Below are 72,089 nucleotides of genomic sequence, written 5' to 3' on the forward strand. Positions count from 1 at the left end.
TTTCTTGTCTTCCATTTGCCTATTTTGTCACTTTGGTTCCTTTTCACCAAAGTAAGATTCTCTAGTCTGATTCTTTTTCCAGTTTTTGCTCATTTCCCCAGCCATTTACTTGACTTTTGAGCTCTTTGTCAAGGTAGTTCTATGCTTCCAGTGGGGGCAGGGGGTTGTTTTGGATCTTGTGATGAAGGATTGTTTTTATCCACTCTACCTACATCTCCAGAGCCTAGAACAATGCCTGGACTGAGGCAATTGATAAATAAATACATGTTGACTGATTGGTTTTGATTGGGAGACTTTATTCCAGTTCACCATGCTAAGGTGGGGTCTTCTAGCCACTAGATGGCAGTGTGGCCTGACCCAACGGAAACTGCCTAAGCTCCCTGTGGAGGCATGCCTAAATCCACTTTGGGGACTGTAGTTCCATCCATGAAACGCTTTCTTTTCTTTTGTTTTCTGCATTAGCCATGTTGACTTTTTAAAAATCAAGAAAAGTAAAGAAAGTGAAAAACATTGTTTCAATCTGCACTCCAAGTTTTTCAGTTCAATCTGGATGTGAATAGCATTTTTCATCATGCATCTTTGGAAAGTGTCTTGTATTATTGCCTTGATCGGGGAAGCTAAGTCCTTCACATTTAACCATTATTACAATTTTGCTGTTACTGTGTATATTGTTTTCCCAGTTATGCTCATTTCACTTTACATCAGTTCACAGAAGTCTTCCCAGGTTTCTCTGAACCATCCCACATTTCATTTCTTTTTTTTTCCTTTTTAAAAATGCATTTATTCTTAGTTTTTAATAGACTCTTCTACAAGATTTTTGAGTTCCAAATTTTCTCCCCATGTCTTCCCTCCACAAGCCCCAAGACAGCATGCATTCTGATTGCCCCTTCCCCAATTTGCTCTCCCTTCTATCACACCTTTCCCTTATCTCTATCCCCTCTATTTTCTTGTAGGGCAAGATAGATTTCCATATCCCATTGCCTGTATGTGTTATTTCCAAGTAGCATGTAAAATCAATTTTTAACTTTGAGTTCTAACTACTCTCCCTTCTTCTCTCCCCACCCATCCCCACTGAGAAGACAAGCAATTCAATATAGGTTATACATGTGTAATTATGCAAAACACTTCTATAACAGTCATATTGTGAAAAACTAAATATATTTCCCTCCTGTCCCTGTCTCTCCTCAAAAGTGTTTACTTCTAATTACCCCCTCCTCCCATTTGCCCTCCCTTCTATCATTCTCCCCTAATTTCCTGCAGTATGAGATAGATCTTCATACCAAATTGAGTGTCTATGTTACTCCGTCCTTAAACCAGATGTGATGACAGTACAATTCATTCTTTCCCTCTCACCTCTCCCTCTTCCTCTCCATTGAAAAAGCATTTTCTTGCCTCTTTTATGTGAGATAATTTGCCCCATTCTATTTCTTCCTTTCTCCTTTTCCCATCATATTCTCTCATCTCTGAATTTCATTTTTTAGATATCATCCCTACCTATTCAATTCACCCTGTACCCTCTGTCTATAAGTATATAATCCTTTCAACTACCCTAATACTGAGAAAAGTCTCAAGAGTTACCAATATGATCTTTCCATGCAGGAATGTAAGTAGTTCAACTTTAGTGAGTCCCTTATGATTTCTCTTTACTATTTACCTTTACACACTTCTTATGATTCTTGTGTTTAAAAGCCAAATTTTCTATTTAGCTTTTGCCTTTTCAACAAGAATACTTGAAAATCCTCTATTTAATAGAATGATCATTTTTCCCCCTGAAGTATTATACTCAGTTTTGCTGGGTAGGTGATTCGTGGTTTTAATCCTAACTTCTTTTACCTCTGGACTGTCATATTCCAAGCCCTGTGATCCCTTGATGAAGAAACTGCTAGATCTGTGTTATCCTGATTGGGTTTCTGCAATACTCAAATTGTTTCTTTCTGGCTGCTTGCAATATTTTCTTCTTGACCTGGGAGTTCTGGAATTTGGCTGCAATATTCCTAGGAGTTTTCCTTTTGGGATCTCTTTCAGGAGGTGATTGGTGGATTCTTTCAGTATCTACTCTATCCAGCTAGCTGGGTAACTCGGCTCATCCTCTCCTGTCCCTCCTTAATCTTCCTTCTCCTCTCCAAAGGAAAGTAAATTTGGATGGCCAGAAGATGCCCAGTTAACTTGGGTTTTACTGGCTAGATTCCTTTATCTTTCCTTTCATTTCCTTCCCTTCCCTTCCCTTCCCTTTCCTTTCTTTCCCTTCATTCCCTTCTTCCCTTCCCTTCATTGCCTTCTCTTCCCCTCCTTTCCTTTCCTTTCCTTTCCTATCCTAGCCTTTCCTTTCTCAAACCTAAATCCAAACCCAGACCCAAACTAGGTACCTGCCTAAGGGCTGTCTTCTGGATCCTCCTGGCTTCAGAGTGATTATCAATAGTAACTGTGGCTGTTTCCCTCCCAGCCTGATGTTTTCATTTTTCTTTGCCTCATTAAAGGGGCCACCCCCTGGCTACTTCTTAAACAGGCCTATTCAATGAATGGGCATTACCTCACCCTAGGTAAATACTTTGGAATAGATCTTGGCCCTTTTAGGCCAAGATCTCGCAGTGCATCCTGGGTCATCTCCAGTCATTCTGATGAATATCTGGTCATTGGATTCAGATGGCTCTGGAGGAGAAGTGAGACTGGTAACCTGCACAGCCCTCTCTCTCTCAAAACAAAGTCAAGTGCAAGTCATGACATCATTTCTCAGGTAGCATGGTCTTCTTTGGCAATGAAGGATGAACACAACAACAACAACAGCAACACTTTACCCTCTGGTTCTAGAATATCAGGGCAGTTTTCCTTGATAATTTCTTGAAAGATGATGTCTAGGCTCTTTTTTTGATCATTAATTTGAGATAGTCCAATAATATTTAAATTGTCTCTCCTGAATCTGTTTTCTAGGTCAGTTGTTTTTGCAATGAGATATTTCACATTTTCTGCTATTTTTTTCATTCCTTTGGCTTTGTTTTATAATTTCTTGATTTTTCATAAAGTTATTAATTTCCATCTGCTCCATTCTAATCTTTAAGGAATTATTTTCTTTACTGAGTTTTTGGGCCTCCTTTTCTATCTGGCCATTTCTGCTTTGAATGGCATTCTTCTCTTCATTGGCTTTTTGGATCTCTTTTGCCATTTGAATTAGTCTATTTTTTAAAGTGTTTTCTTCAGCATTTTTTTGGGTCTCCTTTAGCAAGCAGTTAACTCACTTTTCATGATTTTCTTGCATCACTCTCACTTCTCTTCCCAGTTTTTCCTCTACTTCTCTTACTTGATTTTCAAAATCCTTTTTGAGCTCTTCAGTGGCCTGAGACCAATTCGTATTTTTCTTGGAGGAGGAGCTTTGATTTTATTGTCTTCTGTTTGTATACTTTGGTCTTCCTTGTCACCAAAGTAAGATTATATAGTCTGATTCTTTTTCCTGGTTTTTGCTCATTTTTCTAGCTCTTTACTTGACTTTTGAGTTCTTTGTCAAGGTGGTTCTCTGCTTCCATTGGGGGTGGGTGGTGTACTGTCAGCTGCTAGATCCCCCCACAATCTGTGGACTTAGAGCTCCATAAACAGTCACTGCCACTGCTGCTACCCCTGCTGCTGCTGCTGCTGCTGCTGCTGCTGCTGAATCCTTGGGCTCCTCCTCTGTGAGCTCCTCTACACCCTCCACCATACTGGGGCTAGGGCCCGACCACTTTACTCTCTCACACAGGTCCCACAGGCTTCTTCTTAGCCCCCACCCTTCAAATTTATCCTCAACATTTTGGTGTCATGAAGTCTGAAAACCACCACAGGTAGCCAAGATTCAGTCCTCTGGAGGCATGCCCAGGTCCCATCTGTGCTGACAAGGCTGACACTGGATAGCACTTTGCTCTCAGAATGATGTGATTGACACTTCCCAGTGACCTCCCAGGCTATCTTGGGCTGGAGATTTGCTTCTGTTGTTCTGTGGTTCTGCACTTCCAAAATTTGTTTAGAGTCATTTTTTACAGGTATTTTGCTGGGCTTAGGGGGAGAGCACTAGCAAGTCCATGCTGTTACTCTGCCATCTTGGCTCCACCTCCACTTCTCCCACATTTCATTTCTTTGAGTCCAATAATATTCCATCACAATCATAAATTATAACTGGCTCAGCCATTCCTTAAAATTTTATGGGCATCTCCTCAATTTCTACTTCTTTACCGTGTCAAAAAGAAGTGCTCTAAATGTTTTTGTACATATAGGTCTTTTCCCTTTTCCCCTGGGATACAGACTTACATGTGGTATTGCTGAGTCAAAGGGTATGCAGTTTTATAGCCCTTTGGACACAGTTCCAAATTGTTGTCCTGAATTCTTAAACCTGTTCATAACTCCACAAATCATGCATTAGTGTCTGTTTTTCCAAATCCCCTCCAACATTTGTCATTTTCCTTATCTATCATGTTATGCAATCTGGAAGGTGTGAGGTGGTACCTCAGAGTTGATTTTATTTTGATAATTGAAATAAACCCTTCAGCAAATGCAAAGTGAGGCTGAATAAGACTAGGCTTTTTTTTATTGGAAATGGACCTTCTTCTCATAGCACATATAGAGGGGCACACCATGCTTTGCTCAACATAGGCAAGTTACATATGAAGACATCTCTTCTTAAAACGTGAAGAAAGACATGAATGCCTGCCATTTTGAGAAGGATGTCTGAGAGGCATCTCAAACTCTACAAGAGAAGCCATTATCTTTCCTCTCAGCCACACGCCTCTTCTGAACTTCTCTATTCTTTTTTTTTAATAATTAATTTGTTTTCAGTTTTCAACAATCACATCTATAAGTTTCAAATTTTTCTCGGCCTCCTTTCCCCCTCCCTCCCCACGATGGCATACAATCTTAAATGGGTTGTACACATACATTCTTATTAAACACATTTTCACATTAGTCATGTTGCATATAAGAATTAAAACAAAGGGGAGAAACCATGAGAAAAACCGAAACAAAACAAAACTTAGCAAAATAGAAAATAGTCTGCTTCATTCGGCATTCTCTAATTCTTCCTCTGGATGTGGATGACATTTTGCATCAAGAGTCCTTTGGAAATGTTTTAGGTCCTTGCATTTGAACTTCTCTGTTCTTGTCAGGGACAGTATGACCATTGAAGCCAGCTGGGGCTGAAACCTCACAGTCATCCTCTAATAGGTGACCTGACAGCTTATGCTTTTTGGAACCAAGATTGCACCTCATTCTCTAGTCACCTGCTTTAAACCATTCACTTTCCATCTCTTTCCAATTCCAGATCTGTCGTCTGTGATAATATGTACCCTACATTTTCTTGTTGTGTTTTTTTCACTTCTTTTCACTTCTCTCTGTACAAAGAGGAAGGGAAACCATCTAAACTCTTAAAGGAATATTAGATATTATTACAATTCAAGGATCCATTGTTTTATGGGTTGATGTAATGAAAGAAATTCATCCCCAGCAACCTTCAGCCTGCACTTCACAAGGCTTGGCAGAGGATCTTAGATCTAGAGCTGGGAGAGACTTCAGGGCCATGGAGCCCAACCCCCTCCTTTTACAAGTGAGATAAATGAGGCCCAGAAAGGGTAAGTGATTTATCCAAGGCCACACAGGCCTTGGATAAAGCATCAGAGGCATCATTTGTTCTTCCTACAATGTAATTCTACCTCCAAGGGAGCCTTTTGCCCTATACCCAGGGTTTCCCCCAAGGAATATCATAAGTTGTCATGTTTATGGGTCTCCACAAAAAAGTATAAAAGACTTCTAGTCCCCAGTCAGTGTTGCAACACAGCAAGTATAAGACAGACTTTATTTCATGTGATGGAAAATACAAAGTTGAAAGGATTTGTGCTTGAATATAGTGCCTGGCACAGATTGGGCACTTAATAAATGCCTGTTCGATTTATTGGGCCCATAAATTGTCAAGACAGCTCTTCTTCCCCTTCTCTGCCTTCCCAAGGGTGGAAATTCCACACTTAGCAAGGGAAAAGCACTTAGGGTAAATAAAGTCCATTTCATCCCATCTGGTGGACCCTATGTTCCCAGGGACTTCTGTCTCTAGAATGATGGTACTCATCCCTCCCTCTAAACCCACAATAAACTTTGCATGACCTACTCTACAGAATTGTAGGGGAAAAAAGCTTTGTAAACCTGAAAGTCTGGAGAAATGAAAGTTATTTTTAGTTTTATAATTCTTAGGTCTCTAAGAATAATAATTCTTTATTATTATATTATTGTATAATAAATAAAAATAATTTATTATTATTTATTATTTTAGCATGACCATTCTTTGAAGTGGCTGGCTCACTGATGGAGAGCCAGCCCCCAATTTACAGTTTGCCAACAGAGACCTTGGGCTGCCTGCTGTTGAGTCAGGTTGCATTGACATTTGGTGACTAGAAGGTTAATCATTTTTAGGATAAAGGGCACTAACCAGCAAGGAATGTTTTCCAGTTCCATCAATAAACATTTATTAAGTTCTTAGTATGTTCTAGGCACTGGGGCTATAAATACAAAAAATGAAACAACCCCTACTCATAAGAGTCAAGAAATATTTCTTGAGTAACTGTCAGAAGTGACAGTCTGACGTGATAAGCCATCTCAGAGAAGAAGATCATTGATCTGAAGGAGGGACTGGGATGGTAAGTGGGGATGGTTCAGGGAAGCCCATGCCCACAGGTGTAAGAACACAAGGGAGAGCCCACAGCCTCCTCTGGCACTGAAAGTTCCCTGTGTATATCCTGGCTCAGTGTGTTTCTTCTTGTACCTGGGCTGGGGGAACAGTGAACTGCTGAATTAAGCTTTTCTTGAGAAACTCTGCCATTGGAAGGATCCTGACATAGGAAATAGTTAAGCTTCTCTTATAGGGCTAATTCTTCATCCAAGTAGAATATATATTTGCCTGTTAGATGTGATTTCAGAAATATAGAAACTTCCCTCTTCCTTATCCCTACTGAACTGCAAATTTTAAGCATGCACTGTGATATAGTAGAAAGGTATTTTCCCCACCCTTTTCTTTCAAAGTTGAATCAGCATCTACTACAGGGTGGGAGGAGAATCTCCCAGGCAGTCTTTACGACCTTGAGGGTCCCTAACCTAGGGCCAGTCCTATGGAGAAAATAGCATAAGTTCAGTGCGCCCCCCCCCCCTTTCTGAGCAACTGAACAGAAATCAATATCTATTGTTTGTTGCAGAGGGGTAGGAGAGTGGAGTGAGGACAATGTGTTGGCAAAGTTTCTGAAGCAGAAAGGAACTCCCAAAGGAATACCAGGCACACCTATTAGTAAGCGACTCCCTACAGGAGAGGTGGAGGTTGTTAAAGGAGATCTGCTGAGTAAGGGCTTTAGTGATTCCTGGGCTCTTCCACTGTTAATTCAGCCAATTTTTGCCTTGTTGGGATTCTCTCTTTGTTCTGTGGATTTGAGTATAATTTCTCTACATCTGGAGCATAATCCCTCTTTGCTGGAGGTTTAGGGAGTTAATAGGGTCTGGTGCAAATATTTAATCTGACATTTTGTTTGTTGAATCGTTCAGAAAGCTTTCTGTTCCTCTCAAAGAAGTTATAATACCCTCCTGTCACAATATCCCCATCCCATCAAGTCTCACTGACATCTACCATATGAGGCCAAATTATCTTCCTTGCATTTACCCCTATTTGGTGTATTTCTGGGGACAGAGTTTGATTGCTAACCACCTACCTATCTTCTTAGGTATCAAGCACCTGTGAATTACTGGTTCTCTGTTGAATTTAGTCCTATAATGACATATGAGTCCTATGAGACAAGCATACAAGAAAGGATTTCAGACTGTATACATAGATGTGAGAATCATCTGCATAGAGATAATTATTGTACCCCTGGAAGCTGAAAAATTCACCAAGTGTGATTGTATAGATCAAGAAAAAAAAGGGTAGACACCAAAGTTTATTGACTGTGACCTAAACAAAGATCTAGCTAAGGAAACTTTTAAAAATAATCAAAGTTGATTATCTTAACAATATTGCTCTTACTGTGTAGATTTTTTTCTTTCTGCATAGTTCAATTTGCATCAGTTCATACATAAGTCTTCCCACATTTTTCTGAAACCATCCCCTTTATCTTTTCTTATAACATGATAGCATTCTATCACATAAAGTTACCATAGCTTGTTCAACCATTCCCCAATTGATTAGCTGTCTTTTCCCACATCCCCTTCAGCATTTATCATTTTCCACTTTTGTCATCTTATGAAATCTGATAGGGGTGAGGTGTTTTAGGCTGGTTTTATTTGGGGTTGTTTTAATTTGCCTTTCTATAATTCTTAGTGATTTAGAACATACTTCCATATGGTAACTTGGATCCCTTGATAACTTGGATCTCTTCTCTTGAAAACTGTCTACTCATACTATTTGACTATTTATCAGTTGGGGAATTGCTCTTACTCTTGTAAATTTGGCTTTGTTCATCCTTGGGGATTCTGGAAAGAAGAATTACAGTTGAAGCTTGAGGTGGGAGAAAATGGATCTGATGATATATGACCTCAATTTATTTCAGAAAGTATGAGGTGAAGTCCTCAGTTGAGAGACTGAGGAGAGATGTGCTGTGGGAGAAATGGAAACAGTTTAGGGAGAAAAGAAAAAAGAAAATGGTCAATAGTTAGATCATATACTTTGGAATATGGGATGGAGAATTAATTGAGGAAGAAAAAAATGTTTTGCCATGAAACAGTGAGGACATAGTAATGATTAAATAACAGGAATTTGTCATGTTCCCAAGAGGTATAACTTCTTTTACATTTTGGTTTTGTATCTCCTTTGCTCCAATATTATCTTAATTATCTGACCTTTCAATTTGGGACGGAATCATTTGAAGCTCATTGTTTTATATGGTGTGAACCATTTATTAGTCCAAGCTTAAATTCTCCCATGTTGTCTTACAATTTTAAAAGCACCATGCTATGTTGTTTGATATCTAGCCTTTATCCTAGTACTTGGTGTTCTTGGGATTCTTAAATCCAATGCCATTACATTCAATGAATTTTGGATCTTGTGTATTTAATCTATTGTGCTAGTCAATGTTTTTATTTTTATAATCTACTACCAAATTCTTTTGATAATTATTTCTTTGCAGTTTAACTTGAGTGTGGTATGTCTACTGCACTTCCATCCTATTTTTTCCATGATTTCCCTAGAGATATTTGATCCTGTGTACTTCCAGATGAATTTTAGTAGACCTTTGATAGTTTGATTGGAATAATTTTTATTAGATGAGCTTGGCCCATGAGAAACCATACGGCTTAGCAAATAAAGAGCTAGCTTTACAGCTCTGAACACCTAGCCAAATTCAAGTCCTTCCTCTGACACACTTTGGCTATGTCACCCTGAGAGAGTCACTGAAAATCTCAATGCCTTAGGCAACTCACTAAGAGTCTAAATTGTGGAGAAGGTGCCAGAACAACAAGGAACTTCCTCCTTGGGGATTCCCTATAACAATGAAATCACAGTTCCATTCTCTAGCCTACCCCTAGCATGGTACAACCTTGAACAATTGATTTGTCTAAAATTATTTGAGTTAACCTTTATTTTTAAAGCAGATTTTATGGGTATATTCACATAATTCCTGAGTGTGACTTTGTAGGTAGACTCCCACATCTTTTATAAATTCTGTAGTTGTTTTGAATAAAATTGTTTGTTCCATCTCTGCTTAGATTTGTTAATAATATACAGAGAGGTTGACCATTTTTATGGATTTGTTTTATATTCTGTTACTTTACCAAAGATTTTAGTTTTTTTACTATTTGAGTTGGCACTAGGGTTCCCTAAAATATCACATCAATTGCACAGGTGGCAATTTTGTTTCTTCTTTACCTATAATCATTCCCGCTCTTTTACCTCTTCTCTAATTGCTACATCTAGCCATTTCTATTATTCTATTTAACAGTAGAGTTATCAATAAATATACTTGCTTTACACTTAGATTTATTGGAAAGGCCTATTATGCTTCCGTATGATAGATAAAGCTTTTAAGAAAATATAACATCCATTTATGTAAAAAAAAAATAGAAAGTAAAGGAACAAAGGATGAATCCCCTTTAGTAATAGAATCAACAGTATTATCTAGAGATAGAGCTGAAAAAGCAGAAATTTGTCTGACTTCTCCCCAAATTCCATTGAAAAAAGTTTAAATCAAGGCTCAAAATGAATTCTGGAGAAACATAACCCACAAAAGGACAAACTGAAACACATTTCCAACCCAAGATAACTTAAAATGGCTGCAGAAAAGGTTTGTCTAATTTGGGCAAAAGGGTGGAGCCCAGCCCAAGCAATGCCCAAGCAAGCCAGTGAAAGCCCTGGAACAGAGCAGCAAACTATTTGAATTGACACTTGGTCTGTCTCAGCAGGCCAGAACACAATGGGCCAGCTGTGAGGTCTCCATTTCCAGTATAATAGGCAATGTACAAGCCCTAAACCTCTCAACAGGAGATTCACCAGATGGTCTCCCCCAACCCAACAACAGGTGAGTTGCCAGTCTCAGTGACCTAGTCCCAGCCTCTAGTGCAAGAAGCTGGCAACAGTGCCTCCTGTACCCAATGAGCAGAGCTCAGTTTTAAAAGTCACAAAATAGACTGGAAAAGGGGGGAGGGAAGAGCCCTGATGATTGAATGCTACTATGGTGACAGAAGAATGCCTTTAAAAGTAGACTTCACCAAATGGGGAAAAAAGCACAAAAATTCACTGAAGAAAAAAGACTCCTTAAAAAAGGAATTAGTCAAATAGAAAAGGAGGTACAAAAGCTCACTGAAGAAAATAATTCCTTAAAAATAGGAGTGGAGCAAATGGAAGCTAATGACTTTATGAGAAATGAAGAAACAATAGAACAATACCAAAAGATGAAAAAAACAGAAGACAATGTGTTGGAAAAGCAACAGACCTGGAAAATAATTCCAGGAGAGAGAATTTTAAAATTATTGGACTATCTGAAAACCTAGACATAAAAAAAAGCCTAGACGTCATGTTTCAAGAAATGATCAAAGAAAATTGCTTTGATATTCTAGAATCAGAAGGTAAAATAGAAATGGAAAGAATTTACCAATCATCTCTTGAAAGAGATGACAAAATAAAAGCTCCAGGGAATATTATAGCCAAATTTCAGAGTTCCCAGGTCAAGGAGAAAATATTGCAAGCAGCCAGACAAAAACTTAAGTATCATGGAGTAAGTATAACCCAAGATTTAGCAGCTTCTATATTAATGGATCAGAAGTCTTGGAATATGATATTCCAGAAAGCAAAAGGCTAAGATTACAACTAAGAATCAAGTGGCCAGAAAGACTGAATATAATCCTTCAGGGGAAAAATAGACACTCAATGAAAGAGAGAACTTTCAAGAATTATTTTTTCTTTCTTTGTTTGTTTTTATTTATTTTTTCTTTTTTTGAAAATGCATGTCTCTAATTTATTTATTTATTTTTAGTTTTCAACATTGATTTCCACAAGATTTTGAGTTCCAAATTTTCTCCTCATTTCTCCTCTCCACCCATCCTAAGACAGTATACATTCTGATTCCCTTTCACCCCATTCTACCCTCCCTTCTGTCACAGCCTTCCCTTTTCTTATCCCTATCCCCTCTATTTTCTTGGAGGGCAAGATAGATTTCTATACACCATTGCCTGTATATCTTACTTCCCAGTAGCATGTAAAAACAATTTTTAACATTTGTTTTTTAAAACTTTAAGTTCCAACTTCTCTCCCTTCCTTCTTCCACACCCATCCCCACTGAGGAGGCAAGCAATTCAATATATATTATACATGTGTAGTTATGCAAAACACTTCCATAAAAGTCATGTTGTGAAAGACTAACTATATTTCTCTCCATCCTATCCTGTCCCCCATTTATTCTATTCTCTCTTTTGCCCCTATCCCTCCTCAAAAGTATTTACTTCTAATTACAACCTCCTCCCATTTGCCCTCCCTTCTATCATTCCCCCCATTCCCTGCTTATCACCTTCTCTCCTACTTTCCAATAGTGTAAGATAGATTTTCATAGCAAATTGAGTATTTATGTTATTCCCTTCTTAAGCCTTTTCCCCTCTCACTTCCCCTCTCTTCCCTTCCATTGAAAAAGTTTTTCTTGCCTCTTTTATGAGATAATTTGCCCCATTCTATTTCCCCCTTTCTCCTCCCAGTATATTCCTCTCTCACCTCTGAATTTTGTTTTTTTAGATATCATCCCCTTCTAATTCAACTCACCCTGTGCTCTCTATTTATATGTATATAATCCCTCCAACTACCCAGTACTGAGAAAAGTCTCAAGTGTTATAAATATCATCTTTCCATGTAGGAATGTAAACAGTTCAACTTTAGTGAGTCCTTTATGATTTCTATTTCCTGTTTACCTTTTCATGCTTCTCTTGATTCTTGTGTTTGAAAATCAAATTTTCTATTCAGCTCTGATCTTTTCATCAAGAATGCTTGAAAGTCTTCTATTTCATTGAATGACCACTTTTCCTCCTGAAGCATTATATTCAGTTTTGCTGGGTAGGTGATTCTTGGTTTTCAACCTAATTCCTTTGACTTCTGGAATAGCATATTCCAAGCCCTGTGATCCCTTAATGTAGAAGCTGCTAGATCTTGTGTTATCCTGATTGTATTTCCACAGTACTTGAATTGTGTCTTTCTGGCTACTTGCAATATTTTCTCCTTGAGCTGAGAGCTCTGGAATTTGGCTACAATATTCCTAGGAGTTTTCCTTTTTGGATCTCTTTCAAGAGGTGATCTGTGGATTCTTTCAATTTTTATTTTATCCTCTTGTTCCAGAATATCAGGGCAGTTTTGCTTGATAATTTCTTCAAAGATGTTGTCTAGGCTCTTTTTTTTATCATGACTTTCCTGTAGACCCATAATTTTTAAATTGTCTCTCCTGTCTCTATTTTCCAGGTCAGTTGTTTTTGCAATGAGACAGTTCATATTTTCTGTGATTTTTCCATTCCTCTGGTTCTGTTTTATAATTTCTTGATTTTTCGTGAAGTCATGAGCTTCATTATAAAGTTTAAGGAATTATTTTCTTCAGTGAGTTTTTGGACTTCCTTTTCCACCTGGCCAGTTCTGCTTTTTAGGGCATTCTTCTCTTCATTGACTTTTTGGATCTTTTTTGTCATTTGGGTTAGTCTATTTTTTACAACATTATTTTCTTCAGCATTTTTTGGGGTCTCCTTTAGCAAGCAATTGACTCGTTTTTCATAATTTTCTTGCATCACTCTCATTTCTCTTCCCAATTTTTCCTCTACTTCTCTTACTTGATTTTCAAAATCCTTTTTGAGCTCTCCCATGGCCTAAGACCAATTCGTATTTTTCTTGGAGGCTTTTGATGGAGGAGCTTTGACTTCATTGTCTTCTCTTTGCATGTTTTTGTCTTCCCTGTCACCAAAGTAAGATTCTATAGTCTGATTCTTTTTTCATTTTTTGCTCATTTCCCTAGCCATTTATTTGACTTTTGAGCTCTTTGTCAAGGTAGATCTCTGCTTCCAGTAGGGGTGGGGGTGTACTGTCAGAAGCTCAATTTCTCCACAATCTGTGGGCCTAGTGCTCCAGAAACAGTCACTGTCTCTGTCTCTGCTGCTGCTGTGGTTACTGCGGGTTCTTCTGCCCCCTTCACCCTCTGCTGCCTTGGAGCTGGGGCCAGACCACTCCGCTCTCCTACACTGGTCCCACAGGCTTTTTCCACTGACCTTCCAATTTGTCCTCGGTGTTTTGGGGTCCTGAAGTCTGCAAACTGCCACAGGTGTGAGAGATTCAGTCTCCCCATGGCCTGATCAGGTCCTGCCTGTGTCAGCACAGCCTACACTGGGCTGCACCCTGTGCCCTGCCCCCTGCATGGCATGATAGAGTCTTCCCAGTAGTCTTCCAGGCTGTCTTGGGCTAAAGATTTGCTTCAGTCCATCATTCTGTGGGTTCTGCAGCTCCAGAATTTGCTTAGAGCCATTTTTTACTGGTGTTTGGGTGGGTTTGGGGGCAACACTCTAGAAAGTGTGTGCTGTTACTCCACCATCTTGACTTTCAAGCATTCTTGATGAAAACACCAGAGTTGAATAGGAAATTTGACTTTTAAACACAAGACTCAAGAGAAGCATAAAAAGTAAACAGGAAAGAGAAATCATAAGGGACTTAATAAGGTTAAACTGTTTATATTCCTACGTGGGAAAATGTTACTTGTAACCCATAAGAAGTTTCTCATCATAAGGGCAGTTAGAAGGAATGTATAATATATATGTGTGTGTGTGTGTGTGTGTGTGTGTGTGTGTGTGTGTGTGTGTGTGTGTGTGTAGATAAAGGGCACAGGTGTGAGTTGAATATGAAGGGATGATATCTAAAAAATAATAAATTAAGCAGTGAGAGGGAGGAATGTACTGGGAGAAAGGAAAAGGGAGAAGTAGAATGGGGTAAATTATCTCACAAAAAAGAGGAAAGAAAATGCTTTTATAGTTGTGGGGAAGAGGGGGAAGGTGAGGGAGATTAAGTAAACCTTACTTTCTTCAGAACTGGTTACCCTACAAGAAAGTAGGAAGCAAAGGGGATAAGAGAAAGGGGGTGTGTGTGATAGAAGGGAGGTCAGATTGGGGGAGGGGGTAGTCAGAAATAATACACTTTTGAAGAGGGACAAGGTGAAAGGAGCAAGAGAGTAGCTAAATGGAGAGGGGAATAGGGTGGAGGGAAATACAGTTACCAATAGTAACTGTGAAAAAAAATTTGAAGCAAGTTCCTCTGACAAAGGCCTTATTTCTCAAAAATATAGACAACTGAATCAATTTTAAAAAATGAGAGCCATTCCCAACTGACAAATGATTAAAAATATGAAGCGTTTTCATGTGAAGTAATCAAAGTCATCTATAGTCATATAAAAATGCTCTAACTCCTTATTGATTGAAGAGATGAAAATTAAAACAATTCTGAGGTACTATCTCACACATATTAGATTGGCTAATATGACAGAAAAAGTAAATGCTAAATGTTGGAGGGGATGTGGGGAAAATGAGACATTGATGAATTGTTGATGGAATTGTGAACTGATTCAACCATTCTGTAGAGCAATTTGGAACCATTCTCAAAGGTTCCAAATACATACCTTTTGACCTAGTAATGCTAGGTCAATATCCCAAAAGAGATTTAAAAAAACCAAAAAGGAAAATGCCCTATATATACAAAGATATTTATAGCAACTCTTTTCTGGAGCCAAAGAATTGAAATTGAGGGGATGCCCATAAAATGGGGAATGGCTGAATAAATTATGGTATGTGATGTGATGTGATGGAATACTTATTACACTATAAGGAGTGGTGACCAATTGGCTCTCAGAAAAACTTGGAAAGACTTACATGAGCTAATGCAAAGTGAAATGTACTGTGTACAAAGTAACAGCAATGTAGTGTAATGATCATTTGTGAATGACTTGGTTCTCAGCAATACAATGATCCAAGACATCTTTGAAGGACTTATAATAAAAAAAAAATTCTATCCATCTACAGAAAAAGAAATAATGGTGTCTGAATATAGATTAAAACATATTTTTTTACTTTATTTTTCCTAAGGTTTTTTTTGCTTGTGTTTTCTTTCACAGAATGACTTAGATACAAATGTGTTTTGCATGACTACACATGTATAGCCCATATAAAATTACTTGCCTTCTCAATGGGGGTGGGGAGGGAGGAAGGGAGAGAAATAATTTTTACATATAACTGAGGAAAAATAAAATACTAAATTAAAAAATAAAATTAAAAAAAGTAGAATTGACTAAATGGAAAAGGAAGTATAAAAGCTAACTGAAAAAAAATTACTTAAAAATTTGAATTGGGCAAGTGGAAGTTAATGACTCTCTGAAGCATTAAGAATCAATCAAACAAAATCAAAAGAATGAAAAATGGAAGAAAATATAAAATACCTCATTGGAAAAACAACTGACCTGGAAATAGATCCAAGAGTGATAATTTAGGAATGATGGGGCTACCCAAAAATCATGATTAAAATGAACAGCCTGGAGAGGATCTTTAAAGGAATTTTCAAGGAAAACTGCCCTGATATCCTAGAGTCAGAGAGTAAAACAGACATCAGAAGAATCTACTGACAACTACCTAAAAGAGATCACCAAATAAAAACTCCCAGGAATATTATAGCCAAATTCCAAATCTCTTATGTCAAGGAGAAAATATTGCAAGCAGCCAGAAAGAAACAATTCATATATTGCGGATTCATGGTCAGGATTACACAGAATTTAGTAACTTCTATATTAAAGTATTGGAGGACTTAGAATATAATATTCTGGAAGGCAAAAGAGCTTGCATTAACACCATGATCAACTATTCAACAAAAGTGAGCATAATTTTTCAGGGTAGAATTCAATGAAATAAGGGACTTTTAAACATTCCTGATAAAAACATCAGAGCTGAACAGAAAATTTAATTTTCTAATACAAGACTCAAGAGATGCATAAAAAGGTAAAAAGGAAAGAAAAAATAAAGTATTCAATAAAGTTAAACTGTTTATATCCCTGCATAGGAAGATGATACTTGTACATCTTAAGAACTATATCTCTATTAAGGCAGAGTATACATAGACAGAGGGTGAGGTTCTAAGTTGACTTTGATGAGATGATTGAAAAAATTAAGGGGAAAGAAAGAGGAGTGTACTGGGAGAAGAGGGAAGGGAGAGGCAGAATGGGATAAATTACATCATATGAAGGGGCATGAAAGACTTATTATAGTGGAAAGAAAGAAGAGAGAAGGGTGAGCATTGTTTGACCTTACTCATAAGAATTGGCTCAAAGAGGAAATAATGTGTACAATCATTTGGGTATAGAAATCTATTTTACCCTCTAGAGAAGTAGGAGGGAAGGGGAACAAGAAAACATTGGGGAGGTCTGATAGAAGGGAAGGAAGATTGAGAGAGGTGATAGCCAGAACTAAAACACTGGTGAGGAGGAAAAGAGGGAAAGGAGAGAGAAAAAACTGTAATTGGGGGGGAAAAGATGGCAGGAAATACACAGTTAGTAATCATAACTGTGAATGTGAATGGGATGAATTCTCCCATAAAACAGAAGTGGATAGCAGGGTGAATTAAAAAAAAAAGAATCCTATAATATGTTGTTTACAAGAAACACATTTGAATCAGAGAGACACACACAGAGGCTGTAGCAGAATATATCATGCTTCGGCTGAAGTAAAAAAAAAACAGGGGTAGCAATCATTTCAGACAAAAGGAAGTACAAAAATAGATCTAATTAAAAGAGACAAGGAAGAAAACTACATCAGGCTAAAAGGTACTATATACTATGAAGTAATATTAATACTAAACATATATGTACCAAATTTCTAAAGGAGAAGTTAAATGAGTTAAAGGAGGAAATAGTAAAACCACACTAATGGGAGATCTCCACTTTCCTCTCTCAGAGCTAGATAAATCTAATAAAAAAAATAAACAAGAAAGAAGTTTTGGAGGTGAATAGAATTTTAGAGAAGTTAAATATAATAGACCTCTGGAGAAAAATTGAAAGAGGGTAGTAAGGAATATACCTTTTCTCAGTGGTACATGGCACCTACACAAAAAATGATCCTATATTAGGGCATAAACACTTCACACCCAACTGCAAAAAGGCAGAAATTTTAAATGCATCCTTTTCAGATTGTGATGCAAGAAAATTTTCATTTACTAAAGGACCATGGTAAGATAGATTAAAAATTAATTGGAAACTAAATAAACTAATCCAAAAGAATGAGTGGGTGAAAGAACAAATCAGAGAAACAATCAATAATTTCACCAAAGAGAATGACAATAATGAGAAAACATATCAACATTTATGAGAAACAGTCAAATCAGTATTTAGGGAAAAAATGTGTCTCCAAATGTTTACATCAATTAAAAAGAGAAAGAACAGATCAATAAATTGGGCATACAATTAAAAAGACTAGAACAAAACAAATTTAAAATCTTCAATTAAACGCCAAATTGGGAATCCTGAAAATTAAAAGAGAGATTGATAAAACTGAAAGTCAGAAAACCATTGAACTAATAAGTAAAACTAAGAGCTGGTTTTATGGGGGAAAATACAGTTAAACAGATAAGCCATTGGTTAATCTGATTTTAAAAAAAGAAAGAAGGAAACCAAATTACCAGTATCAAAAAAGAAAAAGGTGAATTCACCACCAATGAAGAGGAAATTAAAGCAATAATTAGGAGCTATTTTACCTAACTGTGTGCTAATAAACCTGACAATCTAAGTGAAATAGATAAATATTTACAAAAATATAAGTTTCCCAAATTAACAGAAGAGAAAATAGTATTCTATTAAATAACCTCAGTCAGAAAAAGAAATTGAATAAGTCATCAATGAAGTCCCTAAGAAAAAATCATCAGGGCCAGATCAATTCACAAGTGAATTCTACCAAACTTTTATAGAATAATTAATTCCAATAAACTATTTGGGAAAATAGGCAAAGGAGTCCTACCAAATTCCTTTTATGACACAAATATGGTACTTATATGCAAACCAGAAAGATCTGAAACAGAGGGGGAAAAAATCTATGGACCAATTTCCCTAATGGATATTGATGCAAAAAAAAAAAAAATACTGGCAATAAAACACTAGCAGTATATCACCAGGATAATACATGACCAGGTGGGTTTTATACCAGGAATTCAAGGGTTGGTCAGTATTAAGAAAATGATCAGCATAATTGACAATATCAGTAACAAAACAGAAAGAAATCAAATGATTATCTCGATAGATGAATAAAAAAGATTTTGACAAAATACAGCACCCATTTCTATTAAAAACACTAGAGATCACAGGAATAAATGGAACATTCCTTAAGTTACTGATAAAATTTATTTAAAACCATCAGTAAGCATTATCTGTAATGGGGATAAGCTAGAAGCCTTTCTAATAAGATCAGGGGTGAAACAAGAATTTCCATTACCACAACTATTCTTCAATATTGTTAGCTTTAGCAATAAAAGCAGGAAAAAAAATCAAAGGATTTAAATTAGAATGTAAAATTAGGTGGTTTTCAGAAAAACCTGGAAAGACTTACATGAACTGATGCAAAGTAAAGTGAGCAGAACCAGGAGAACATAGTACACAGCAACAGCAACACTATGTGATAGTGATGTATGATTGCCTTAACTCTTCTCAGTGATACAGTGATTCAAGACAATTCCAAAAGATTCTATCCACATCCAGAGAACACTGGATGGCGTCTGAATGCAGACTGAAGCATAGCATTTTCATTTCATTTTTTGTTGTTTTTTGTTCTTTTGGTCTGTTTCTGCTTTCCCAGTACAGCTAATATGGACATATATTTTACATGATTGAACATATATAACCTATATAAAATTATTCACTGTGTTATGGAGAGGGAGGGGAGAGAAGAAGGGACAAAGGGAGGGAGAAAATTTGTTAGTCATAATTTTATAAAACAATGACTGAAAACTTTTTTTACATGTAATTGGAAAAATAAAATATTATTAAAAATAGTATTTATCTGAATCAAGATAGACAGTATCTATTGATATAATTATGTACTTTTCTTGTTTTTGTCATTAACATAGCTTATTACATTTGTAATTTTTCTGAATATTGAACCAGACCAACATTCCTAGTATAAACACAATCTGGCCACAGTAAAATATTTTTAATATGTTCTGGTAGCTTCATTGCCAATAATTTCCTTAGTATTTTTGTATTGATATTCATCAGAGAGAATGGTCTATTATATTCCTTCTTGAACTTTTCTTGCCCTGGTTTTTGGTATTGAAAAATCATTTTTTTCACAGGAGTTTCCCTATTTTAAGAGACAATTTATGATTTTTTTTTAAGAGACAATTTATGTAAAACTGAAGTTAGTTGTTCTTTAAACATTTGCTAGAATTCACTTGTAAATGATTTTCCTCCTTGGGTTTCTTCCCCAACTTTTGCAAGTTAATTTATGCTTTGTTCTATTTTTGTTCTGTTAATCTGACTATATGTTTTGTGTGTGTGTGTGTGTGAATATTCATTCATTTATCAGTTTTGTTGGCATCAAATTGGGCAAAAAAATTTCTGCTAATATTGTCCTTTATTTCATCTGCCTCATGTCTCTCCTCACTCCAATCCATCCTTCATTAAGTCACCAAAGTGATTAACTTAAATCACAAGTCTAACTATACAAGCCCTGCTTACCCCAAAAAACACCCCCCCACCCCTACACATTAACACATAAACTCCAGTGGCTCCCCATTTCCTCCAGGATCAAACACAGAATCCAGTCTTTGGCATTCAATGCCCTTCCTAACCTAGCCCCTTCCCACCTTCCCAATCTTCTTTCACCTTACTCCCTCTTCTATATATTCTTCAATCCACTGACACTGGCCTCCTGGCTCTTCCACCACCAAGACACTCCATCTCTGGCTTTGGGCATTTTCTTTGACTGTCCGCCCTACCTGGAATGCTCCCCACCCCCCATCTCTGCTTCTTGACTTCCTTTGCTTCCTTCAAGTCCCAACTAAAATCCCATCTTTTACAGGGAGCTTTTCCCAAACCTTTTGAATTCTAGTACCTTCCCTCTGTTCATTATTTCCCACTTGTGGGTAGCTCGTTTGTACATGTTTGTTTGCTTATTATCTCCCCTCCTCCGCCGCCCCACACCCCCATTAAAATGTGACCTCTGAGGGCAGGGATTGTCCCTTTTTTTTTTTTTTAATCCCCACTGCTTAGCACAGTACCGGGCACATAGTAGGCACTTATTAAATGTTAATTGACTGACTGAAAAAAATCCTGCAGTTTGGTTGTCCTTTCAAAAGCAATCAATCAGCTGTTTGTTTTGCCCAAATTTTAATCACTGTTTCTTTTCTTTTCAGATCTTTTCTTTAAGTTTTTTTTGTATATGTTTCTTTTCCAGGTTGTTGTTGTTTTTTTCTTTTAGTCGTTTTCTCTTTTATTCATGAATATATTTGGAGAGATGAATTGTACATCAGGATTGCTTTGTCCGAATCCTGAAAGTTTCGGTGTATTGTGTCATTTTATCAGTTTAATCGATGAGATGATCTCTTCTTTTTCTGATTTGTCCTATCTTCTTTCTGATTTCTAGCTCTTTCTCAGTGTCTGACACGTAAGTAGAAACTCATCAAATATTGATTGACTGCCTGATTTGTTCTGCGGGGGCGGCATCCCCGCCCCATATTACGACCAGCTTTCCATTGGCTGAATTAAGCCCCGCCTCCCAACGTGACGTCACAGGTTTCCTCCTTTCTGCGGTTTTCACCCGGGCTGGGGCGTCCAGCATTCTTTGAAAAGGGGCTGCTAGCAGCTCAAGCTGCATCCGCTTCCCGCCCCACCCCCCCGCACCCAGGCCTGTTGGATCCCCCGTAGGAGTTCCCTGTGTGTGGGAGGTAAGTAAGGGCCCGGGTGGGGGGGAGGAGAGGGCGTCTCTTTTACTCACCTCCCCCCAAACCGTTAAGAGAGTGTAGGTGTGGGGGGCCCCCACCCCACCCGCACCCCCAGACCCCAATCCAGGGCTTTTTGGATCCGCAACTGGATGTGCCCAGGCTTCTGTCTGTCTGTCCGTCCAGAGGGATGGAGGTCCTCCAGCTACTCATCCCGTGATTCCGGCCCATCCCCACTTTCGGAGCCCCCCTCCCCACCGCAGCTCCACCGGGCCCTCCCGCTCCCAACCCCACCCCCCAACTCTCCCAGCCCCTCTGTGGAGTGCGGCCCCGAAGGTGGGACTGGTGGGTGGTGGGCAAAGAACACCTCTTATTTTTTGTGCCTTTTCATTTTATTCATTTATTCATTCATACGTTTATTATTATTCTGGACTCCAGAAGCGCCCTATCAAATAAACATTTCCATGTACATTATATCATAGAAAAAGGGGATTGTTCATAGACCTGTTGATCTCTGCCATCTATAGCTTACTTTCTTTTTTTTTTTTAATATACAATAAATTCAATCTATATTTTTCAAAGCTGCTAATGTTTCTTTCTGGCCTTCCTTCTGTTCTCGTCGGTACATTTTTTTCAAAGATGTCTTAGTGACTGTCTGTTTTTGTTTTTGTTTTGCCTTTCATCCCTGTCTTCTCTACCTCCCACACTCCACCTCATTTTAGGAAAGAAAGACCTTTTGTAACAAATATGTTATAGTCAAACAAAACAAATTCCCACTTTGGCTGTGTCTGAAAACGTCTTATTCTGCATCTAGATTTCCTCAGCTGTCAAGATGTGGGTCCAGTGTTTCATCATCAGTCTTCTAGATTTTAATTGGTCATTGCATTGATCAGAGTTCTGAAGCATTTCGCAAGGATAAAACCCACCTTTTGTAGGCTCATCGAACTGGATGCAGAGTTAATATAGCTTTGTGAGGCCAGCCAGGTATGGACAACTCCCATTTTAAATACTTAAAAGTGCACAAAAGGATAGTTCCTGTATAGGACATCTAACCAATTTAATTAGACTTTGAAGAGCAATTCTTTTATTTTAAAGTTCTTTTAAATTTATTTTTACAAGCATTTATTATCACTTCTTCCTAGTGGCACCCTACTCCCAACAACAACTACAATGACAAAACCCTCACAATCAACATGCATATTCTAGCAAAGCCAAGTCCCATCTTGACCATGTCCAAATAGGCAGGTGTCATTCTGGATTTTCAGTCCATCCCCTCTCTGGCTGGAGGTGGAGAGCATGATTCATCCACAGTCCTCTGGACTGCATTAAGTTGAGTTCTAAAAGCTTTTAAATTTTTTTTTCTCCCTATAATGTTGTTGTCGTTGTGTAAGTTGTTCTAGCCCAGCTCACTTCAATCTCTGTCACATCTTGAGTTCTCAGTTTCCTCTGACACTGCCCACTGTACAATAAAATCTGCTGCCATTACATTCATAGACCATAATGTATTTAGTTATTTCACCATACGTGGACACCTCCTTAATTTCTAGCTTTTGGCTACTTCAAAAAGTGCCTCTTTAAATAGTTTTGTATGTGTGGGTCCTTTTCCTTTTCCTTAGCTCCCCATGTGGTATAGTCCAGTGGTGGTATAGTTGGGCCACAGTTTAGTAACTTTGGGAGCACAATTATAACTTGCTTCCCAGTATGTCTGGACAGGGTTAGGGAACCCAAAGCCTCAAGCCTACGTGGGTAGGTCTTTGGGTGCAGCCTTTTGACCGAATCCAAGTTTTACAGAACAAATCCTTTTATTAAGAGGATTTATTCTCTCAAGTTTGGATTCAGTTAAAGGGCTGTACCCAAGGACCTACAGGGCTACATGTGGCTCAGGTTCCCCTCCCCTGGTCTGGGCCAATTTACATCTCAACTAGCATTGCTTTCAGTGTGCCTACTTTCCTGCATCCTCTACAACATTTGTCATTTTTGTTTCATTAATACACATTAAACATTTATTAAGGACCTACTATGTGCCAACCACTGTGGTAAGCCCTGAGGATATAAAGACCATCAATGGAGGAAGATAACACACTAAAGAAAGCTGGAAAGTGTGTGTGTGTGTGTGTGTGTGTGTGTGTGTGTGTGTGTGTGTGTGTCCATTTTTAATCCTTGCCAACCAGTCTGGGTTGGGAAGTGAAACCTCAAAGTTGCTTTAATTTGCATTTCTCTAATTATTAGTAACTTGGAGCATTATATCATGTGGTTGTTGAGTGCTGGGATTTTTTTCTTTGAAGCCTACCTCTTCATAGCCTTTGACCATTTATCTATTGGTGAATGGCTGTTAGTCTGACAAATTTGAATTGATTCCATTGTATATGTGTGATTATATACATATATTATATAAAACCTTTAATAGGGAAATTTGCTGCAAATTTCCACCCATTAACCTGTTCCCTTCTCATTTTAATGGCATTAGATTTGTGTGTGGAAAAGGTTTTTTTCAATTTTCTACAGCTGAAATTATTCATTTTAATTTTTGTGATCATCTGTATAGCTTTTGCTCACAGCCTTCTCCATTATCTGTAGTTATGAAAGGTCATTTTTTTCCCTTGCTCTTCAAATTTTTCCATAGCCTATAATGCGTGCTCTTGGCCATAGTGGAGGACACCTCAGACTCTCTTTTTAAAATGTTATGCAATGTGAATAATGTTGCCCCATGACCAGGGCTGTATTTTAGTGGATAAAATGCATATAATTATTGATACCACCTTCCCCCCAAAAAAGAAGATATTCCCCATTCAGTTCCAGGATTGAAATCTCAGGATTTCTGTAATGACAAAGGAGGGCACTCACCTTGATCTCAGAATTTCTTAGGGGGTTCCACACCATAAATTCATTCCATGATACTATACTCATTATACCATCAGATTTGCACCTAGTGGACAGGGTGAATCTAGCACTCTGGTAGATGTGAATAACTTTTGTACCCTGTGTCTCTTTTGGTTTTACAAATGATGTAGTCTCCAAGAATACCCTCAGTTTCTTGCATAGAACACTTGAAAAGATTGGTAAAAGGTTGTTGTTTCCTCATTCCCTATTCTGATTCCTAATTCTTTTTCTCCTTTTACTGCTTTTGCTAGGATTTCCAATACAGTATCGAATAATATTGGTGACAGCGGGCATCCTTGTTTCACACCTGATCTTACTGAGAAGGTTTCTAGTTTATCCCCATTACAAATAATGCCTGCTGATGCTTTTTAGGTAAATGCTTTTTATCAATTTAAGGAAAAATCCATTTATGTCAATACTTTCAAGTGTTTTTAATAAAAATGTGCGTTGAACTTTATAAAAATTTTTCTGCTTCTATTGATATAATATTTTTTACCTTTATTATTGATGTAATCAATTATGATAATATTTTTCCTTATGTCAGACCATCCCTGCATTCCTGGTATAAATCCCACTTGATCAAAATGTATAATCTTTGCAGTATATGATTGTCATCTTTGAGTTAGCATGTTATTTAGGATTTTTGCATCCATATTCATTAATGAAATTGGTCCATAATTTTTCTTTTTCTGTTTTTACTCTTCCTGACTTAGGTATCAGTATCACATTTGTTTTATAAAGGAAATTTGGTAGGATCCCTTCTTTACGTACTATTTCAGATACTTTATTTAACATTGAAATAAGTTTATCTTTAATGTTTGATAGCATTACTTGTAAATCCATCTGGTCCTGGTGCTTTTCTCTTAGAAAGCTCATTTATGACCTGTTATTTTTTTTATAAAATAGATCTACTTAGATATTCTGTTTCAGCTTCTGCTAATCTAGGCTATTTATATTTTTGTAAATATGCTTCCAATTTATAGACAGTTTATCAGATAAAGGTCTCATATCTAAAATGTATTAAGAACTTTGCCAAATCTATAAGAATGAACCATTCCCCCAATTGATAAATGATCAAAAGAAAGGAACAGGTTGTTTTCCAAAGAAGAAATCAAAATAATTTATAGTCACATGAAAAAATGCTTTAAATCATTATTGATGAGAGAAATTCAAATTAAAACAACTTTGAGATATCATTTTATACCTAACAGATTGGCTAAAGTGATAGAATGAGAAAGTGACAAATATTGGCAGGGATGTGGAAAAATTGGGACATTAATTCATTGTTCATGGAATTGTGAACTGATCCAACCATTTTGGAGAGCAATCTGGAATTATGCCCAAAGAGTTATTAAACTACCTATACCTTTTGACCCAGCAGTACCACTACTTGTTCTGTTTTTGAATATAGTTAGGAAAAAAGGAAAAGAACCTATACGTTCAAAAATGTTTATAGCAGCTCTCTTTATGGTGACAAAGAAATGGAAATTGCATAGATGCAAATAGGGAATGACTAAGCAAGTTGTGGTATATGATTGTGATGGAATATTATTGTAATAAATGATGTGTTCAGTGATTTAAGAAAAACATGGAAAGACTTGCAAGAAATAATAGAGTAAAATGAGAACCAAGAAAACATTGTATACAATAAGAGCAATATTATTTTAAGAATGACTTGGAATTATTTTTACTATTAAAAATATTCAAATTAACTATAAAGGACATATGAAGAAAGATCTTGACAAACAAGTGATAAATAGTATGTATAAATATATATATAATGTGTGTATGTATGTATATGATGTATAGAATAGTTTTACGTGTGTATACCTATTTGTGTAATGGTAGCCTTCTAGGGGGAAGAAATTTACATAATAATTTTGTTGTATATTTGAAAGGAATAGCAATTTGTGCATAATAGATTTGCAGCTTCATACGCAATGATCTTTTTATCGTGATGTGTTATGGAAATGCTTGTTTTATTCCATAAATAAAAAAAAAAAAAGATAGTTGTGCCTCCCTCAAGGAGCCAGCCCACCTGATAGATTATTGGTAATATACTGAAATGCTAAATATTTGTCTGGGTTTATTTTATATTATGCTGCCCTACTGAAGTTGTTCGTCATTTTGATTAGTTTTTTAGTTTTCTTAAGTAAACCATCATATCATCAACATAAAGTGATAGTTTGTTCTTCCTTTGCCTATACTTATTTCTTCAAAATGTTTTTGTTGTCTTATTTCTATGATTTGAATTTGTAGTAAAATATCAAAGAGCAATGGTGATAGTAGACATTCTTATTTCACCACTGATCATATTGGGAAATCTTCTACCTAATCCCCATTAAAGATACTGTTTGCTCTTAGTTTTAGATATACTTTTTATCATTTTAAGGAAATCTCAAATTATTCCTATGCTTTAAAAAAAAACAGGAATTGGTATTTTATTGAAATCTTTTTCTGCATCTATTGAAATAATCATATGATTCTGTGAGTTTTGTTATTAAGATGGTCAGTTATGTTTGTAGTTTTCCTTATATTGAATTAGACCAACAGCCCTGGCATAAATTCAGCCTGATCACATTATATATTACTGTTGCCTCCTTGCTAATATTTTATTGAAAGTTTTCTTATTGGCTAAGAAATAGAAGGGTAGACCAGTGAAATAGGTTAGGTTCTCAAGACACAGTAGTCAATGAATATAGCAATCTACTTACTGTTTGATAAACCCAAGGACCCTAGCTTCTGAGATTGGAACTCACTGTTTGACAAAATTTCTGGAAAAACTGGATAACCATATGGCAGAAACTGGGCATAGACCAGTGCCTGATACTGTACACAAGAATAAAGGCCAAATAGATAAATGATCTAGGTACAAAAACTGATACTCAAAACAAATTAGAGGAGCAAGGAATAGTGTATTTGTCAGATTTATGGAGAATGGAGAAATATACTACCAAAGAAGAGATAGAGAACATTATGAAGTGCAAAATGGATAATTTTGATTACATTAAATTGAAAAGTTTTTGCACAAATAAACCCAATGCAACTAAGGTTAGGAGGGAAGCAGAAAACTGGGAAAGAATTTTTGCAACTAGTGTCTGTGATAAAGGCCCCATTTCTAAAATATATAGAGAACTCAGTCAAATGTACAAGAATAGAAGTCATTTCTCAATCGATAAATAATCAAAGCATATGAATAGGCAGTTTTCAGAGAAAGAAATTAAAGATATCTATAATCATGAAAAAATGCTCTAAATCACTATTGATTAGAGAGATGCAAATCAAAACCACTCTGAGGTACCACATCACACCTATCAGATTGGCTAACATGACAAAACAGGAAGATGAGAAATGTTGGAGAGGTTGTGGAAGAGTTGAAACACTAATTCATTGTTGGTGGAGCTGTGAGCTGATCTAGCCATTCTGGAGAGCATTTGGGATCTATGCCCAAAGGGCTACAAAAATGTGCATACCTTTTGACCCAGCAATATCACTTCTCGGACTATATCCCAGAGAGATCATAAAAATGGGAAAGGGTCCCACTTGTCCAAAAATATTTATGGCAGCTCTCTTTGTGGTGGTCAAGAACTGGAAATCGAGGGGATGCCCATCAGTTGGGGAATGGCTGAACAAGTTGTGGTATATGAATGTAAGAGTCCTGGAAGGACCTATATAAACTGATGCTGAGGGAAAGGAGCAGAACCAGATCATTGTACACAGTAATAACCCCAGTGTGCGAGAAATTTTTTTCTGGTAGACAGCCCTTCACAGCAATGAAGGGACCTAAAACATTCCCAAAAGACTCTTGAGGCAAAATGTCATCCACACCCAGAGAAAGAATTATGGAATTAGAAAGCAGAATGAAGCAGAATATTTTCTCTTTTGTTATGCTTTGTTTTGTTTGGGTTTTTCTCATGGTTTCTCCCGTTCATTTGAATTCTTCCATGCAACATGACTAAGATGAAAATGTGTTTAATAAGAACGTATATGTAGAACCCATATAAGATTGCATGCTGTCTCGGGGAGACAGGGAGGGGGGAGGTAGGACAAGAGAATCTAAGACTTATGAAAGTGATTTTACAAAACTGAAAACAAATTTTAAAAATAGAAAGTTTTCTTATCAATAATCATTATCAAAATTGTTCAATAGTTTTCTTTCTCTTTCTGACTCCATGTATTTAGTTACCAAGACCATATTTGTGTTACAGAAGGAATTTTGTAGGATCCCATCTTTGCCTCTTTTTTCAAACCAGTTATGTAGTATTGGAATTAATTGTTGTTTAAATATTTGAAAGAATCCAGGATTGGTTTTTTTGCTAAATTAAAAAAAATAACATTTACTTTTTATTTTGAGTTCCAAATACTTTCCCTCCTTATATCCCCTCCTCTATTCATTGAGAAGGAAAGTGATACTATATTCATTATATGTAACATTTCCATATTAACCATGTTGCAAAACAAAAAGCAGGAAAAATAAAGAAAATGAAAAAAAATGTGCTTAAATGTGCACTTAGAGTTGATCAGTTCTCTCTCTGGAAGTGATCAAGAGTGATTTAGAGCATTTTTTATATGCCTATTGATAGCTATGATTTTTTTTTCTTCTGAATACTACTTGGTCATATCAATTGGGGAATGGATTGTATTTTTTATCAGTTTGGCTCAATTTGCTTATCCATAGATCTGACATTTAAAATTTTCCTTGCTCCTCTAATTTATTTAAATCATTTACCCACTTTGAGCTTATCTTGGTGTATAGTGTGAGATGTTGGTCTCAGTCTAGTTTCCGCCAAACTGCTTTCCAGTTTTCCCAGCAATTTTTCTCAGATGCTGAGTTTTTGCTCCCAAAGTTTAGGTTTGGGATTTATCAAACACAAAATTACTGTGGTCATTTACTACTGTGTATTATGTGTCCAGTCTATTCCACTGATCTACCACTCTATTTCTTGGTTATCAGATAATTTTGATGATTATTGTTTTTTAATACAGTTTGAAATCTGACACTGCTCTGCAACCTTCCTTCACGTTTTTTTCATTATTTTCCTGGATATTCATGACCTCTTGTTCTTCTAGATGCATTTTGCTAAAAATTTTTTCTGCAGCTATAAAATAATTCTTTGGTGGTTTGATTGGTATGGCTGTGGATAAGTAAATTAATTTAGGTAGAATTGTCATTTTTGTTATATATTCACTCGGCCTATCTATGAGCAATTGGTATTTCTCTCATTGTTTGGATCTGTTTTTATTCATAGGAAAAAGATTTGTAGTTGTGTTCATATAGTTCCTGGGCTTGTCTTTCAGATAGACTCCCAAGTATTTTATATTGAATTATTATTTTAAATGGAAGTTGTCTTTCTAGCCTTTCCTGCTGATTTTAGCTGATGATTTATGGGGGATTATTTTACATTTTAAAACCTTGCTAAAGTTGTTCATTGTTTCGTCTAGTTTTAGAGTTGATTCTCTAGGGCTCTCTAAGTATACCATTATATCTTCTACAAAGAATGATAGTTTTGTTTTTTTCATTACCTATACCTATTCAATTTCTTTTTCCTGTCTTAATGCAGTAGCTAGCATTTCTAGTACAATATTGAATGATGGTAGTGATAACGGATATCCTTGCTTCACCCTTGATCTTATTGGGAAGGGTTCTTCATTTTCCCCATTAGAAATAATGCTTATTTTAAATTTTAGGTAAATTACTCATTTTAAGAAAGGCTGCACTTATTCTGTATTTTCTAGGGTTTTTTAATAAAAAAAATAGTGTTGTATTTTGTTGAAAGTTTTTTTCTGTACCTATTGATATAATAATATGAATTTTATTGTTTTTATTATTGATATAGTCAGTTACGTTTATAGCTTTCCCAATATTGAATCAGCCCTATGTTCCTGGTATAAATAATAACTGGTCTAAATACTGTATTTGTATTATAGAAGGAATTTCATAGAACTCCTTTATTTATTTTGTCAAATGGATAAATATTTGGTAGATTTCACTTGTAAATCCATCTGGTCCTTCAGATTTTTCTTAGGGAGTTAATTTGTTGCTCATTCTGTTTCTTTTTCTAAGATAGGATTATTCAAAGATTCTATAAACTCTTCTGTTAGTCTGGGCAATTTGAATTTTTGTACGTTTTCATCCATCTTGCTTACATTGTCAGTTTTGTTAGCATATCATTGGACAAAATAGGTCCTAATAGTTGCTTTAATTTCATCTTCATTAGTAGTATATTCTCCTTTTTCATTTTTGGTACTTGTAATAAGGTTTCTTTTATTTTTAATCATATTACCTGATGATTTATTTTTAACTTTCAATTTTTAAAAAATCTCTCCTTTAATTTTTAGGATTTTTATTTTTGTATTTAATTGGAGATTGTTCACTTTTTTTAAGTTGCATGCCTGGTTCATTGATCTGATCTTTCTCTTGTTGATTGATGTAAGTGTTTAGAGAACACTGCTTTGGCTGCATCTCACATATTTTCATGTATTTTCTTATTGTTGTCATTATTTGCAACGTCCTTATTGGGCCACAGAAAGCCTGTTGTAATCTGAAAACCTTTACCCTTTATATTAGTTGGCTGCCAGCCTGTTATCTCCTTCACATTGGTGAGATTGAGTTAAAATAAAGAAAAAAGAAGAATATAATGAGCACAACTGATTAATACCTTGAAAAAGTTTGAAAATATGTATGGTATGTAACACCTCTGAACTTCCCGCCTCTGCTAAAGGTTGGATTATGAGCATATTCTAATACCCCTTCTTTCAACACATTTCTTTTTTATTATATACATATATAATTATATACATATCTGTGTATATATATATATATATACATACACACACGCACACATACATACACATATATACATATATATGTATGTATATATATATATATATATATATATATATATATACGTATATTGTAATTTTTGTATGTCTGGTTGCTCTTTCCATTTACATTGTTGAAATCTTTGTGTCTATTGCTTACTTGACTCTGCATCAGTTCGTATAGATCTTTCCATAGTTCTCTGTATTCATGTTCATCCTTTCTTATAGCACATTAATATTCCATTCCACTTATGCACCACAGTTTATTTAATCATTCCCCAATTGGTGGAAATCTGCTCTGTTTCTAATATCTTTGCCAACTCCACAAGGGGTGCTATACATATATATATTTGGACATTGAAATAATAGATATTGGAATAAACATACTAACAGACTTTCTGGGTCAAAGGTTATGGACATTTTAGTCCCTTTTTTGCATAATTCCAATTTTTTTAAACAAAATGGTTGTGCCAAATCACAGTTCTACCAGCAGTTCTTCAGTGTGCCTAACTTTCCACAACTCCTCTAACACTGATTATTCCCATTTTTTGTCATTTTGCCACTTTTCAGGGTATAAGGTGGAACCCCAGGGTTGTTTTGATTTGCATTTCTCTTAGAAGTGATTTGAAGCATTTTTTTCATGTTGGTGTAAATACTTTGCAATTTTTCCTTTGAGAATTGTTTGTTCATATTCTTTTTAAGGGTGAATCTCTTTTGTTCTCTTATGTATTTGTTAATTGTTTATATATCTTGAATACTAATACCTTGTAAGAACAATTTTATGCAAAGATTTTTTTCCCATTTGACCACTTCCTTGTTTATCCAAGGTGCATTCATTTTATCTATACAGAAAATTTTCTGTTTTGTGTAATCTGTCTATTTTATCCTTTGTAATTGTCTCTATTCCTTGTTTAGTTAAGAATATATCTCCTACCCATAACTGTGAAAGGTATATCATCTGCATCTTTTCTAATATTTTTAGTGTATTAGATTATTAATAAGGTCACATATCCATTTAAAATGTATTCTGGAATATAATTCAGTTTTAGCCTAATCTCTACAAGACTGTTTTCCAGTTTCCCAGAAGTTTTTCTTTTAATCAAATTGGGAGTTCTTTCCTAAGGGTAACTTCCTTCCTTCCTTCCTTCCTTCCTTTCTTCCTTCCTTCCTTCCTTCCTTCCTTCCTTCCTTCCTTCCTTCCTTCCTTCCTTCCTTCCTTCCTTCCTTCCTTCCTTCCAAAATTATATGCTTACATGTGGGTGCTCTACCCAAAGGAGTATAAATTTTGATCACTTAAACGTCACAAGATATCTTAGGTCTGGGGGACTGGAATTTTTTTTTCTCCTTCCTACATATTTTATCATTAACAAAAACTTGGGCAATTGACTTTTTTGTCCCATGTAGTTTTGTTTATGATTTCTTGAAATAGAACTCTGTAAAACCAGGCTCTGATAAAGCTCATTGGGATTCAAATGGAGCTACTTTACCATGCCATAAACCCAAATAACTCTGACTGTCACTAGTTAGCCATTAATAAATCCCAGTCCAAGCCTCACTTGGTCATTGTTTGGGTTTTGATGACTCAGGGTGAGTATAAATAGCAGTTTTTTTTTCCTGTTCTGACCCAAAATCCTGAGGGTCTTCCCTCTCCTAGTTTGATATTTTTGGGGGAGGGGGACAAACTAAGCCATCTTTTGCTTCATTTCTTACCTAACCTTAAGTTGTTGAATGAGTGTTGTCCCAGACAAACTGAGACCTGGGAAAGACTAGCTTAAAAAGATCAAGGTCTCCCATTCCTTCAGGGTCATCTCCAGTTGTCCTGATTTATTTCTAGACACTGGACTCAGATGACCCTGGAGGAAAGAGTGAAACTGATAAATTTGCACAGCCCTGAGTCACTTAAATCCATTTCACTTGCAAGTCAGGACATCACCCTCCTGATGTCCTTTTCAAGAACAAAGGACACGCAACAACAATACAATTTGGAAAATAGATCCAGGTGTGATTGAATTTATTCTGATCTTATTTGCAGTGAAACGTGACTCTCCTAATAAGATGTTTATGATACATCAGAATTTATTATACTATTTGGCATTCAGACAAATGAGGAAAATGCATTCTGAAATTTTTGTAAATGGGTTACCTTAAGCAAGCTACCTCACATCTATTTACCTCAGATTACGAATCTGTAAGGGGATAATAATAGCAACCACCTCCCATTGTTATTGTGAACATCATGACTATAAAGAGCTTAACACAATGCCTGGCATAAGGCAAGCACTATTTGAATGTTAACCGTTATTATTATTTCTTTAGTTAGAAGTAATTCTCTCATACATGATGACTTTATACAGATTTTAAATGTGATCAGCATACAGTTCTAGTGGTGATAAAATTATATTCTAGGTAAAGTAATTTGGAAATGCAATTCAACTGAATTGAAGTCACCTAATTGTTAATGGGTTTGTTTCAAGTCTCAAATACATCTTATTGTTTATGGTGTTGTTATTTTTCTAAATTGTCCTAAATTATAAAATTTGTAACCTATTGTATCAATTATGTCACTAGAAGAACAACTTTTTATAAGTTGGATATTATTAGAGTATGAACTGAACAACTAAAAAAGTAGAAAAAATTATTTGAAACTGTTATGTTATTTTATCAGCCTTGGTAACTCTGTTTTATAATGTTTTGTATCTTCAAGTTAGGAAACTGGGAATTTCCATCATTGCCTATTGTTAAGAGGAGGTTATAGCTAAAACTCTTTGGCTGTCACTTACGAAAATTGTAAGATTGTGAACTAAGTTATTTGGGATTATTGTCATAATGTAAAATCCTGTCAAGTATTTACATAGGTATTTTGAAAGGAACAATTGGTAATTGATAACTGTGTAAAAAAAGGGTATAAAGAAAAAAAACACATGTAGACTCTGCTTATTTTTTTAAACTTGCTGGATTTCTGGAAAGCATCTATATGGGCAAGTGACTAGCCCTAGGCAAAGAGTTTGTTATGTTCCTGAACAATGACGTTGGCTTGCTGAGAATTTACAAATTTGTATGTAATATAGAAGTGATTTCTAATGATTGATCCTTATACCAAGATGCTTCTAAGCTCAAGGAGAAGAAGATAAGAAAAACAAATTGAAGAGTGTTAAATGAAATCTCTCCTGTATGTGTGAGTCCTGGTAAACTTTTATTTCTTATTGCATCTCTATAGGAGTAATAAACGAACAAACAAACCCTGTATCTAGCCCTAAGCTGTGATTAGTGAAACTTGCCATTTGAGGTAAAAGTTGTTGGGACTGTAACTGATATTGTTTTGAGTTTTGAATTCAGGCATAATTGTCTGATGGATCATTAAGTCAGTAATCCCACCATTTGAGAGAAATGCCACAAGCTACTCAAAGGGAATGTGATCTTGGAGGTATGTATCTGGGATAGATACAGCCAAGAAGACAAATTTGGCCTAAGATAGGCTCCTTCTGGCTCAGTTTCCCATTGTGCTACTTTCTTTTCAACAGGAATATTTCCTTTGTGGCTATTCCTGAATCTGAATATGAGGTGGAATTATTACTGCATGATTGGTTGTCAACTGTGACTCTTACCTGAAGTCAAACAGAGCTAAGGATGCTTTGTCCTGTCATATATGTTTTGTCATTAAGCACCAGTTTTGATGCTGTTAGAATCATGTCCCTACTTTTTCCTTTTATAGCAAATTTCTATAATCAGCAAATGGTCAGTAGAAGATAGAAGAGCAATGCAAGTATGTAAGATCCTATTGTTTTCAGTCTAAGTGTGTACTCATTCCATAGCTCAAACAATTAAGTAACTTAGTACTTGGGCTTATCATCTGCCTGCTGATACTTACATAGTCACGTATAAGATGAAGTCCCTGGAATACCTCATATTTTCCAAATACTATGGGAATAATCAGACAAAGGTAAAGGAAGCTTGTGAATCAAAGTTACAAATCCAATGTTAAATCATTATCCCATAGACCATTGGAACTACTATAAAAAAATGCATGTGTGTGAGATCTGAGCTATTCAGCTTAGAATTATAGTCCTTTCTATATCCTAAACAACTTATTAAATGAGTATTTGACCTAGTCATCTGCCTATTACTGTCTGTCTGCCTCTATCTATCTATCTATCTATCTATCTATCTATCTATCTATCTATGTATATATAATTTAAGGTTCTTAAATGTTCCAAAATGACATCAGAATAATTAGGTGTTGATGCAACAGTGTATGGGACCAAGCCGTTATTCTATTAATAATTAAAATGAAATAAGAAACATCTTCCATTTGGTTGAAGAAATAAAATTTAATGTAATTTGTTCTCTTAGAGGAGAGTAACTTATGGAATAATTTCTATTAAATCAATGGAAAAGTCAATTTTATTTAAGATTCTTACTTAATGTGGAAATAATACTTGTTTCCTGTGGTACAAACGTATTTTATTATAAACAAATTTATTTGATATGCACTGTTTTGAAATGAATTACTTCAGTGTATCTCCACATCCCATCCCAAGTATTTGTTCCAGTTGAAGTTAACTTGGCAACTTTTATGTAAATTCATTTATGTATAAGAAGTGTTCTGTAATATATGTTTTTAATGTGAGGATTAGATCCTTCTCTGTCTGTGTTTCTCCTAAGCGAGAAATTAAATAACTGAATTGAATTAGAATTAAATTAAGTGATATTTAAATTTGGAGTTCTAAAATAATTAACATTTAAATAAAAATTCTAAAGTAAAATAATTGAGTAAAAATTTTGAGAAAACAAGATCAAACAAATATATTTGTGTGTATATGTAATTTGGAAGGTTTTAAGAGTTCTGCTTTCTGTGGTATTTAAATATTTCATTTGTATTTGAGTGTCTTACATATATTAATGTAACAGTAACCCTTTAGGTTGTTGTTAACGATGTATATGTCAGGTACAGAGTTTAGATAAAAATAGAAACATTCTCTGAAATTTCAGGTGAACTATGGGCTTCTAATTTGATGTTCTCTTTATCTGTTACTGATTAGATCAGAGGGGCAGCTAGGTGGTACAGTGGATAGAGTGCAGGAGTCAGGAGGACCTGAGTTCAAATCTCACCTCGGACACTTGACACTCTCACTAGCTGTGTGACCTTAGGCAAGTCACTTAACCCCAATTGCCTCATCCTGGGTCATCTACAGTCATCCTGATGAATATCTGGTCACTGGGCTCAGATGGCTCTGGAGGAGAAGTGAGCCTGATGACTTGCATATCCCTCCCTCACTCAAAACAAAGTCAAGTACAAGTCATGTCATTATTTCTCTGATAGCATGGTCTTCTTCGGCAATGAGGGACGAACACATACACTGATTAGATCAGAACCACGAGGGTCCACCACCACATGGAGTAGTTGTTAGAGAAGTAAAACTTGGTGACTAGTATGGAAATCTTGTATTGAGATCTGTTTTGTAGTAGAATGTAGCAGAAACATCTAAGGAATCTTTACAAGTAACTTAGAACCAGAAGGAAAGTCCACTGAAGTGGTGCCCCTGAGGACACGATATTTTGCAGACTGCTCCAAGAAGAGACATGCCAGGGATCGTACAACTGCATGGAATGTCTGATATTGAAGATGAAATGAATTGATTGAATGGGTGTTGGGAAGGGTTATTGCAGCAAGACTTAATCTTTGTTAATATTGATGTCCATTATTATACCCTTTTATTTTCTGTTAATGAAGTTTAAGTTCTCTTGGTTTTTTGGATGTTGTATGATTCCCCTATCTGGATTAACTCTGATTTTGAACATTCTTACCATGTGCTTTGTTTATGGTTCTGGGTCTGATGCCTCTTTGTAACTGGAACTATCTTGTATCAGCTGCAAGACATAAAAGTGCCCAAGGTCTCTTGTTAGCTTTCTATCTGTTGACCTTTATCCTTGTGAAGCATTTCTTTCTCTTGCCTTCAGAGACCCTTTCTTGGTAGTATCCATGAGAATGTTTTTACCAAGTGCACCTCTGTGGTCATCACCATACCCAGGAGTTGCACCAGTGGGAGTGTGGAGATGTTAAAAGTGTCCCTTGAACTTCTCTTTTTGAGTTGCCATATTTTGCAGAAATACTGGACCTGTGGTATGCAAGAGGCCCTGAATGTGTCAAGGATAAAACCACCTTAGTTTAGATGATTTGTTTTCTGCACCCCAAGCTGGCTTCCCTGTGTGTACTTGGGAGTTAAGACAGGTACCAGTCAGTCTGCACCAGACTAAGAAACACTTTTTTTTTTTTTTTTGCAGCTGGGACCCTTGGAGATAAGCAGACCATCTTATCTTCGTGGTCTAGCAGTTTCCAAGGGAAAACTATGCTCCTTTTGTCATTTTATTTATTCATGTTCTTTTCTCCCCTTTGGGAGGAGGTTGGCGCTTTCCCCCTCCCTTATGACTTCCCCTTTTCCTTGTAGCTTAAATACCAAGGCTTTCCCTGCACTGCTAGGCTCCTTTGTATAGGGAGTTCCCACATGCATGTGTCTTTTCTTTTGTAATAAATTCCATTGCGAGACATATCTCTTTGATTTGTGATATTGTTTTTGGTTCGCACTGTACATAATATGCTGATTATTTTTTTCTTCTGGTTCTGTTGATGTGTTTACTTTGCTTGTTTGCTATTTCATCTATTGGATTTTCTCCTCTTTCTTTTTAATCAGATTAGCTAAAAGGTTTATCAAGTTCATTATTCTTTTCAAGGAACCAGCCTTTAATTTTAGATATAATTTCTTTGGAGTATATTTGTTTTCACTTTATCTATTTATTCTCTATTTTTAATATCTTTGTCCTTATTTTAAGCTTGTTTATTTGTTGGCTTTCTAATTTTTTCAATGAATATTCAGTTCATTATTGCTCTTATCTTCTGTGTTGTTAATGTATGTTTGTAAGGAAATGTTTTTTTTTTCCTCCTGAGGTCTGCTTTATCTGCATCCTGGAAATTGTTGTATATTGTTTTTTCTTCTTCATCATCATCCTCATCCTCATCATTTTTTCAAATAATTACTCATATTTTAAAAAATTCTTCTTTGAACTTGTCATTATTTAGCATTTCATTGTTAAGTTGTCATCTGGTCTTATGTTTGTGCTGCCTGAACCAATTACTATTTTTATTAAGTTATGGTCTGGGCAGAGAGGTGGGGGGTAGGGAGCTGACAGCACCCTTTCGTTTCTCCTCTCTGCTCCTTAGTTTTCCCCTCCAGAGCCCAGTGAACAAACGTTGCAGTCCCGGCTCTTTGACTCACGAGTCCCTACCCTGCCCTGATGGCCACTGGCAGCCTTGCCCACAGCCCGCTGTACCGGGTCCTGGTCCGGGTGTCTGAGAGCTGTTTTGGAATGGAGAGGAAGCTGCAAAAGTATTTCCAGAATCCATGGAGGTCCGGGGGAGGCAAGTGCAGGGTCAAAGCTGGTCCCCGTGAAGGCACTTTCTGGGTAGAATTTTGTAAAAGACAAGCCAAGGAAGGTGTGATTGCAAAGAAAGATCACTCTTTGGTGGTCGGTGTTACAGATGTGAACATCTACATAGAAACAAATGAAGACCTAGGAGAGAACATTTTGGAGATAAACCAGCAGACTCAGTCACTCCCAGAGGAATCTCCAGATGAAGGAGGTGCCTCCTCTGATTCCTTCGCTCAAAAGATATTTCTAGATGTGGAGGTTGACCTGAACTTTAAGCTTTCCAAAGAGCAAAGGGAGAAGATTATTAACCTTTGCCCAAATCTCAAAATAGAGAAAGACCATGATGGGCCTGAGACAGTGATGGGCGATTACCAAGATATTGAAAAAATGTATGAATTCTTAAGTGAGAAGAGGCAGGGAGATGACCAAAAAGATGATTCTCCCCCCTCAGCCTCAGCACTAGAAATCAAGCACATTATGCCAAATGACTGTGACAATCCTGTTCCTCAATCAAATCCAAAACGCAGAACCGAAGAGGAATCAGACCTTATTTCGGTTCCTTCACATTTGTATGAATATTTTAAATGTTTCTTTGCTGAAACTCTGAACAGAATAGAAAGTGAGCATAAAGTACATATCAGAAGTATTGTATCATGTCCTATGGGCAATGTGTGTTTAGACTTTGAGACATCTAAATCAGGGGACAGAAAAGCAGCTCAAGAAGCTTTTACCAGAGCATTTCAGAAAGAAATACAGAATGTGACCCGCCAGGATGTTCATTTCACTGATAATAAACTGGCTCTTAGTGTCCAAAAAATACTGATTGACATGTTTAAAAGTCTCCGTATTAAAGCTGAAGGAAAAGTCTTAACCCTCTGGGGAAACCCACAGGATATCTTAGGAGCTCAACGTTTCGTTGAAGCAAACTTCTCCCGCAAACAACCTCTGGAAATGATGCTTTCTCAAAACACAATGAAGAATGAAATTGAGGTTGATACTGTTTACTTGCGTCTTCTGTACCAAGAAATCAGAGAAATAGAGAAAAAATATGACACCGTAATGGAATTGGTGAACAAACCCCGAATTCGGAAAACCCTCATTATGTTTAAACCAAAACACAAAGACTTAGACCTCTCTGAACTTGCTTATGAAGATTTCACTGATGTCTTTCAGATGCTTTTACCTCAAATTGCCAAAGAGGTAGTTATCCTGAAACCATTACACAAAGAGAAAAAGCGTTGGCCCGAAAAGACATTCTTGCAAGACTTTGAAATAAATTACCCTCATGTAAACTTAGAGTGGTGTGAACAACAACTGACATTGACTGGTTTGCCCAAGTACCTTGCAGAAGCAGTGAAGTATGTTAAGAGATATTTTAATATTGATGGTCATGGCCAGCAGAGACAAGGGTCTCTTAGAGGCAATTGTAGTAAAAACCCCAAATCCCTGTTGGACAAAAATGGTGCTGATTTCAAGGGAAATCACTCCAAGGGATTGCCTAGCTCTGGGGACGTAGGAAATGAGGAGATGGAGGAAGAAGAGGAAGAGTGTATCATCTGTCTGGAAATCATTCATCACAAAGAAGTCCTCCCAAAATGTAAGCATGAGTTCTGTGGTCCTTGTATCAGAGAGGTCATGAAACGTAAGCCAGTGTGCCCTGTGTGCCAGACTTCCTATCATATCGTGAAAGGAAATCAGCCAGATGGAACAATGACAACCTCTTACAGGACTTCTTCACTTCCGGGTTATAATTCATGTGGCACTATTGTGATTCATTATGACATGCAGGGAGGTATACAGACGGAAGATCATCCCAACCCAGGAAAACGCTACGAAGGAACAAGACGGGTGGCATACTTGCCAAACAATGAAGAAGGACGGCAGGTTTTACATCTCCTCAGAAGAGCTTTCGACCAAAGGCTGATTTTCACAGTAGGACAGTCTCAGACATTAGGAGTCAATGATGTGATCACTTGGAATGATATTCACCACAAAACTCTCCAATATGGTGGGCCAGAAAACTTTGGTTACCCTGATCCCAACTATCTGCAGCGAGTCAAGCAGGAACTGAAGGCAAAAGGAATTGAGTAAGAGTGTTAACTTCAAGGATGCCTGCAGAGTTGGGCTTGCAAAAGCTGTAGGTGTGGAAGGGAATCAAAACAGTCATTAAAATGCATGTGTGCGTAGGCACCATTTAGAGAAAAATTAAAAAAAAAACTTGAGAAGAAATTAGTTTGTTTAGGGGTGAATGGGATGAACTGCTATCTGCTAACCTGTCTTATTTCTTGGAGATTTTTACTTTTTATTACACAAACTGAGAGCCTAGTAGGAATGTACAAGTTGCTCTAGTGAGAAACCAAAGTGTATCTCTCAGTGCTTTCCTGCCTGTCTCCATTTTGCTGTCACCAGAGATGCTGGAGTTAAAGAATCTTTCATTGTACCACTTGCACAAGGTGATGATGGACCCTCAGATCCATTCACGTTATTTGTGGTAAGCAGTTTGTGGTCTCAGAACTCACCAGAACTTGCTCCCTTCTAACTGGAATAGTAGCCAGGAAAGTTAAAAAGACTGGAAGACATCTTGAAGAATGTTAGTTCCCTAATACTTGCATGAGTCCTTCACTTCAGAAAGAAACTATCTATCCTTGGGACTCTGGCAGACTTAATGTAAATTGAGGAGTGGGGCAAGATATTTCTGTCTTCAATCAAGTCCAGTGACTTCCAATCACTTTCAGGAACAAACAGAAAAGCCTCTGTTTGGCATAACCTTGCCCTTCCCTTTACTCCCCCACTCTGTACTCTGTGATCCAGTGATAATGGCCTCCTTGACATTCCTTGCACAAGAAACTCCATTTCTCTGGATTGTACAGTTTCACTGGTATCCATCATACCTGGAATTCTTTCCCTCCTCATTTCCACCTACTGGCTTCCCCGACTTCTTTCAAGTTCTACCTAAAATCTCAGCTTTTAAAAGAAGCCTTTCCCAAACCCTCTTTCATGCTAGTGCTTTTCCTGTGTGGGTTATCTCCAGCTTGTCCTGTATGCAGCTTGTTTGTACATAGTTGTTTGCATATTGTCTTCCCCATTAGACTATGAGCTACTTGAGAGCAGAGATTGTCTTTTGCCTTGTTTTGTGTCCCCAGCACTTAGCACATTGCTTGGAATATAGTAGGCACTTAATAAATACTTAATTGACTGACTGACCACGGGCAAGCTCATTGACCTGGGAATCAGAGTTTCCAGATTAGTAGGCTATTGGCATTGGCTTGTGTGCTGCCCTGGTTCTCTGCATTATTAGCTCACCTTTTGGGGTGCACCTTGTGGCAACCTCTCTGTTTGTCTAGTCTTAATGAGACCACATTCATACACAAATATTTTCTGACTATTACCTCCATAAAATTGTCTACTCAATTTACCATCATTCAAGGTGCCCCCTCAATAGTGTAGTTGTGGGGCAACAGATGAAATGCCCCTTCATCTCTGAATGCATCCACCTTTTGTGTTTGCTACAAAAATCTAAGAAATATTCATTAGGAGTTGTAATACTGGGACTTCTTGCATTGCTTGGAGAATGAAAGAGAACTGATGATACAGAGAGGTTCCTTTCCCAGTTACAAATAAGTTTATTGGTGATAATGCGGCACCCTGTTGCCCCAGCGCAGAAAGCTAAATGTTGTAGCTCAAATGCTAGCTAGTTGGTTCTTCTCTAAATAATTAAATCATCAGGATATGCCTCTATGCTTCTGTTAGAGGAGACATGATTTAATGGCTGTGTCAGATACTTCTAATAAAATCAAAGCTGTGTAATGATCAGAAAAAAAGTTATGGTCTGTAAAGAATTTATTAACTATTTCTATGTTTTGACATTTATTTGCAATATATCTGTGTCCTAAATTGACATGGTCAATTTTCATAGAAGTTCCATGCACTACTGTGAAATGTGTATATTCTATTGCAGTCCCTGATCTCATTCTCCTGCAGTTTGTTCTGTTCTTTATTTTTCTTTTTGTTTATATTTCTATTAAAATCATTCTAAACTAAGAGATATATTGATGATTTAGTATGTAAACAAATCCATCTATGCTCTTATCTTTTTATGAGGCACAAATCAGCAATTCCCTCATGTGAGCCAGGAGGATGCTTGAGTCTCAAGTATGGAGAATGTAAGAGCCAAAATATATAGGTACCCAAGCACAGGCTGAAGGCTACAAAGGTGGAATGAATTAAGGCAGACCCTTTGGTGGATTAAACAACTTTGAATTTCCAGCAAATTTCTGTAAAAGTTAGTAGGTGAATCACAGGAATGCTTGAATTTGGAGAAACCCCATACACAGGTTAACTTTAATTTTCCTTTTTTACCAAATTGGTTACTACAAAGGCCTTTTTAAAAATTACTTTTTATCTAAATCTTCAATTATTAAAAGTACTCCTCTAATTTGAACTTTAGACAAAGGGAATCGTATCATTGTAATAACTGAGTTCAATTCCATTTATAAAGCCAGAATTATTCTTAGACCAGACCCACAATACGATGTTTCCTTCATGTAAGAATTCTTTTCCAGCCTCGGGTGAAATTGCCCCTCTCCCTCATCCTCTTCCTGAACCTGAAGCCACATAGTACCTAAATCACCCTTTTCCTACTGAAGTTCCTAAAACATTCCCTCTGGGGTATAGAATATACAGAATACATACACACATATATATGTGTGTAAAGGTCCTATTTCAACAGAGGGTTTGGAGAGAGTGGAGAGCTTTTAACTGTCTTACCCTTTCCATTTTTTCTTTTGACTATCCAAATCCTTCTTAAATATATTGGAGGCATCACACTTACTTCAGATATACCATTAATCCCTTTGTTTTGAATACAGTGTTTCTCAAAATCCCATTGGCTATGTTAACTTACCTACTTCAAATGAACCTTCCTGTAGCCACTGCAAATATGGCTTTTCATAAATAGAAACAAGACCCACAGGAGAGAAAGATATTAACCTCTTGAGATAGAGACCCAACAGTAATGAACAAAGTTTCCCATATTTTTCCATCATTTTAGCCAGTGAAGATCCAGACAGGATCTTTTCAAAGTACTCACTACCCATTTCCTTGTACTTAGTCTTCATTTCCTTTACAGCTCTTTACTTCCTATGACTTTGGTTGGTGGAATCCTGGAATGGAGACTTATTAGAAAGTCAGGGTCACTTACCTGCTAGAAAGTGGCCCTAAATACTCAGAGGGAGTTCACTCACCACTCTTCCAGTGCCTGAGACTCCTGCCCAGTTAGCCAAATTTTCAGGTTGAAATGAACTTATGTGGTAGCAATTCTTGAAATAGAATAAAATGTTTGAAAAGAGAAAAAATATCCCAAGTATATACATATAGGCAATCTGCTATCAGACAATCAACATTATGCACCTACTGTGTGCTAGACACTGTACTTCTGCCCTGGAGATACAAGAAGAGGCAAAAGACAATCCTTGCCCTCAAGGACCTTACAATTTAGTGGGGGAGACAACATGCAAAACAAATATAAACCAATTATATACAGAATAAATAGAAAATAATTACAACTTAAGGCACTAGAAACCAATGGGGCTAGAAAAGTCCTTTAACAGATGGGATTTTTGTTGAGAAGTAAAGGAAGTTAGGGGAGTCTGTTGGTAGAGGCGAGGAAGTCCTGGCATGAGAGGCAGCCAGAAAAAATGTCCACAGATGGCTTGGCCCATTTGTGGAACATTTAGGTGACCAGAGTCACTGGATTGAAGAATACATGGTAGGGAGTAACGTGTGAGAAGACTGGAAAGGTGGCTAGGATATGAAGGGCTTTGAATGCCAAAAAGAGCATTTTGTATTTGCTCTTGGAGGCAATAGGGAGCCACTGGAAGTTACTCGGTGGAATTGGGGCTCAGGGAGTGATATGATAGGACCTGATCTTTAGGAAAATCACTTGAATGGAGAAATGGAGGGTGTATTAGAGTGGGGAGAGACTTGAAATAGCAGGCCTACCAGCAGCAGTCCAGGCATGGAGTGATGAGGGCCTGCACCAGAGTGACAGAGAAGAGAAAGGGGTGTATTAAAGAGATATTACATAGGTGATGCTGACAGACCTTGGCAACAGATATGAGGGGTGAGAGATAGAGGTCGAGGATGTCTCCTAGGTTGGAAGCCTGAGGGACTGGGAGGATGATGTTGCTTACTACAGTAATTAGGAGGGTAGGAAGGAAGCAGGACAGTTTAAGGGGAAAGATGAGTTCTGTTTTGGACACAGGATATCCAGTTCAAAATATATGACTGGCAATTGGAGATGCAAGATTGGAGGTCAGCAGAGTTTTGGGTAGGAAACGTAGATTTTTAGAATTATCAGCATTAATTAAATTAAGTCCATGGGAGCTAATAGAAAAGAGAAGAGGGTCCAGGATAGAACCCCAAGGGATCCCAATGGTTAGAGGTTGTGATCTGGAGGGAGATCCAGGAAAGGACACGAAAGGAGCAGTCAGATGACAGGGGAATAGGAGAGAATGATATCTGAAAAACCTAGAGAGAAGAGTATCAAAGAGCAGAGGGAAATCACTACTGTCAAAGACTACAGAGAAGTGAAGGAGAGTAAGGATTGAGAAAAGGCCACTGAATTTTGCAATTAAGAGATCATTGGTAGTTTTGGAATGAAAAGTTTCAGTGGGAATGATAAGTTTGGAAGCCAGAATGTAACAGGTTAAGAAGAGAGTGAGAGGATACAAAACAGAGGCACTTATAGTAGAAGGCTTTTTCAAGGAGTTTAGCTACAAAATCCAATGGAGATATAGACAATAGTGAGTGGGATGAAAGGGTCAAGTAAGAGTTTTTTGAGGGTGGGGGAGACATGGGCCTACTTGTAGGCAATAAACAAGAAGTTTGAAAATAAGTGATAGAATAGGGATGATAGGGCAGTTTTTCAGAGGACATGGGATGGAATGGCATTGCTAGAACAAGAAAAGAGATAGTTAATTATGGTAAGGAGTAAAGTCATGTAATCCTGTGAAAAGAGTGAAGGAGATAGTGGCAGAAGAAATCTGAATGATCACAGATGAGGAAGAGGGATCTCAACTGAGAGGGTGGTGGAAGGGAGTACTATGAGAGGTTTGAGGAGAGATGAAAAGGTTGGGAAGATCTGCCATGGAGGGTGGGATAGTAAGTTGATAGGAGCCATGATAGGATTGCCTAGCAGCAGAGAAGGTCCCATTGATGTATAACTTCATGACTAATTCAAAATAATTGTATGATTTTCTCCGCCTTCATTCAGCAGCAAATGTGGAGGAGGTAAGGCAATCCTTTGTGTGAGTATTCCAAGGCTGAGACTTGGGTAGGACATAATCAGCAACAGAAGAGGCCTAGGAATTAAAGAGTGGAAGACAGTATAGAGTTGAATTGGTTCAACAAGTGGTCAAGATTGGGGGTGGGGTAGAGTGGCTAGTTCAGGGGTGGTGGCCCGGAAGAGAATTGAAGAGTCAAAGGATTGGAGATAATGGTGTGGACAAAGGGTAGAATTCTGTAAGCAAAGGCAGAAGAAGGTGAAAAACCAATAGGTTGTGGTACAACAAGGGGATTTTGGAATTGTTAAACTTGGAAGTATTACATTTGTGACTGATGGCAGGATCAAAGATATGACCATGTTTGTTTGTGCCTGAGGTGTGGTAGAGTAGGAAGTGAGTAGGTTGAGGAACTAAGTGGTTAGGGTGATAAAGGGAGTCAATATTTGTGTTGAAGTCCCTTAGTATGGGGGCAAGAGTTGAAGAGGACAGAATAATTGTGAGCCATGTACCAACCTGACTGAGGTTGGAAGGGGAGTGACCTGGGAGTCTATAGACAGTAGGTACCAGGATTTTGATTGGGTGGTAGATATGAATAGCATGAACCTCAAGGGAGAGAGGTTGCTGAGTGAGAGGTAGGGGGAGATTCTGCAAGTCACAATGGGGAACAAAGATTATTTTAACTCTACCTTAACCAGTGAATTGAGGAGAATGAGAGAAGGTGCAGCCAGTGCTGGAAAGGGTGACCAGGGAGAGTGTGATCTAGGGGTAGCCAGGTTTCAGTAACACCTATGTACTGAAGGAATGGGAGAAGTAATGGTTTAGGATGAAGTCAAATTTGTTGCCTATTGGACAGGTATCCCACAAGGCACAATGGAAGAGTCGTTGGGTGGTGTAAGTCACTTAGGAGCAAGAGAGTTGAGAGGGATGGAAATAAATAATTGGCTGGTAGGTAATGTGGAATGTGGTTTGGATGATGATCTAGGATTCAGATCTAGGGGTTCAGAATCACTAAGATGAGAAGGGTATGATGAGGTATGAGACTATTCTTCATTGAGTGGAGGGCATCATTCCTTTTCCCAGTGGAGGCTGGAGGAAGTACAGTATGAGGTAGGAGGCATACATTCAAATGATCAGATTCAAATGACCTACTTTCTTAGTCCTCTTCCCTCTAAAAGGAGAAGATTAGGCAGGAAAAGTGTACAGCAAGAGGTGAAAGTCACATCTGTGCAACAAGAAACAGAGTCAGAAGTCCCATTCCACACCAACTTTCCTCTTCCCTCAAGAGACAGGTACAGCAGGAGCTGAAAGGCCTGATGTGAAAAGGTAGGTTGCTCTTCTTTGCCCCAGAGATGCTTCACACCTTAGTTGTGAGATTGGGCTGGCAGTAGGAAGTAGAAGTTCCCTTGAGCTTGTATAAGTGGAAATGGTTGGTTTACAGCAGATGGAAGACTCCTGACCTGGAGTCACCTTCCTGCAGAGGACCTGCTGTGCCCAGCAGAGGATGGAAGGCACAAAGCATGGGTTAGAGGAACATTGGGCCCCTCTTCTCAACTGAAGAAGCTGGTGAAGAGTGGGTAGCAGGAATTGGTAGATTCCCATGTAGGGGGAAGTTCTTTGGGGCAGATGGAAGATGGCTGGTATCCTGTCACCTTCCTTCAAAGTACACTAGCAGGAGACAGAAGGCACAAGGTACAGGGTCAGTAGAACATTGGGCTCCTCATGTGTAGAGGCTGGTGAAGAAGTAGTAGCGACTACAAAGACTGCTTGCACCAGTTCTCCATTTATACAGGCAACAAACATCAAGCAGTTCACAGAACAGAAACCCAGATGTTTCCTTAATGACAGAATACTTTGGCAATCGAAGCTGATGTGGATGATTATTTCATGTCAGTAGTTCTGATAGGGCGGTTTGAAGTTTGGAAAAAACAATCCCTTTTGCTCTGTCTTGAATTTAATTATATCTTGTCAGAAACTTTGAAATGCTAACCAACTGTGGCCTCCATGTATCTCATTTAACCTATTTACTTTCCACCTCTCTTTTAACCATTTGTTCACCAGTTGAAGGGTTGAGGATGGCAGCTCACCATTTCACACCCTGTGAATCATAAGAATAACAATCTCATCTATGAATTGTATGGTGCTCTTATCCTTTGGGTCTTGCCAGGCTGAGGGTCACTTACTAGGCATCATTCTCCTCTCTGGTAGCTTAGATGGCATGTCACCAATATGGGCTGTTTACTCCTCATGAAGATGACTTGTCTCTGGTTTGTATATCATTTCTATTTCAGCATTGACTGGGTGGTAATTCCAATGTTTATCAGGAATCAGTGTTTGAAGTGTCAGGCTCTCAGTTTCCACTGTTAAACCCTGAAAAGAATTGACCAAGGAATCACAGAACTTATACAAGTGCTGTGACTCTGAAAAATACCAAAGAGCTTCCCCAACTGATAATTATGAAAAATAAAATAAAACCAAAAAGTTAACAGTGATTATAAGCAAAAAGCATTCTTTAATCCATTTGTCGGATGAGGGAAACTAGACACATGTGCCAAGGTCTGCTTTGATACCAAGGAGACCCACTGCATTGAGACTGAGCCTTAATACGTAGTGAGCTGTAGTCATGACAATGAGGCATCAGCAACAAAGACAACTTTGATTCATAGCATGGCTTCATGCCCAGAACATGGTTCCTGCAGGTGTTTGTCCAAGCTCAGGGACCATCTGGGGATTGTGTGAAATAATTCTGGGATTTCGCTGTGGCTGAGTTCATGCAGAGGGTGAACACAAAGGATTGTTTTTATGCTAAGCTCAGGGCACAGCTTACTTGCTGGGCCTTAGCTCTGGAAAAAAAAAAGCGTGTCTCCCAAAAGTAAAAATAGAGTAGTGAAAAGAGCAGGGTGGTCTTGGCATTGGGATCATGACAGCACATAATACTGACAGAGCCATTACCCCCCCGTAATAATGTATCTAATGTGATGGGCAATTATCCTTTTTTGTCTGTTCCACAGGGACCAGATCACAATGATCTTCTTCAATCTGATGTCCAGTCTAAAAGAGTTTAGGGAAATCAGCATAAGGAGTATGGCATGTTCTGCTACCTCCTTCACTTGTTTTAATGCATGTTTTTTATTTTGGTCCCCACATGAAATTTCTAAATTGCCTTAGAACATTGGTCCAGTGGTGTTAGTATCATACAAAAATGTGGAATGTGGTTTTTCCAGAAAGCAAACCAACTAGTTTCTGCCCCTCCCTTTTTGTCCTTTGTGGTTTTAAAGCTAAAATCTTTTCTATGACTAGTTGCAAAATGAGTACTCCCTCTGATGTCCAGATCATCCCTTAGAATGCCATTAGATAGCTAGCCATCCTCTATTACTTAATCTAGTGGATTACATGAATAGATGAATAATAGCATCTCAGATAACCCCTGTTTATCATGCACCCTAACTAACGTGTTCTATATAACACCTTACGAATCCCACAATGGTGTCCATTTTACTTGAGTCCTACCTGTGTAGATTATGGCATGATACTGGGCAATTAACATATCCCAGTGACAATCTACAAAATGTATACCGTACCCCCTTCCATGTGAAGAAAAACTGTTCTTGGCTTTCTTTGGCCACTGCAAGTGCAAAGAACATATTGTTTATGTAGATAACAGAAAACCACAGTCCATTACATCCTTTAATTTCATCACTCATTTCTGATAAATTTGGGAAAGCTCCCTTCATACGTTTAGTCTTGGCATTAAATTTACTGTAGTCTATTATAAATCTCCACTCACCACTTACCTCTTTTACTGGCCAAACTGGGGAGTTTTATAGTCTAATTCAGGGGTGGGGAACCTGGGGACTTCAGGCCACATGTGGCCTTCTAGGTCCTTGAATGTAGCCTTTTGAGTCCAAGTTTTACAGAACAAATCCTTTTAGTGAGGAGTGAAGTTTGGATTCAGTCAAAGGGCGACATGTGACCTTGAGGCTGCAGATTCCCCACCCCTGATCTAAGGGCTATTATGACATGTTTTACAGTCTGTGTTCCTTCTAAGAGATGTTGCCACTCCTTGGCCTTGTCCTAATTGATATCTTATTTCTTTGTAAAGTACTATCTATCAATTAGTCCTGGTCTTTATCCTTATTCAAAACCAAATATACCCATTCAACCATGGCCTTTTTTAATGGCAACTGTATTTCTTCAGATATAGATTTCCATGTCTTCAATTGTGCTTTTATATGTAAAGAGAGTTGAACATTGCCTCTTCCAAGCATGAAAAATCCAATGTAGAAGACTATCTTCTATTATTAAAGGAATAATGATAAAATATTAATCATTTTAATATTATTTTAGATGATTATTTCATTCATTCATTTTATTTATATACAAATTAACATTAATAATAACCTGCTGCTGTTGCCTTTCATGTGGGCCAACCTGTCATCTTTACAATTCATCCCCAGTATTTTAACCTCATCTCTGTCTCAACTGACAGATTCACCATCCATTTGGCAGACTCTTAACAGCCAGGCATCATCTGTTTCCTCTGTTTTTTTAAATGAGGTCTTTGTGCTAACATAAAGCATTAAGTAACAATGCTACCATTGAAAAGTATTCATCTAATCATTGTTTCTGACCTAACTTATAAGTTTTGATTTCTAAGCTGTTTAACAAGCCTTTCCTCTCCTTCACTCAAGACTTTATGGTTAGATATGGTACACAGGATCCATGAGGCGTCATCCCTATCATTCCCTTACCAATGAGTCTCTTAACCCACCATCTAACACATCACTAGCCCTCCATATCTCTTCCTGTTTGCTTTTCCACTGTTACATTTCAGAGTGACTTGGTTTAGCGTGTCTAGTAAAACCCAGGTCATCTATTTCATTTTCTTAACCTGTTCTCTATTTCTGTAAGGAGAGATACCTTTTCCCTTTGAATAGCAATTTGTTTTCTTTGCCCCTAACTTCTTAAGTCACAATTTCTCTAAACCTTGCCAGAGTGTATTTTTACTTTTATACTGCAGCAGCTCTGGCTTCAAGAAAGTCAGAGGTTCTCTAATCACTGACTTAGTATGCTTAGCTTCACAATGTATGGTTCTGGGAATATTCCCCATATCTGTACTAAATACAAGTGCAGATACTTCTAAGGTTCTTCTTCATCTCTATGGTTTCCAGGAAGATAAGGATCATGAGACACTTCAGTTTTAAAGCAAAGTTCCTTTTAATAATTGGCCATATTATTGAAAGCTCAGTATAAGGGTTAGTTTCCTCCCCATTCTTTCAAATGGGAATGCCATCTCTAGATGTTAAGACACAGAGAGACAGAGAGGAGAGAGACAGAAACAGACAGAAATGAGAGACAGACAGAGGGGAGGGAGGGAGAGAGATGGAGATAGAGACAAATACCAGAAGGCAGAGAAAAAGATCTCCCTTCTCTTACAGTATGGGGTTTAAATTTTGATCCTTGGTGGAGGCACTAGATGACCAATCCGGTTGTCTGACCTAACCCTGCTAGAGAAGATGCAACTACCAAGAGTTTTAGTCCTAGCCATGGTCAGCAGCTCATGAATCTAATGAAGAAAGTGGGATTTCCTGTTGCTTGCTCAGATTTCTTAGCACTGGTCAGTGACTTATGGATCTAAGAAAAAAGAGTTTCCCTACTACTGAAATCTGAGGTTCAGTGACCCAGCTATGACTTTTTTTAGAATAGACAGTGCAGCGGCGGCAGAGTTTTCTGTAGCATTCTGTCTGTGGAAGTACAAGAGCTAGGAGACTTAGTCTCAGTGTTTGTTATTGGATTGTGGAAAACAGTTAAGTTCCAGAGTTGATTCTCAGCCTTATCTCTCTACCCCCTTCTGATCATATTCCAATGGGACACTTTTAATAGTAATCCATAAGCATTGTCAATTGTAGCATAGAATGCATCCACTAAACTGATTTGCTCTTCCATATGCAAAGTAGAGTGAACAAAACACTAATTAGACTTAGACTTCCCAATTCTAGCAAACTTGATTATTCAAGAGTGTGTAAACATTAGTTTCTACTATCATAATAATAGCATTAACCCCAGTAGGAACAAACCACTAACTTAATTCCCTCTAGTTTCCCAATAAGCATGTTTTGCAGTGATACTCAATGACAAGGTTCCCTCTCTGCCCAGCCAGAGGCCAAGTATCTCCCTGCAAGGTGGTTGCCAGGTAAGTGAACAAATTTCTTCTGTCAATTCGTAATGCCCTCATTGAATCCAGAGGATATTTGAGTCTCAAATACTTGGGATGCAGGAGTCAAACTTAGTGGGGAGCAAAGATTGTGCTGAAGGTTGATGGCGTTGATGACTTTCTGACAATTGTAGTTATAGGCATTAGCTAGTTACACCCAAATTCTTCTGGGTGCCTAATGACTTAATTTGTTTACCTGTTAATTTGATTAATACCTGGCAAAATAAGCTCCTGACAAAGTTATTTTTAAAATGTCCATCGATTGCTTGTCCTGCCAGGGGGAGAATGTCCCATATCTTTTATTGTAGCTAATGAACACAGGCATGTTCTTTGCCAGCTTGTACCACACATATATTACTATAATAATAATAACTCTGGAACACTGTCACAAAATGATGGTCTAATGCAAAATGAAGTCACTTATGTCAAGGCCAAAAAACTGACTACAGTCCTCGACTTCATTTCTATAGAGTCATTCAACGTTAGATGTAATTGGGGCTTCGTAATGCATACAACTAAAGCTCCAAGGACTTTTAGTATAAAATAGGTAGACGGGTCTGAGGCCTGAATGGGGAACCTCTAGGTCTGCTGAGAACAGAATCAGACCTAATTAATTTTCCTCCCACTTGTTTTCCTTGTTCTTTGTGCCTTTTCATTTCCCTCATTCCTGCATGTGTTGAATGTAAGGAGGAAAAATAGACATTACAAGTGGCAAAGGATGTCCTAGGACCAGGTTAGAATCAAGGGTCAACCATGGATTCACTTCTCTCTTTTTTTCCTGTGAGTCCCTTAAGGTTAATGTTATGCCTTCGCTTCTTTGTCCTCAGAAGCACTCCCAGGAAGAGCTTAGCTGTCTACCTCCTGTGCACAAATGTCCTCTCACAACTGGCACTGTTACCTTTGAAATGTGAGTTTCCTTCAGGTTCTCTTATCTTTTTGCCTATGAATCCCCTACAGTAAACTTGATTTTTTTCCATTCATGGGTCTTAAGATTATTCCAGTGAAGAGCTCAGCAATCTCCCTTTTCTGGACAAATTTCATTTTGAAAAGCTCATTGTTATTTCAGAAAGGTGAGTTTCCAGAATTTAATTTGCTGAAGAAATTTATAGAGGTGGGGGTGGGGGCACCAGTTAGGACTACCCCAGGGTGATGTCTCCTGATGGGCCAATGAGATGGTTCCACTGCACTCCTGAGCCATCTTTCTTTGCAAGTGCTCCTATGCATCTGTACCAGTAAAAAGAATAACTCACTTACATAAAGAAAGCTATACATTTTGGATCACTTTTGAGCCTCTGAGCAAACTGTGAGATTAGTAATTTTCTTATCCTGATATTGCAGGGGAGAGACCAGAGGATAACACAGGATAAGTAACTTGGTTACCTTGACAGGTTTGGTAAGTGGATGAGTTGAGAGGTAAAGTCCAGGCTTCCTGACCCTACAGGTCAGGTTGTGACCACCAAGAGATTTGGAACATGGCTTGTCAAGCATCACTTTTCCTCCCCTGCCACATATATATTCATTCTTCCCATCCTTAACTTCCCTAAAAATTCATGGTCCACATAGGTAGAACTATGGGCCTTTTCAAAGGCTCTCTGTTTGGAAGACACTTATCAGACAACTGAGAAAAGTGAGGCCCTTGGGTTTTCCAAAGCCTAATTGAAAGATTGTGTCTGATGTACACGTTAGGTTCCCTGCTTGGCTAACTCAAGATGTTGGCCAATGGACACTGCCTTGAGTGTGCCTCCATCTTAGTCTGATTTGATTCTTCCTTGGCATTTCCCTTCTCTTGACTCCATCAAATGGAATCAGTAGGACAAAAACTTTCAAGCAGTTAGGATGTCAGACACCTGGGACAATGTATAGGGTGACCCATGCTGTCAGTTTTACATTTCTTTTCCTTGAAGTCCCTAAGGCTTCACATCATTTCAGCTTTTCTCTTTCCTAGGATGGAGATACCTGGAAGATTTGGGAAGTGGCCCTTTGCAACCACTCATTCCTTATCCCTTCTAAATGTAAGTCTCTTCAATTCCTCTTTCCTTTGGGAAAAATGGGTGATGGTTGCCCTTGGGGGTGGCATTTGGCCTTGCCTAAGGGGTCTGCCATAATGTGATGGATAGTTCATTTTTCTGCTCACTCTAGGTGTGCCAGGTCTTTTCCTGTCTGTTCAGGATTAATCACAATAAGAAGAGAAATGAAAACCAGCCTAATAAGAATTTCAACGACCAAATCAGAAACAAGCACAGCAAATATAATAGTGTGTGTATATTGTCTCCTTGAACCCAGCAGCAGATCTCTGATCCCAATACTCTTTGTAGTGTGATTGACAGAGGAATGAAATGATTCTGAGACATGGGAAGTTACTCAGGTTAGGGAGGACACACCTCCCATGTAGCTGAGGTGGGATTCCTAGTTGGTCTTCCTGACTCCAAGTCCAAGGCTCTAAGACATTTGGCTATCTGACATCATTTTTGTTCCTGTACTTAATTTCTTTTCACAGTACCATCATTCTTGTCTTTCCTAGGTGTTTATCTTCATATATATATACATATATATGTGTAAATATATATATATATGTATGTATGTATGTATGTATATATATAAATTTGCAACTCTTTTCCTCTTAGTCCCAGTCAGTCTTGCCATATTCTTTTTCTCTACCCCCAGTGGCATCACATCCTTCTGCACTTCTTATTCCTAGGATTGTAATATCCTGGATGATTTGAGAAGTCACCCTCTTATTTACAAATTTCCTTCTGTAATCATCCTTCTTCCTTTTCAAAGGTCAGTCTCTTCAATTCCTTTTGCTTTGGGGAGAAATGGACAGATTCCATTCTTATGCTCCTGGCATGCCAGAACTTTTCCTTTCCAACGGCAACAAAAACCACAATAATATCTTCAACTACAAAAACAGAAACAATTACAACAAATATCATTTATGGAGTACCATGTTATCTCCTTTGACTAGATTTCTGATTTTGATGCTCTTTGTAGTTCAATTGACAGAAAAATTAAGTGATGCTAAGAACTGGAATGAGACTTTGCCAGGTTAACATATCTTATAAGTGAATAGGATTCCTGATTGAGTTTTCCATCTCTATGTCCAGGTCTCTAAAACATTTTCCTGTTGACCATCACTTTTTCTTCTTGTAATTCATTGTGTTCTTTTTTTTATTTACTATTTATTTAATTTAGATTTTTTTTAAAGTTTGAGTTCTGAATTCTTTCCTTGCCAGTTTTCCCCCATCCATTGTGATCTCAAGAAATATGACACCAATTATACGTGTGAAAGCATGCAAAACATATTTCTATATTAGCCATGCTACAAAAATACAATAATAAAAAAGAATGCCAAAATATTATGAATCAATCTACATTCAGACCCATCAATGCTGTTACTGGAGGTGGATAGGATTTTTCCTCATAAGTCCTTCAGAATTGCCTTGGATCATTGTATTAATCAGAATAGCTAAATCATCACAGTTGATTCATAGTAGAGCATTGCTGTTACCATATACAATATTCTTGTGGTTTTAGATACTTCACTTTTCATCAGTTCCTTGAAGTCTTCTCAGGTGTTTCCGGAATCATTCTGCTATTTTTTTCTTTTTAAAAAAATAATATTTTATTTTTCCTAATTGCATGTAAAAACAATTTAACATTCATTTGTCAAGAAAATGAATTTCTAATTCTCCTTCTGGCTCCCTCCCCTACTTTCCTTTAGGTGGCAGGGAATTTGACATAGGTCATACATGTGCAATCATTCGAAACATTTCTGTATTAGTCATGTTGTGAAAGAAAATACAGACCAAAACAAAAAAGCCCCAGGAAAAAAAATAAGGTGAAAAATAATATGCTTAGATCTGCATTCAGACTCCCTCAGTTCTTTCTCTGAAGAAGGATAGCATTTTTTCATCATGAGGCTTTGGGGATTGTCTTGTTTAATTGTATTGCTGAGAATAGCTAAGTAATTCACAGTTGATCATCATACAGTATCGATTTTGTTGTAGCCAACGTTCTCCTGGTTTTGCTCCCTTCACTTTGCATTAATTCATATAAGTTTTTCCAAGGTTTTCTGAAAGCATCCTATTTTAGATTTCTTATGGCACAGTAGTATTCCATTACAATCATATATAACAACTTGTTCAGCCTTCCCCAGTTGATGGATATCCCCTCAACTTCCAATTCTTTGCCACCACAAAAAGAACTGCTATAAATATTTTTGTGCATGTGGCTCCTTTTCCTTTTTGTTTTTTTTTTAATTGTTTTTGGGATACATACCTAGTAGTGGTATTGCTGTGTCAAAGGGTATGCATGATTTCATATCCCTTTGCTCAGAGTTCCTAATTGTTCACCAGAATGGATGGATCAGTTCACAACTCCACCAGCAGTGCATAGTGTCCCTATTTCCCCATGTTCCTTCCAACATTTGTCATTTTCCTTTTTTGGCATTTTCCCCAATCTGATAGGTGTGAGATAGTACCTCAGAATTGTTTAAATTTGCATTTCCCTAATCAGTAGTGATTTGGAGTATTTTTTTCACATGACTGTAGTCCTCCTTGCCAGTCACTGTTGGGGAGATTCTGTTAAGGGAGGCTGCATTGGGGAAGGTGTCACTGAGTCTGCAGGTTTTATATTTCCTGGTATCCCTAAGTACTAGGCCACCTATTACCTGTTAGCTAGCACCTACTGGCAGTTGGGCAGGCACTGAAATGCAATGTCCCATCCCCTTTTGCTGATGTGGACATGTTGGAATTATCTTTACCTCATTATGAAAGTTATCAATAAAAGCTGGCTCTGTCTCTAGTGATCAGCCTGTCAACATGTTGCTATCCTGATATACTTTTAATAAACTCTTTTGTCTTTTTTCTGAATTTTGTCTCCTTAATCAGGGTAAATGCTCCCCAAAAGTTTTCCTTTTAAGAAATGGAGAACCACCTGGAATTTCTGAGGGGTTTCACTCCTGGCTATCATGGTGAGTGACCTCCTCCATCAGAGGTCCAGAACCAGCAATCAAATACTGTCTGATAGCTGGCCCTCTCCAGTAGTTAGTTAAGTTGTGAAGTGGCAGAGAACTTAGCTCCCAAAAATTCAGGACAGAAAGTGGAGAAATATCTGATTCCCAAATCTAAATTTTGATTTTTTTGTTTCATTTGTGCACTAAGAAGGAAAGGCAAAAAGGCTCACCAGGAAGAGGCAGGTGAGTATATGGCCTTGCCTGCATTTGGGAGTGGGATGAGTGAGCTTTCAGGGTAGACAAGCTGTACTAGCTTGGGAAACATCCTTCCAGACGGGTCCACAACTGAGTAATGAGGATAGGTAGGGACTGGGGAAATTATGGGAAAAAAAAGAAAAAAAACACCATGTTTTGATGAGATAAAGGATGGGACCTTAGGTATTGAACTCAGTCAGATGGACATTCTAAATGTGATTAGAAAATCTAAAGACTAGGAAAACCATGGATTTTCAGTGCTTTTGAAAGAGGCTTTGAAACAGCAATTGGGGGAGTTGACTAGCCTTTTGGAAAGGCTAAAATAGAATTTTCATAAACATTAACATAAACATTAAAAAGGGCAATCTCTCTCAATTTCTGACTGTGGTCAAAGAGAAGAAAATATTCAGCAAAGTGAAGATTACTTCTTTAGGTAGTCTGAGATATGATTGGTAAAGCGTCTGGTCAGAATATGAGAGAAACAAGACAGGCGCAATTGTGAAGGACTTTTATCTCAGCTTAAAAGAAAGAAGATCAAGTTTAACTAAATTAGGGATATATATGTGTGTTCATCCTTCATTGCCAAAGAAGACCATGCCATCAGAGAAATGATGACATGACTTGTATTTGACTTTGTTTTGAGTGAGGGAGGGCTGTGCAGGTCATCAGCCTCACTTCTCCTCCAGAGCCATCTGAATCCAGTGACCTGATATTCATCAGGATGACTGGAGATGACCCAGGATGAGGCAGTTGGAGTTAAGTGACTTGCCCAAGGTCACACAGCTAGTGAGTGTCAAGTGTCTGAGGTGAGATTTGAACTCAGGTCCTCCTGACTCCTGCTCTATCCACTGTACCACCTAGCTGCCCCCAAATTAGGAATAAGAGGAAATGACCAAGAAGGTACTAAAAGTTGTAGTCTCTTTTGCATTGATAGTAGGAATAGAGGACTTGAAAGGAAAGGATTGTGGAAATTTGGAAAGAAAAGTGAGAAAAGGCACACACACACATATACGCACAGGCCTTGGACATGTTATAATAATAAGTTCTAAAAACTGGATTCAGGACTTTACATATAAAAATGCATTGGTAATTGTAAAAAAGAAAGAAATAGCAAGTGGTATATAATAGCTGAAATTTTCTGAAGTTTCAGGTTAATTATGGGTTCCTAATTGATGTTCTCATAGCTCTATTCCTAATGAGACCAGAATCATAAAACTTGAGCAGGTTTTTTTTTCCACATGAACTAGTTACTGCAAAAAGCATATTTAAGATGTAATGCTAAATTGTCTTGAGCCTGGTTACTGACAAATTTGAGTTGAATTACCTAGGAATCTCTGCAAGTGCCTTGGATCCAGAGAAGCAAATCCACTGGAGAGAGGCCACTTCAGAGCTGCCCTGGAAATGAGGCCTATTCCCGAAAGTCCAAGAGAAGATGTTGCCAGGAACCAGACAAGTACATGGGACATCTGGGACTCAAGATAAAATGTGCTGATTAACTGAACACTGGGAGTGGGTTACAAGGAGAACTGCTGTTATTTAACACTAATGATCGCTATTGTATCTTTTGTTTCATGGTATTTACATTTACTGAATTTTCTTTGGCACCTTGCTAAAATGTAAATCTCCCCTCTAAAATTAGTACATGGTGAACCCTCTCAGTGGCTTAAACTACCTTAGTTTACATATAGAGCACATTGAACAAAGTTTGTTTCCTTGAGGGATACATGAGATTTTGATTCCATACCTAAGTTTATTCAACTTTATGACATTGATGGAAACATGGGATTGTGATTTAGGATGCTCATGGCCACAGTACATGATTCCTATTGTAAGTTTAAGTCCCCTAGCTTCTAGTCACAGATACTTGCTCAAATTGATGTGGCATGAACAGAAGAGAGCAGGATGATGCAGTTCAGGATAGAGGAGTGAGATGGAACCAGTTATGCTGCTGTACTAGATAGATAGATAGATAGATAGATAGATAGATAGATAGATAGATAGATACATACATACATACATACATACATACATACATACATACATACATATAGATATGTACATTTAAATGTATATGTATATATAGTATATCTTTGTGTGTGTGTGTGAGAGTAGTTAGTCAGTTACTTAGTTAGTCATCTAGCACCAAATGGGGGAGTTATAGAAAGTTCGGCTGACTCCATGATTCATCGTTCCCAGTTCTACTTGTCAATCACTGTTGGGGGAGGCATCACCCAATCTGCAGCTTTTGTATTGTTTGCTATGCCTCACATACCAGGTCACCTATTACCTGTTAGCCTGCATTTGGGGAGGAATTGAGATCCAATGTCCCACCCCCTTTTGCTGATGTGGACCTAATTGTCTTAATCTAATTACGAAATGATCTCTATAAAAGTTGACTCCATCCTTAATTCCTGGCTGATCTCTAGTGATCAGTCAATAAACATGTTGCTACCTCTATGTACTTTTAATAAACTACTTTTAATTCTCTTCTTCCTTAGTTATGCCTTCTTTATTCACCATAAAAGCCCAAACGAAGAATCTTCCTTTTGATGGGACACTATTTTCTCTGTCACCTGCAGGAACTGATATTTTTCTAAAAGTGAGGCAAAATAGAAAAGGAGAATCCTCAGGACAAGCTCCACAAGGCAGTGACAGAAACTTCCTAGGCCAAGAACCATGAAGGGATGCCTCAGATATTTTTATTCCATGAGGAATACAGAGAATAGAGAGAGGCTAGATAATTATAGGGTTTATGGACCAGAGAATGGAGGACCAGAGTTAAGAATAGATAAGAGAGTGAGAAAAATCCTCTCTGGAAATGGATGCAAAATAATGAATTTTTTTTTTAAATAGAGAAGGGACTAGTTGAAGGGGAAAAGAGGAAAGGGAAATCAACTTGACTGAGAGAGGGAAAAGATTGAAGAATTAAATAGTTAGATAAAATGGGAAAATAAATAAAATTTATAAGCAAAAAAAAAAACAAGGAAAGCAGTAATAAATGGGAGAGGGAGGCAGGGAGGGAGGGAGGGAAAATTGCTAGAGAGTCACCTTAAGAAGATTAAGTTAAAGTAACTGAAGAGACATAGGACTATATTTAGAACAGAAGTGAGGGAAAATATCTTAACTTGAATATGGAAGAAAATAAAAATCTAACTTTCATAGCTTTAAATGTGAATCTATTAAACAATCAAAAAAGGGACAGTTTGAATAAGAAAACAAAATCCTATCATATTTGGCTTACAAAAAACATGGTTCCAAAACAAAGACATACACAAAATGGAACTGAAGGGATGGGGGAAAATGTAATATGCATCAAATGAATCCCAAAAACCAGAAATTGCAATTGTGCTATCTGACAAATATAAAACAGATTAAATTAAAATTTTAATTTAATTTTCATTTAATTTAAAAAAATAAAAGGGGATAAAGAAGTTATGTTGAAAGGAACCATACACAACAAACTAATGTCAGTAATAAAATAATATATTAGATACCTTAGTATACAAATTCATAAAGAAAATATTAACTGAGCTACAAGAATGCACAGATGGTAACACAGCAGTGACAGGAAACTTCAATATCCCTCTCTCAATTATAGATAACTCTAACAGAATAATAAAGAAAATGGAAAATACAGAATGGAAAAAAATGCTACAGATTTTAGAGTTAAAAGACTTATAGTCTCTTTTAAATGAACTTATAAAGATTATAGATATTTCTCAGCACCTCATAGTACTTTTAGACAAACTGACCATGTATTAGGGCACAGAAATATTGGAAAGAAATGTAAAAAACAGAAATGGTAAATATATCCTTTACAGAATTTGCATGAAGTAATAAAAAGTCATTGGTCAGGGATCACAAACAAAAGACATTGATCCAAATGAAGACTTAACAGTGAAATCCTAAATAATGAGTGGATCAAAGAACAAATCATAGAAACAACTATATGAAAGAAAAAATTCTGAGTTAACTGCTTGAGCCCCCTATCTCCATGGCAATACTATAAGAACCAGGAACCTTGGAAGAAGGGTTATACTTTGATGATGGCCTCCTTTCTCATGTTTATACATGAGAGATAAATTAGGTATTATAAACAGTAATTATTTCACTTATATATACTGATACCCTTTTGAATAATTTCTGTGTGTGTGCGCGCGTATGTGTGTGTTCTTTATCTCTGTCAAAAGAAAGCAAAAGTGCAAAAACAGTCTGCTTTCAAGGAGCTTAAAATGTAATAGTGGAGACGTAATTAAATAAGCCTATGTAGGGTGCATAAGAAAGAAAAGAGAACAGAAGGCTCAGTTAGATGAAAAGAGCAGGGATCTGTAGGTGAAATTTGATCTGAGGCTTAAAGAAAAGCCAAAAAATTAAAGATGCAGAATTGATAAGGACTTCCCAGGCATTTAATGCTCCAGAAGCCAGATGATGCAGATATAAACAGTACCCTAAGAGTTAAAAATAATATTAAGGGTTAGTTTTGTGGAGTCCTTAGTTTATTCTGTAACCTGAAGGCACCCTCGAGTCGTCCCCTCCCACCCCTTATCTTGAACCTGTACCGAAAGAATTGCTTGTCTCCCTTATCCTGTGTTCCTCGAGTCCTTTAATTTTTAACCTGTGTCCTTCTGCTCTGTCTCTAAATCCCTAAACCCTAAAGAATTCCCTTTGTCTCCCTCATCCTGTTCTGTCGTGAATCTTTAACTTCCATAAAAACCTCTAAAACTACATCATCATTCTGAAATCTCTCTATAAGCATAACTCCTCCAAATATGGGGGTCTCACTTAGCTTTCTTGCTAGGAGACCCTTACTGCTTGTGCGTCAGTAAAGCTCCCAATGGCTACAGAGAAAGTCTAGGTGAATTCTTTCACACCTGAACCTGCTCTACCACTCTAAGCCTCGTCCCAGAAGATGAGTTGTCCCAGGTACTGCTAGCTGACCAACAGCCAGTGTCACACACCTACGTAAGCTGGTCACGGACCTGCCCCTGTCCAAGGAGACGATGGACCCAAGATGTGAAAGGGGTGTGCGTCCAGGTGGTGGTACGACACAAACAAGTCAAATTCGAGGTATGTTTCTAAAGAGGGAGAGAGAACAACGCAGCTCCAATGGGAGCTGTGGTCAAACCTGCTACATCTCCCTGTGAGCTCACCCCCCACCCCCCACTTAGCCCGGGGCCTGATCCTGCAGAGACAGCAGCAGCCCCAGGAGGAGCCCCAGCTGCATCCCTGCCAGCCCCAACAGTAGTAGCTCGAGACGCCCAAATAACCCCCACCAGCAGCCTCAGCCTCGGTGACCTCTTCTATTGAGTAAGCAGCCCCAGCTGCCCCAGCTCTCCCAGCAGCAACCTCAGCCCCAGCATTTATTTTATTCATAAGAGTAAAGGGTTAATTAGAGAGGATTTGAAAGAACCTCCTCTTCTTTGTAACCCACTGCATTGCTAAGACACTTAATTAGGTAATTATCATTAAAATACATCTACTCAAAAGACACTCTAGCCTAGCTTGTCACAAGATATGCAATGTCTGGGATTGTAGAGATCTGAGAATACACAAAGAATGTCTGGGCTAGGAGTTGCCATAGAGAAGAGACCATCAGAGCTGGGAGGGCACCTAATGGAGGGCTATCAGGGGTAGAAGAGCCTGCATAGAAAGGGAAGTCAGAGTGACCTCTACGCTCCCAGAAGAGGATGGAAAAGCTCCTTCCAAAGCCAATATCTGTCAATAACTCTCCTTATTTTAAGTCATAAAGCTCCAGGAAATGGCTCAGGTTCCCAAACCTGGTCTGGGTGTGAGGGTGGATGTAAATGCAGCCCTTTCTGTCCCAATGATGAGGTTTAGGGGTGCTGGGGACCCCAAAATACCGACACTCCGGGTCCTGCTCTAATGAATTCACCTCAAGCCTTCTTAAAACCAAAGAAAGACAAAGTTTATTAAAGATTCACCACCTTGGGTTGGCTCTTAAGGAACCTAAGCATTTGTAATGCTTGTATTCACAAGCAGGCCAGAGAGAATCTCAGCTAGTGTCTAGCTGAGTCTGAGCTGGATTGAATATGAGCGCCTTCATGGAGGCAAGATGGACATTAAATACAGAAAAGACTGTAGGAGGGATCTGTGGGTAGTCTGGTAAGTTTAGGGTGATGGGAGGAGAGGTTTAGGGAGGGTCTTGAGGAGAAGTTCAAGCAGGGGGTGACAGGTCAAGTGTTGGAAACAGCTGGAGGCAATCAGGAGATATCGAACAATGGAGGGCCTGGGCCAGAAGCAGGTGTTGCCAGGTAGTCTGGAGTCCCAGGGATGCTCTCCATAGATCAAACCTAGGGAGGATCCTGATGGGAGTGGCTGGTAATAGGATCAAAGGGAGGAATATCAAAAGAATGCTAAATAGAAGATGGGGAGTATCTGGCCTGAGAGAAATGGAAGGGGAACCCAAGGATCCCTTCCCCCCACTCCCACCAAGGGCCAGACTTTCCAGGGGCCCTTCAGACTAATGGGTCTAAAGCCCTCCCAGTCCAAGGGAAAAAGGTCTTGGTTTGGGCTTGTACCTCATCACCAGGACCCAAGACTGGAAGTCCTGAGCCTCTGATGTCTCTATCCTTAGTCCTTGGCAGGGGTTCTAGAAAATCCTGAAAAACTCAGGGCATTCTGTTTTTTTCACAAATTTATTTTTTTTTCCTGTTAATTGCCACAATGTAGAGGCAAGGATAGTATAAAGGAAAAAAAGAATCATGTTGAGGGGGTTCAGACTCTGGGAACCTCCCTGAACTCCCCTGAATCTTCCCACTTAATCTGGCCTTTCATACTCAAATCTGTTGCCCTAGGCCTAGCCTGGCCTTCCATTGTCGGTCACCTTTTGATTGCCCCACCTGCTTCCCACCCAAGCCTTCCTTCGTCTGATACTTTCCAATTGCCTCCAGCTGTTTCCCACCGTTGATTACATCACTAGTTACTCCAGTCTCATGAAGATCACCTCTAGATCTTTCCTACAGTCTTTTCTGTATTTAAGTTCCATCTTGCCTCCATGAAGGTACTGATTCAATCCAGCTCTGGCCCGCTTGTGAATATAAGCATTACAAATGCTTAGGTTCCGTAAGAGTCAACCCAGTATGGTGAATCTTTAATAAACATTGTTTTCCTTTGGCCATAAGAAAGCTTGTGTCGAACTCATTCGAGCAGGAAACAGCAAGTTAGCATTTCCTGGTCCCCCAGCACCCTTCAGACCTCAACAGGTGGAAAGCAGCTTTTAAAGACTTAATTTAAAGAGTGTTAAAGTTAATACTGTTGACCTGAAAACTTTGTTAAGAAAAGGCAACATGGCTAAATGCATACATTTTATGATTTAATTAATTAATTGATCAATTCCCCATAAAGAAAACAGTCACATAGCACTATGGAGTCAGAGGTGACTCTGACTACCTAGTACAGAAATTATCTGTCTTAAGTACATTTTGCCATGAGAAAGAAACTCTCCTAATTAAGCAAATCATAAATTCAGTAAGACAGGACAATTAACAAAGCAATGTCAGTCAAGTCTTGAGATTCCAAGCTGGGTAAACATATGTCTCGGAAATCCCACCACTAGTAAGTGGCAGGCTTCCTGCCCCAAACAGGTAACTGACACAGGAAAGGGCAAACAATGTTCAATAGAAACCCAGGATGCCTATTTTTTCTTTACCATTAATATCCCATAACATAGTATGTGTCCATTATTCAAGATATGTCATAACATAGTATGTGTCTATAGATAATAAGATATAAAGGGAAGTCCCATTATTCAAGATATGTCATAGGTTAAAGGTCTCCCAAGGAGTGCAGAGTCAGCTTTGGCTGGCTTTTGCTGACATAGGAAGAGGCATTCTCTGAGTTTGCTTCAGAGAGAACAAAGAGATTATTCCAAAATTTTATATTAAACATTATCAATACTGATAATATTTAATACAAATTTTGAACTTTAATAAGGGCCAGAGCTTTAATTAAGTAGAGTCTGGACCTAATAGCCTCTTTGTTCTCTGAAGTAAACTCAGAGAATACCTTTTGCTATGGAAAACAATGCAGATGGGGTTGACTTAGCATTCCTTAAAGAAAACACAGATATCCTGAATCATCGAAACTTTGTCAACTCTGTTAAAAATACCCTTTCCTGTGTCAGCAGTTTCAGGGACCTGTTTGTGACAGGATGCCTGCCACCAGAACGGTGGGATTTTCTCCTTATCTTGTGTCACAGAGACATATGCTGTTCACACATTCTGGAATCATAAATTCCAACTGACACTACTTTGTTAATTGTCTTGTCTCACTAAATTTAGAATTTATTCAACTAAGAGAGTTCCTTTCTCACAGTAAAATGTATTTAAGCCTGATTATTCCTGTACGGAGTAGTTAGGTCTGATCCTGGCTCCGTAGGTCTACATAACCATTACTTTAAAGGGAATAATAAGAATAAAAATGTCTGCATTTAGCCTGTTGCCTTTCCTTTAACCAAACTTTCAGGTTGACAATACATTGGTGAAGGACTTTAACCATGAAACCCAGGAGAAAAGATGAAAAGATATTGCATGAAAAGATCATTTTAAAAATGAGATGAATAAAATATTTCCATACAGCAAAGTGATCAAGTAAGTCCATTAGTGTTATCACAATTTGTTGCAATAAATGGAAAGAATTTATTTTTAAGATATTTTTAAATGATTTTGAAAAATATTGTAACTTTGACAGGGTTTGAAAGGAACCAACATTTTGCTTTTAAATCACTTTATTGTCAGGTCTCATATACAATGAATTTAAAGAAAAGGACTAAGAGAAAATCCTATCCAGTTAAAAGTCGGTGGGACCTTAGAATATAACATGACAAAACTCTTGAAGACCTTCAACCATAGAATGGCTGTACAGGGAGTTGCCATAAAGAAGAGAATGTTAGAGCTGCAAGGGCAGTGATTTAAAAAAAAAAAGAGACATAGGAGAATCTTTCCTGCAGGGAATGGAAGAACTGGGAGTGTTTTTAACACCCCAGAATGTCGAAGATGGAAAGACCCTCAGATTCTAAAAAATAGCCCACATTTATAAAGCACCTTAAGATTGTCAGCAGCTAGGTGACCAAATGGATAGACCCAATGGAGTCAAGGACACCTTTGTTAAAATCCAGCCTCAGGCACTAACTGTGTAACTCTGGTCAAGTCATTTAGCCCTGTTTGCTTCAGTTTCTTCATCTGCCCAATGAGCTGGAGAAGGAAATGACAAACAAGTCCAATATCTTTTGCCAAGAAAATTCCAAGGGGGCCACAAAGTGTTGGACATGACTGAAAAGACTCAGCAACACATTCTCAAAATCCTTGACAAATAGAACTTCATTTTGACCTTCAAATAGCTTAGGATAACGTACCCAATTATTGTTTGTGGTTGAATTTGAATTCAGATCTTTCTGAATCCCTTTCCAGGGTTTTAACCATATGTCACTTGCCCATCTGAGGAGGTTACACATAGTGACTATAATCAGCCTCCAATATATGATGGAGGGTCTCAGCAGATAAGAACCTTTAATTTAGTACTGTCCTATGAAAAGGCAGAAAATAATATCTCTGAGCTACTTCTCAGTGATGGTGCAAGCCAAGAGAAAATTGAAGTAATCAGTAGACAAAGGCATTCAGCACAGAACAGCTCCCTCAGGAAAGAGGAGAACCTAATCAAATGAACACTGAACCCATTACTTTGGATGCCCCCTCAGGCATTTGTAGCAGAGGCTGCAGAAGCACCATCATGCAGAGAAGCGAATAATAAGAAATGTTTCAATAATAGAGTGTACAATCTTAACAATCCACAGTTAGCCAATTTCCAAAGAGAACAGGTTATGAAATGGAAAAGATCTCTAGAACCAGATGGGACTTTCAGAGTAGAATATAAAATTTATTTTTTAAAAAAAAGTGTAGGAGGATTTTCACTGTCATTGTTCTTGGAAGAATTTTAAGAGTAGAGCCTCAAATCTGCAGAAAAATAATCCTGGTTATAGGGGCTGTATAGGACAAATGACCCTCAGTCTTTTCAGGAAACGACTAATGAGGCTTCAACCATTGTTTCAGATCCCATCAATTTCATATTAGCACTTTAAAGAAATATTTAATTTATTTATTTAACTTTTAACATTCATTTTCTTTTTTTTTTTTTATTTAGCTTTTAACATTCATTTTCACAAAATTTTGGGTTACAAATTTTCTCCCCTTTTCTCCCCTCCCCCCCCAAATGCCAAGCATTCTAATTGCCCCTATGACCAATCTGCTCTCTCTTCTATCATCCCTCTCTGCCCTTGTCTCTGTCTTCTCTTTTGTCCTGTAGGGCCAGATAGCTTTCTATACCCCTTTACCTGTATTTCTTATTTCCTAGTGGTAAGAACATTACAGTTGATCCTAACACTTTGAGTTCCAACTTCTTTAGCTCCCTCCCTCTCCACCCCTTCCCTTTGGAAGGCAAGCAATTCAATATAGGCCAAATCTGTGTAGTTTTGCAAATGACTTCCATAATAGTTGTGTTGTATAGGACTAACTATATTTCCCTCCATCCTATCCTGTCCCCCATTACTTCTATTCTCTTTTGATCCTATCCCTCCCCATGAGTGTTGACCTCAAATTGCGCTCTCCTCCCCATGCCCTCCCTTCTATCATCCCCCCCCCCCCACTCTGCTTATCCCCTTATCCTCCACTTTCCTGTATTGTAAGATAGGTTTTCATACCAAAATGAGTAGGCATTTTATTCTTTCCTTTAGTGGAATGTGATGAGAGTAGACTTCATGTTTTACTCTCACCTCCCCTCTTTATCCCTCCACTAATGAGTCTTTTGCTTGCCTCTTTTATGAGAGATAATTTGCCCCATTCAATTCTCCCTTTCTCCTCCCAATATCTTTCTCTCTCACTGCTTGATTTCATTTTTTTTTTAAGATATGATCCCATCCTCTTCAATTCACTCTGTGCACTCTGTCTCTATGTGTGTGTGCGTGTGTGCATGTGTGTGTGTGTAATCCCACCCAGTACCCAGATACTGAAATGTTTCAAGAGTTACAAATATTGTCTTTCCATGTAGGAATGTAAACAGTTCAACTTTAGTAAGTCCCTTATGACTTCTCTTTGCTGTTCACCTTTTCATGGTTCTCTTCATTCTTGTGTTTGGAAGTCAAATTTTCTTTTCAGCTCTGGTCTTTTCATCAAGAATGCTTGAAAATCCTCTATTTCACTGAAAGACCAATTTTTCCCCTGAAGTATTATACTCAGTTTTGCTGGGTAGGTGATTCTTGGTTTTAGTCCTAGTTCCTTTGACTTCTGGAATATCCTATTCCATGCCCTTCGATCCCTTAATGTAGAAGCTGCTAGATCTTGTGTTATCCTGATTGTATTCCCACAGTACTTGAATTGTTTCTTTCTAGCTGCTTGCAATATTTTCTCCTTGACCAGGGAACTCTGGAATTTGGCCACAATGTTCCTAGGAGTTTCTCTTTTTGGATCTCTTTCATGCGGTGTTCTGTGGATTCCTTGAATATTTATTTTGCCCTCTGGTTCTAGAATCTCAGGGCAGTTTTCCTTGATAATTTCATGAAAGATGATGTCTAGGCTCTTCTTTTGATCATGGCTTTCAGGTAGTCCCATAATTTTTAAATTGTCTCTCCTGGATCTATTTTCAAGGTCAGTTGTTTTTCCAATGAGATATTTCACATTATTTTCCATTTTTCCATTCCTCTGGCTTTGTTCTATGATTTCTTGCTTTCTCATAAAGTCCTTAGCCTCCATCTGTGCCATTCTAATTTTGAAAGCACTATTTTCTTCAGTGAGCTTTTGAATCTCCTTTTCCATTTGGCTAATTCTGCTTTTGAAAGCATTCTTCTCCTCATTGGCTTTTTGAACCTCTTTTGCCAATTGAGTTAGGCTAGTTTTCAAGGTGTTATTTTCTTCAACATTTTTTTGGGTCTCCTTTAGCAGGGAGCTGATTTGCTGTTCATGCTTTGACTTCATGTCTCTCATTTCTCTTCCCAGCTTTTCCTCCACCTCTCTAACTTGATTTTCAAAATTCTTTTTGAGCTCTTCCATGGCTTGAGCCCATTGAGTGGGCTGGGACACAGAAGCCTTGATTTCTGTGTCTTTGCCTGATGGTAAGCATTGTTCTTCCTCATCAGAAAGGAAGGGAGGAAATGCCTGTTCACCAAGAAAGTAACCTTCTATAGTCTTATTTCTTTTCCCTTTTCTGGGCATTTTCCCAGCCAGTGACTTGACCTCTGAATATTTTCCTCACACCCACCTCACCTCCTGATCTTCCCAGCCAGTGTTTGGGGTCTGAGATTCAAATGCTGCTTCCAGCCTCAGGGTTTTGGGCGGGAGCAGGGCTGCTATTCAGTTTGAGATTAAATTCAGATGCTCAGGTGAGGGCAGGGCTGCCTCTCAGGCTCAGTTCCCTCAGGGAGTTTATGCACAGACCTTCAACAATGGATCCAGGCTCCTGCCTGCTTGGAGAGCCCTGGTCTGCCGCTGCCCTTCAGCTTCTGTCTCCCGAGGGGGCCCGAGCCATGGGGGCACCCCACTCCCCCCTCGACCCGCCAAAGGGACTCTCTCACCGACCCCCGTCACCTGTGGGTGGAGGTAATTGTGCGGCCACTGGAGATCCCGTCCCTGAAGCCCGCTCGGATCTGTTCCTCTCGGTGCCGCGGCCACGGCAGGGCTGTACTCAGCTCCCAGTCCCGGCGCCCAGTCCGCAGCACGAAGGACCTTTTACGAGAGGTTTGCAGGTCTCTCTGGAACAGAAATCTCCCTCGCTCCAATGTTCTGTGGCCTCTGGGTGCAGAATTCGCCATGAGTTACTTCTTTGTAGTTGTTCTATGGGTTGTGGGTTCGGAGCTATGTGTATGTGCGTCTTTCTACTACGCCATCTTGGCTCTGCCCCTAACATTCATTTTCACAAAATTTGGGGTTCCAAATTTTCTCCCCATTTGTCCCCTCCCCCCACCCCAAAATGCCAGGCATTCTAATTGCACCTATCACCAATCTGCCCTCTCTTCTATCATCCCTCTCTGCCCTTGTCCCCTTCTTCTCTTTTGTCCTGTAGGGCCAAATAATTTTCTATACCCCTTTACCTGTATTTCTTATTTCCTAGTAGCAAGAACAGTACTCGACAGTTGTTCCTAAAACTTTGAGTTCCAACTTCTCTTCATCCCTCCCTCCCCACCCCTTCCCTTTGGAAGGCAAGCAATTCTATATAGGCCATATCTGTGTAGTTTTGCAAATGACTTCCATAATAGTCGTGTTGTATAAGGCTAACTATATTTCCCTCCATCCTATCCCGTCCCCCATTGCTTCTATTCTCTCTTTTGATCCTGTCCCTCCCCATGAGTGTTGACCTCAAATTGCTCCCTCTTCCCAATGCCCTCCCTTCCATCATTCCCCCCACCCTGCTTATCCCCTTATCCCCCACTTTCCTGTATTGTAAGATAGGTTTTCATACCAAAATGAGTGTGCATTTTATTCCTTCCTTTAGTGGAATGTGATGAGAGTAAACTTCCTGTTTTTCTCTCACCTCCCCTCTTTTTCCCTCCACTAAAAAGTCTTTTGCTTGCCTCTTTTATGAGAGATAATTTGCCCCATTCCATTTCTCCCTTTCTCCTCCCACATATTTCTCTCTCACTGCTTGATTTCATTTTTTTTAAGATATGATCCCATCCTCTTCAATTCACTCTGCGTACTCTATCTCTATGTGTGTGTGCGTGTGCATGTGTGTGTGTGTAATCCCACCCAGTACCCAGATACTGAATAGTTTCAAGAGTTACAAATATTGTCTTTCCATGTAGGAATGTAAACAGTTCAACTTTAGTAAGTCCCTTATGACTTCTCCTTACTGTTTACCTTTTCATGCTTCTCTTCATTCTTGTGTTTGAAAGTCACATTTTCTTTTCAGCTCTGGTCTTTTCATCAGGAATGCTTGAAAGTCCTCTATTTCATTGAAAGACCATTTTTTCCCCTGAAGTATTATACTCAGTTTTGCTGGGTAGGTGATTCTTGGTTTTAGTCCTAGTTCCTTTGACTTCTGGAATATCCTATTCCAAACCCTTCGATCCCTTAATGTAGAAGCTGCTAGATCTTGTGTTATCCTGATTGTATTTCCACAATACTTGAATTTTTTCTTTCTAGCTGCCTGCAATATTTTCTCCTTGACCTGGGAACTCTGGAATTTGCCCACAATGTTCCTAGGAGTTCCTCTTTTTGGATCTCTTTCAGGAGGTGATTGGTGGATTCTTTCAATATTTATTTTGCCCTCTGGTTCTAGAATCTCGGGGCAGTTTTCCTTGATAATTTCATGAAAGATGATGTCTAGGCTCTTTTTTTGATCTTGGCTTTCAGGTAGACCCATAATTTTTAAATTGTCTCTCTTGGATCTATTTTCCAGGTCAGTTGTTTTTCCAATGAGATATTTCACATTATCTTCCATTTTTTCATTCTTTTGGTTTTGTTTTGTGATTTCTTGGTTTTTCATAAAGTCATTAGCCTCTATCTGTTCCATTCTAATTTTGAAAGAACTGTTTTCTTCAGTGAGCTTTTGGAGCTCCTTTTCCATTTGGCTAATTCTGCTTTTGAAAGCATTCTTCTCCTCATTGGCTTTTTGAACCTCTTTTGCCAATTGAGTTAGCCTATTTTTCAAGGTGTTATTTTCTTCAGCATTTTTTGGGGTCTCCTTTAGCAAGGTGTTGACCTTTTTTTCATACTTTACTTGCATCTCTCTCATTTCTCTTCCCAGTTTTTCCTCCACCTCTCCAACTTGATTTTCAAAATCCTTTTTGAGCTCTTCCATGGCCTGAGCCCATTGGGTAGGCTGGGATACAGAAGCCTTGATTTCTATGTCTTTCCCTGATGGTAAGCATTG

At 38.0% G+C, this 72,089-nt stretch overlaps 1 pseudogene; it reads left to right on the top strand.

The window, feature by feature from the left end:
* The first annotated feature begins 21,220 nt into the window (after window positions 1-21,220).
* LOC140515899 (E3 ubiquitin-protein ligase DTX3L pseudogene) lies at window positions 21,221-59,702 on the top strand (annotated as a pseudogene).
* Window positions 59,703-72,089: the final 12,387 nt, after the last annotated feature.

This window comes from Notamacropus eugenii, chromosome X (genome assembly GCF_028372415.1).
Source record: "Notamacropus eugenii isolate mMacEug1 chromosome X, mMacEug1.pri_v2, whole genome shotgun sequence".
In the NCBI taxonomy this organism is placed as follows: domain Eukaryota; kingdom Metazoa; phylum Chordata; class Mammalia; order Diprotodontia; family Macropodidae; genus Notamacropus; species Notamacropus eugenii.